At 37.1% G+C, this 72,089-nt stretch overlaps 1 protein-coding gene across 3 annotated transcripts; it reads left to right on the forward strand.

Moving 5' to 3' along the window:
* Positions 1-52,943: 52,943 nt before the first annotated feature.
* On the forward strand, positions 52,944-57,871 carry LOC141520142 (ribonuclease pancreatic-like). Of its 3 annotated transcripts, none has more exons than XM_074231967.1 (3): positions 52,944-53,186; positions 55,836-55,959; positions 57,073-57,871. In XM_074231967.1, exon 3 carries the CDS (start codon positions 57,091-57,093, stop codon positions 57,541-57,543), a length of 453 nt encoding a protein of 150 aa, XP_074088068.1. In that variant the 5' UTR covers positions 52,944-53,186; positions 55,836-55,959; positions 57,073-57,090; the 3' UTR covers positions 57,544-57,871. The 3 variants fall into 3 exon arrangements, with proteins under 3 accessions (XP_074088068.1, XP_074088067.1, XP_074088069.1); XM_074231966.1 differs by having other exon boundaries at positions 55,883-55,959; XM_074231968.1 differs by lacking the exon at positions 55,836-55,959.
* The last annotated feature ends 14,218 nt before the right edge of the window (positions 57,872-72,089 follow it).

The following is a 72,089-nucleotide window of genomic DNA, read 5'->3' on the forward strand; positions in this document are numbered from 1 at the left end:
CTCATTCAACTTTTCTGTAGAGCAATTTGGAACTATTCCCAAAGGACAACAAAAATATGCATACCCTTTGATCCAGCAATACTACTGGGTCTATACCCTGAAGAAATGATGAAAAAAAGGGTAAAAACATCACTTGTATGAAAATATTCATAGCAGCCCAGTTTGTGGAGGCAAAGAATTGGATATCAAGTAAATGTCCTTCAACTGAGGAATGGCTTAGCAAACTGGTATATGTATGTCATGGAACACTATTGAAATAACTTGAGCCTGGTGTCAGTGCCACTGCTAATATTTGAAATAGTAATTGCCATGTGGTTTAGTTGGGGAGAAAATGTTTCAAATCCAGAGGCTGGAATGATTGAAGAATGACTGGATACGGTGCAATGGCATGACTCCTTCTGATGAAACATGAAGTGTCCTGAATCACTCAGTAGTTGCCCAAGAAGGTGAAGAAAACTACCAAGATCTGGTCCATTGCTTGTTCATTGTGGGTTCTCCTATAGAAGATACATTGCTAATATAGTAAGACTGAAATTGAACTAATCCAGTGCATTAAGCTAAAAGAGATAGAACTCTTAGATTTTTAAGAACTGCATAATCAAGGGAGTGGGGTGGGACAACCAAAAGAGCTGGTGATAGCAACATTAGTTCTAGTTGCTGAAACTTTAGCTAGTTTGTTAAAGGGATGTGATATTGTTTAGTGAAAAGCAATTTCCTTAAGCCTGAGAGCTTCCAAGTAATCTTTTCTCTTGTTTTAAAACGTCTTCCCTCTCAAAACAGTAGATGGCAAAGGAGAGCAAGATATCTTTTCCCTACTCAGCATTTGAAACAATAGAGGTTTCTGCTTTTTCAAAGCAGATATCATAGATCAGCATCTGGCATCAGCAACAAGAACTATTTCTCTTGTCTAGTTTCTGCTTGACTCACATCAAAACAACTATTATTAACTTCTGTTTCAACTCTGCCTCTTTTCTGCAGACTTCTCAGTTCTGTTGGCTTCTGTTGGATGATTATTTAACTGTTTCTTTAACTACATATGGCTTAAGAAATAAATAATATCAAGCCTCAGTATTCTGGTTATATTTTGGCACAAACAATTTATCCAATCAATCATAAGTTCTCTCTGAATGTTAGAATTTAGTATTAACCTCTGCTCCAAAATTTATTTCTGAATCTTAGTTTATCAATAGAACATCTTCCCATTAGTGATAAATTTTTAAAAATTACTATAGACAAATGTCATCCTAGCAATATAAAGATAATGTGCAGTGTAGTGGTGTCCAATTCCAGTAGAATTAGGAGCTACTAAACCATATATAAGGACCTCTGTGAACCACAAATTGACTTAGAAACCCTATATGTTTATATATTTCTTTTTCCATTAACTCTTTTGGTGTGGAAGCATGTTATGTTAAAAAATACATGTTTTATTCACATTTTATTTGTTATTTAGCTGTTTTAGGTTAATTTATAGAAACTCATATGACCTGCAACTATAATTGATCCCTTGTGAAATTCATATTTTGGCCCAAATTTGGCACAAAATATTCAGCACTGGGAGAAAAGGAAACCCCTCCCCAGCACTGAAAGTGTTATTACCTCAGTATATTAAAATCAGAAAGGAAATGGATATAACTAATATGTAAAGAAAATGTTTTGAATTTGACAACTTGTTTTCAATATCTATAAGCATAAATATTTATTATATATTTGTATATAAATCTAGTAGAAATTGTTGTACAATCATTTTTCTGTCATGTCTTGCTTTTGTGACCCTTTTTGAGATGTTCTTGGTAAAGATATTGGGATAGTTTGTCATTTTCTTCTCTAGTTCATTTTACAGATGAGAAAACCGAGAGAAACAGGAATAAGTGACTTGCCCAGGGTCACACAATTAGTAAGTCTCCGAACCCAGTTTTTCTGGTCTCTTGGTCCAGGTTTCTATCTATTACACCATATAGGAAAAAAAGAAAAATTCAATATTGTGTTTTAATATTGAATAGATTAAAAATAATTAAACACTATTAGGATTTTAGCATCCTTTGACAGAAAGTATTTTTTTAATGTTGAATATAAGATTTTATGATTGTGAAACTTTTAGTATGGATAATAAATACTCATTTGTTAATTTTACCCTTTCACTGTGAATTTTTAATAGATTTCAAGAGGGAAAATAATGATTCATAAATGTATATACTAGGAAAAATTGCTAAGATTCTTGCTGCAAACCCTGCACAGTACGACAAAGTAAAAATAAAAATGTGAAACACTAGATTTGTTTTACTTTTAGTGCTGTGTTACAATGAATTTCAGAAAGTTCCATTTGAATATTAGTTGTTGCTCTCTCAATATCAAAAGAAAATAGAGCACTGATTGGTAAAAAATTGCTTTCATACATTTTTGAATCCTTAAATCACCTTTCGAATTAAAATAGTAAATTCTTGAACATTTAAGGAATACTTGCTAACATTATAAATCTCAGGATAAAAATGAGTAAATATACCTTCATCCTTTATTGTAAACTTGGGGGATAATGGATATATAATATTGACTATACTATCAGATACAGTTGCCATATTAGTTGGTTTTACTAGGCTGCTTTTATTTTTCCTCTTTAAAAGCAATTTTTGTAACAAGATGGCTTGTTGGATAGAGAAGATGGAGGGATATAACAAAAATAAATGTAAATGAAGTAAAAATGAAAAATACTGATAAAATTTTTTTCAAATGTTAAAAATGTTATTACAATACATCTTTGCATTTCCTTAAGAAGTAAAATTATAGAACTTTTAAAAGCTCTTGAAGGCAGCTAGGTGGTGCAGTGGATAGAACATCGGTCCTCAAATGAGGAGGACCTAAGTTGAAAACCAGCCTCAGATATTTAATACTTATTTAGTAGAATGACCTTAACCCCATTGCCTTGCAAAAAAAAAAATTGAAGAGCAAATAAATGTCAAAATAGTCTGTAGTTGGCCTAGCAGAAGTAAGTGTTTCTCTTTTCCTTTACATATGTTGAAAGTCAGGTTTTATCTATCACCAACAGTGACATGGAACATTGAACTTGGACTCAGGATGTTGTTGTTGAGTCATCTAACTCTTAATGACTACCTTTGGAGTTTTCTTGGTAAAGAAACTGGAGTGGTTTACCATTTCCTTCTTCAATTCCTTGTACAGATGAGAAAACTGAGGCAAAGAAGCAAGTGACTTGCCCAAGGTCACAGAGCCCAGATTTGAACCCAGAAAGATGTATCTTCCTAACTCCAGATCTAGCACTCTATCTCCTGAATCGCCTAGTTGCCCCTAACTTCAAATCTTGTCCATGACACTTTCAAACTGTCTGATACTGAATTACTTGATTTATTTTCAGCCTCAGTTTCAAGATCTATGAAGTAAGGATATTTGTACCTACCTTACAAGATATTGCTATCAAATTAGAAAATGTATATATGAGATAGAGAAGCACTAGGGGACATAGTGGATAGAGAACCTGGCCTGGAGTCAAGAAGACTCATCTTTCTGACATCAATTCTGGTCTTAGATATTTGCTAGATGTATGTCCCTGGGAAAATCACTTAACTCTGTTTAGTTCAGTTTCCTCATCTGTAAAATGACCTGGAAAAGGAAATAGCAAACCACTCTAGTATCTTTACCATGAAAATCCCAAACTGGGTTATAAATGTCAAACATTACTGAAAAATAATTGAATAACAAGAACAACACATATACGCATACCTAGCAATTTTATGCTCTGACTCAAACAGGTTGTTATGAGGAGCACTCAATGCCTATATTTAACATAGTCTTTAGAAAAGAGTCAAAATCTATTACTCCTTTTTTTCTAGTCAAGAGAGCTACCTGAACAGGAGCAGACTATACAGATTTCATTCCAACAAAATCCTAAAATTTCTTCTAGATCAAATAATGGTCCAGAAATCCAAAGAGAAGGTAAAGCAAATGATTTCTTCTAACCTTAAACTGAAAAAAATAGGAGAGTGTGAATTCTTAATAAATTCGATTGAATAAATTTGGCCTAGAGAGGGAATAAGATACATTCCCCCTTGGATTTAAAAATCTATTCTAATCTACAGGAAAGGAGGAATAGGGAAAGGGAGAGATAAGGGAAGAAGGGAAGATGAAGGTATAAGTAAAAATAAACTGAAAGTTAAATTTTTAAAGAAAAGTTGAAGGGGAAAGGAAGTAAAACTTTGGTGAGGAGAAATAAGAGGAAAGGAAAGAGAAGATGGGGGCAGAGACAAGATAGGGGCATGAGAACAGGCTTTCTCAGGAGCTCTCTCCAAAATATTTAAAAAACCTTACAATTATGACTAACTAAATTTTTGAGAGACAGAACCCACAGAAAGATCCAGTGAGGCAATTCTCCAGCCCAAGATAACCTGGAAGATTATGGAAAGCCTCTATTCCATAGGGGGCAGAAGCACAACCAGTATCACCACACCAGAATGAAGGATCTCCAGCCTTCCAGTAACAGCCGGGGGGGGGGGGGGGGGCTGGATCCCTGGGAGCACTCGCTCCTGGCAGCACAAGCAGTTTCCTAACCTACCAACCCAGGGAACATCAAGCACAATTTGGAAGATCAGCTGGGAAACCTCTGCCAGCTTGGGAGCCAGCTTGGCCTTCAGGGCAGCCACAGCCATCAGCACCTCTGTCAGTGAAGCCAAGATCCCAGGAAACAGAAGCAGGCCCACAGAGTACTGCCACCCCACCCAGTTGCTCCCAAAACACTCAACCCATGGAAGGTAAGGGTGGGGGGAGACTGTCGTGGTTTCTCCTCTGTCCCTGGGATAGGACTCTTGTGCTTTGTCCATATTCAGATCCTGGTCACAGTCTGGGCCCCCATACTGCCATAGTGTAGTAGGGACCCTCCTCACAGCTCCAGGGCAGAGGGGTGTGCTTGTGGTCATCTACAGCACAGACCAGGAGAGCAGCAGAGCCTCTCATAAGACCTTGAAGGAACTGGGGTCCTTGTGGGGGTGTCCCAATAATACTCAAAAGCTTGGGAAGCATCTCAAAACCAGGGCACAGGCTGGGGAAATGAGTAAACAGAAAAAAAGGAACCTGACCATCTACAATTACTTTGGTCCCATGGAGGACTAAAACACACACTCAGAAGATGATAAAGTCCAAGCTTCTGCAAGTAAAGCCTCCAAGAAAAATAGGAGTTGGGCTTAGGCTCAAAAAATATTTTGAAAATCAAGTAAAGAAGGTAGAGGAAAAATAGGGAAGAGAAATGAGAGTAATGCAGGAAAAACATGAAAATGAAGTCAGCAGCTTTATCAAGGGGATCCAAAAAAAAAAAATAGAAAAAGCATTCCAAAAAGTTAATGAGGAGAATATCTTAAAAAGCAGAATTGGCCAGATGGAAAGTAGATAAGAAAGCAACTTAAAATGTAGAATGGAACTAAAGAAAGCCAATGACTTTGCAAAGTCAAGAAACAATAAAACAATACCAAAAGAAGGAAAACTAGAAGAAAATGCAAAATATTTCATTGAGAAAAGAACTGACCTGGAAAACAGATCTAGAAGAGACAATTTAAAAATTATTGGGCTACCTGAAAGTCATGATCAGAAAAAGAGCCTTGACTTCATTTTTAAAGAATTTCTATAGGAAAATTGCCCTGATATCCTAGAAGCAGAGGGCAAAATAGAAATTGAGAGAATCCACTGATCTCCTCCAGAAAGAGATTCAAAAAAAAAATAACCCCTAGGAATATCATAGCCAAATTTCAAAACTCCCAAGTCAAAGAGAAAATATTACAACTAGCCACAATGAAACAATTCAAATATTGTGGAACTACAGTCAGGATTACACAGGCCTTAGTAGCCTCCACATTAAGGGCTTGTAGGACTTGGAATATAATATTCTGGAAAGCAAAAGAGCTTGGAATGCAACCGAGAATTAATTACCCAACAAAACTGAACATCCTCTTCCAGTGAAAAGATGCACATTCAATGAAATAAGGTAATTTTAAATGCTCCTGTTGAAACAGCCAGAGCTGAACAGAAAGCTTGCTATTCAAGTACAGGACTCAGGCGAGGCATAGAGAGGATGGCTGAGAAGGACAAATTATGAGGGATTTAATGATGATGAACTGTGTGTATTCCTGCATGGGAAGAAGATACTGATAATACTGATATGAATCTTCTCAATTATTAGAGTATTTAGAAGGAACATATATAGACAAAGCATAGGAGAGAGCTGAACTTGAAGGTATAATATATTGTGAAAATGAAGTCAATGGGTAAAAAGGAAAATGTACTGGAAGAAAAGGAAAGGGGATGTAGAATAGGCTAAGATATTTCATGTAAGAGTCAAGAAATAGCTTTTTCAATGGTTTGGAAGGGGGGAAGTGAGGGAGAATGAGGGAGCCTTCATTCTCATTGGAAATGGCTCAGAGTGGAAACAAGTCACATACTAAATAGGGTATAGAAATCTAGAGAAAAAAGGACAGCAAGGGGATGGGTGAAATGGGACAGGAGGAGGGGAGGAGGGATGGAGGTGACAGAGGTGGGGTAGATCATGAGAGAGGATAGTCAGATATAAGACATTTTCTTTTTTAATTTTTTTCAAGGTGGTGGAATTGGGTGGCCTATCTGGGATAAGGGGGCTGGGTGGTTGCTGGGTCTCTAGAGTGGGATATAGATTTGGGGCCTCCTGGCCCCAGGGCCAGTGCTTTGTATACTGCACCACTTGGCTACCCCATAGCATACTTTTGAAGAGGGACAGAGTGAAAGGAGAGAGAACATTTAATGGTAGTGGGGAGTAACTGTGGAAAAATATGGAAGTAACTACTCTGATGAACTTATGATAAAGAATGTGATCCACTCCAGGGACAGAGCTGATGGTACATGTTTTTGTCTCTTTCTTTCACTTTATTTTTCATTAAGTTTTTATTTTTGCAGGGCGAAGGAGTATTATGTTTACTTTTATAAGACTACTTTAGTAATGTGTAAATAGATAAAGATATAAATTAAAATTTTAAAAAAGAAAGGAAGGCGAAAAATATAAATGGAGAAAGACAGCACAGAGGGAAATATGGAACTTGTAATCTTAACTATAAATGTGAATGGGATGAGCTGTCCCACAAAATATGGAAGTAGATAGCAGAATGGATTAAAAAGCAGAATCCTACAATATGTTGTTTACAAGAAGCATATTTGAAGCAGAGAGATACACACAGGTTAAAGGTAAAAGGATGGGGCAAAATATATTATGCCTCAGCTGAAGTAAAAACATCAGGGGGAGTGATCCTGATATCAAATAAAGTAAAAGCAAAAAAAAATCTCATCTTGGTAATGAAGCTTTATCATTATTAAACATATATACACTAGTGGTACAGCATCTAAATTCCTAGGGAAAACTGAGTGAATGACAAGGAGACATAGATAGCAAAACTCTAATAATGGGCGGTTTCAACATTTCTCTCTCAGACCTAGATAAACCTAACCATAAAATAAACAAGAAGGAAGTTAAGAAGATAAATGAAATCATACAAAACTTAGATATGATAGACCTTTGAAGAAAACTTAATGGGTATAGAAAAGAATATACCTTTTTCTTGGCAGTACATGGCACCTATACAAAAACTGACCATGTACTAGGGCATAAAAACCTTATAATCAAATGCAGAAAGGTAGAAGTAATAAATACACACTTCTCAGACCATGATGCAATAAAAATTACATGTAATGAAAAATCATGGAAAGATAAAAAAAACTAATTGGAAACTAAATAACTTAATTTTAAATAATGGGTAGATTAAAGAGCAAATAATAAAAATAATCAATAATTATATTCAAAAAATGATATTGAGACATCATACCAAAATTTATGGGATGCAGCCAAGGGAATTTTGAAGGGAAACTTTATATCCCTAAATACCTATAAGAATAAAATAGAGAAAGAGGAGATCAATGAACTGGACATACAACTTAAAAAAGCTAGAAGAAGAACAAATTAAGGATCTCCAATTAAATACCAAATTAGAAATTCTGAAAATCAAGGGAGAGATTAATAAAACTGAAAACAAGAAATCCATTGATTTTATACATATATATATGTATATATATATATATTATATATATATATATATATATATATATATATATATAAAACTAAGAGTTGGTTTTATGATTTTCATTAACCTTTGGTTAATCTGATTAAAAATAAAAAAGAAAGAAGAAAAACAAATTACCAGTATCAAAAGTGAAAAGAGGGGCGGTTAGGTAGCGCAGTAGATAGAGCACTGGCCCTGGAGTCAGGAGTTCAAATCCTGCCTCAGACTCTTAATAATTATCTAGCTGTGTGGCCTTGGGCAAGCCACTTAACCCCATTTGCCTTGCAAAAACCTAAATTTAAAAAAAAGTGAAAAGAGCAAACTAACCACCAATGAGGAGGAAATCAGAGATAATTAAGAGCTACTACTTTTCTGAACTGTTTGTCAATAAATTTGATAACCTAAGAGAAATCTGTGAATATTTACAAAAATACAAACTGCCCAGATTAACAGAAGATGAAATAATACTTAATAAATTACAAAATAAGACTAAAATAACTTTAAAATACTTAAATAACCATTTAACAATGCTAAATAACTTAAGAAATACTTAACCACATTTCAGAAAAAATAAGTTGAAGAAACCATCAATAAACTCCCTAAGAAAAAGTCTCCAGGTCAAGATGGATTTACAAACGAATTCTGCCAAACATTTAAGGAACAATTAATTCCTATTCTATATAAACTATTTAAAACAATAGGAGTTCTGACAAATTCCTTTTATGATAACAACATGATTTTGATGCCTAAACCAGGAAGAACCAAAACAGACAAAGAAAATTAAAGACCAATCTCCCGTATGAATACTGATGCAAAAATCTTAAATAAAATTTTAACAATAAGATTACAGCAAATTATTATTAAGATAATACACCATGATCTGGTAGGATTTATACCAGGCAGGCAGGGATGATTCACATTAGGAAAACACTCAACATAATTGAATATTTCAATAGCAAAACCAACAGAAATTATATCTCAATACATGCTGAAAAATCCTTTGATAAAAAACAACTTTAATTCCTATTAAAACACTAGAAAGTTTAGTATTAAATACAGTTTTCCTTAAAATAATGAATAATATCTATCTAAAATCCATCAACAAATATTATATATAATGGGAATAAACTCAGAGCATTTCCAATAAAATCAGGGGTGAAACATGTATGCCCATTATCACCATTACTATTCAATATATAGTATTAGGAATACTAGCTGTAGCAATCAGAGAAGAAAAAGAAATTGAAGGTATCAGAGTTGGCAATGAAGAAACAAAACTTTAACTCTTTGCAGATGATATGATAGTATACTTAGAGATCCTGGGAAATTCATCTTTAAAAACTCCTAAAGGGGCAGCTAGATGGTGCAGTGGATAGAGCACTGGCCCTGGAGTGAGGAGTACCTGAGTTCAAATCCTGCCTCAGACACTTAATAATTACCTAGCTGTGCAGCCTTGGGCAAGCCACTTAACTCCATTTGCCTTGCAAAAACAAAACCCTAAAAAAAAAACCTCCTAGAAACAATTCACAAATTCAGCAAAATAGTAGGATGTAAAATAAATCCACATAAATCATCAGCATTTCTACATATGAACAGCAAAGCACAAGAACAAGAGATAAAAAAGAGAAATTCCATTTAAAGCAACTAGACAACATTAAATACTTGGGAATCTACTTCCCAAGACAAACCCAGAAACTGTATGAACACAATTATAAAGCCGTTCTCACCCAAATAGCATCAGATTTAAATAATTGGAAAAACATCAAATGTGCATGGTTAGGTTGAGCTAATATAAAATAAATGCCAATTCTACTCAACTTAAATTACTTATTCAATGACCTACTAATAGAAAATATCAGATAACTTTTATAACAAGTTAGAAAAAAAATAGTAACAAAATTCATCTGGAACAAAAAAAAAGTCAAGAATAGTGAAAAGGAACTGATGAAAAAAATGTAAAGGAAGGTGGCCTAACTCTACCAGATCTAAAACTACACTATAAAGTGAAGTCATCAAAACTGCTTGGCATTGGTTAAGGAATAGAGTGATGGATCAATGGATTAGGATAGGTTCAAAAGAAACCACACTAAATGACTACAGCAATCTACTATGTGACAAACCCAAAGACATCAGCTTCTGGTTTAAGAACTCACTAGCTGAGAAAAATTGTTGGGAAAACTAGATAACAGTATGGCAAAAAATAGTCATAGATCCACATTTCACAATAAGGTCAAAATGGGAACAGGATTTAAACATAAAAGGCAACACCACAGATAAATTAATAGACTAAGAAATACTCTATCAGATCTATGGGAAGGGGACAAATTTATGGCCAAACACTAATTGAGTACATTATAAACTACAAAATGAATGGTTTTGACTATATTAATTTAAATGGCTTTTGCACTAATAAAAACATTGCAGCCAAAATTAGAAGGAAAACAGAAAGCGGAGAAACAATCTTTGCATCTATAAGTTCTGATAAAGTTTTCATTTCTAAAATATGTAGAGAACTGCATCAAATTTATGAGGTTGTAAGTCATTCCCCAAGTGATAAATGGTCAAAGGATATGAATAGACAATTTTCAAATGAAGAAATTAAAGCGGGGTGGCTAGATGGTGCAGTGGATAGAGCACCAGCCCTGGAGTCAGGAGTACCTGAGTTCAAATTCTGCCTCAGACACTTAATAATTACCAAGCTGCGTGGCTTTGGGCAAGCCACTTAACCCCATTGCCTTACAAAAACTAAAAACTAAAAACTAAAAAAAAAATTTGAAGTTCTATATAACCATATGAAAAAAATGCTTCAAGTCATTAATGATTAGAGAAATGCAAATTAAAACAACTATGAGATATCACCTTATACCTATCAGATTGGCTAAGAGGAGAAAAAAGGGAAAATGATCATTGCTGGAGAGGTTGTAGGAGAACTGGGACATTGATGCATTGCTGGTGGAATTGTGAATAAATCAAACCCATTCTGGATAGCAATAAGGAACTATGCACAAAGAGCAATAAAAATGTTCATTCCCTTTGACGGAACATTTCCAATTCTAGGCCTATATCCAGAAGAAATCATAACAAATTGGGAAAAGTCTCCCATATTCCAAAATATTCCTAGCAGCCCTTTTTGTAGTGGCAAAGAACTGGAAATTGAGAGGATGCCCATCAATTGGGGAATAGCTAAACAAGTTATGGTACATGAATACTATGGAATATTATTGTTCTATAAGAAATCATAGATGATCAGATTCTAGAGAAGTATGGAATTATTACAGGTTCTGATGTTGAGCAAAGGAAGTAGAATCAAGAGAACAATGTATACATTAAAAACAATATTGTGAGATAATCAACCTTGATGGCAGCAGCTACTCCCAGTAATTCAGAGCTAGGACAAAGTTATTAGACTGACTACAGACAATGTTATCCCCATCCAGAGGAAGAAAAACAAACAAAACAAAAAGCCAAAACCAAAACCAAAAAATAACTTTCAGAATCTGATGAACACTTTATAAAAGTATCTCTTATGTATCTCTTTCCCTTAATCCTAATCCCTTATACCAAAAATGACTAAATTGTAAACATGTTTATCAAAAATATGTATGTACAATATTAACCTGACTGTTCACTGCTGAGGGGAGGGGGGTGGGAAGAGAGCGTGGAAGGAAATTTTGTAACCTAAAATATACATATGCATATGAATGAATGTTTAAGGTGACAAGAAAGGATCATGTATTAGGCGCTCTCTCATTAAATTTATAAGCTAAGGACTCTAACTAAATTTTCGAGAGACAGAACCCACAGATGGACCAAGAGAGGCAGTTCTCCTACTCAAGGTAACCTGGAAAAGAGCAGAAAGGCTATGCTCCTCGGGGTTGGAGGGGCGTCCCGCCAGAGGGAAAGAACTTCAGCCTCCCGGAGGCAGCTCCAGGGCACTGGGAGCCAGGGCTCACAGCAGTGGGGGAGTTTTCTGAGCTACCTCTGCCAGAACGAGCACCTGAAGCCCAAGCCTCAGGGCACACAGCAAACAGCTTGTCCAGATCCAGGAAACAGAAGCAGGTAAGCCGGTATGCAGGAGCCCCCGGGGCATGAGCCCATTGAGCCAAGGGCGGAAGTGAAGAGAGAGAGACTGCAGAGTTCTGTCCTCTACCCCTGGAACAGGAGGCTGGGGCTCTGAACACATTCAGATCCTGATCGCAGTCTAGGCCCCCCCATAGAACAGCAGGGGCCCCTCCACCACAGCCCCATGGCAGAGGGGGGCACTAATCATAATTGACAGACCAGGAAGGAGGACAGAGCCTCACACATTGACAAACTTGTGGGAGTGTCCCAAAAGCTCAGGAAGCACCCCCAAAACAGGCTAAGCCTGGGAAAATGAGCAAGCAGAGAAATAAGAGGAACACCACTGAGAAATATTTTGCATATGAGCCCAAGAAGGGTCAAAATACCCAGTACGAAGATGAGAAAGCACAAGTTCTTGCATCTAAAGACTCCAAGAAAAACAGAAATTGGGCTCAGGCTATGACAGAGCTCAAAAAAGACTTTGAAAATCAAATGAGGGAGTTAGAAGAAAAACTGGGAAAAGAAAGGGGAGAGATGCAGGAAAACCATGAAAAATGAAGTCAGCAGCCTAGTCAAGGAAATCCAAAAAAATGCTGAAGAAAATGGATAAAACACTTCAAAAATTTATTGAGGAGAATGCTTTGAAAATCAAAATTGGCCAGATGGAAAAAGAGATAAGAAAACTCTCTGAGGAAAACAAATCCTTCAGACAAAGAATAGAACTCAGAGAGATTGATGAATTTACGAGAAACCAGGACTCAATACTTCAAAACCAAAAAAATGAAAAATTAGAAGAAAATGTGAAACATCTCATTGAAAAAACAACTGATATGGAAAACAGACTTAGGAAAGATAATTTAAAAATTATTGGAATACATGAAAGTCATGATCAGTCATAATTTTCAAAGAATTACTACAGGAAAATTGCCCTGATATTCTAGAAGCAGAGGGCAAAATAGAAATGGCGAGAATCTACCGAACCCCGCCCCCAAGATATCCCAAAAAACCAAACCCTAGGAATATTATAGCCAAATTCCAGAACTCCCAAGTCAAAGAGAAAATATTACAAGCAGCCAGAAGAACACAATTCAAATACTGTGGAGCTGCAATCAGGATCACACAGGACTTAGCAGCAACTACATTGGAAGCTCATAGGGCTTGGAATATAATATACCAGAAGGCAAAAGAGCTTAGAATGCAACCGAGAATCAACTACCCAGCAAAACTGAATGTCCTCTGCCAGGGAAAAAGATGGACTTTGAATGAACCAGGGGAATTTCAAATGTTCCTTTTGGAATGGCCAGAGCTGAACAGAAGGTTTGATCTTCAGATACAGGACTCAGGTGAAGCATAGAGAGTGGAGGAGAGGGGGAAAATATGAGGGACTTGATGATGAACTGCATGTATTCCTGCATAGAAAAAAAAATGACACTGATAATACTCATGAACCTTCTCAGTTAATTGAGCAGGTAGAGGGAGCTTTTATAGTTGAAGCAAAGGAGAAAGCTGAATTTGAAGATAAAATATGGTGTAAAAATGGAGTCAATAGAAAAAAGGGAAATGTAATGGGAGAAAGTAAAAGGAGAGGAGGAATAGGCCAAGATATTTCATATAATAAGATTTTTCTTTATTACAATGAGCTATTGCAGTGATATGGAAGGGGGGAAGGCAAGAGGGAATGAGGGAATCTTCCCTCTCATCAGAGGTGGTTAGGAGAGTAAACAGCATATATACTCAATGGGGTATAGGCATCTGGAGTAAGAAGGGGGGAACAGGGGGAAGGGGGGGATGTGATTGATGGAGGAGAGGATGGACCATGGTGGGAGAGTGGTCAGATATAACACATATTCTTTTGTACTTCTTGCAAGGGGCTGGGATTGGAAGGCCTGTCCGAGACCATAGGGCCAGGTGGATGCTGGGCCTAAGGAGTGGTATGGAGGCTCGGGGCCTCTTGGCCCCAAGACCAGGGATGTGTCTGCTGCACCACTCAGCTACCTTACAGCAGAGTCAGAATGAAAGGAGAGAGAAAATATAGTACATGATAGTGGAGAAATAAAAAAGGAGGGAGTTGCGATCAGCAATGGCAATGGTAGAAAAATATGGAAGTAACTTTTGTAATGGACTTATCATAAAGAATGTGATCCACCCACAACAGAGTTGTTGGTGTTGGAACAAAGACTCAAGCACATTTTTTATTGTTATTATTTGGGGGGGGCGGTGCAGGGCAAATGGGGCTGGGTGGCCTGCCTGGGGCCAGCCACATAGCTGGGTGATCGTTGGGTGTCTGAGGCCGGATTTGGACCCAGGTGCTCCTGGCTCAAGGGCCAATACTCTGTCCGCCACCCAGCCACCCCTACTATTATTACTATTTTATTTTATTTTGGGTCTTTTTTTCTTTTTTCTTTTTTTGGTTTTTGCAGGGCAGTGGGGTTTGGGTAGCTTGCATGTCACACGGCTGGGTGATTGTTGGGTGTACAGGCCAGATGTGGGCTCGGGTGCTCATAGCTCCAGGGCTGGTGCTCTGTCTACTGCACCACCTGGCCATACCTACAATTATTACTATTATTTTTTATTTTAATTTTTTTCTCCCCCTTTACTTTATCGCTCAAGCGAGTCTATATATATGGGGGAGGGGGTATTTCATTTACTCTTAAACAAGAATATTTTATTAATGTATAAAAACATTATTTGTACAAAATGAGAATAAATATTAAATAAAAAATAAAAAATTAAATTAAAAAAATTTAAAACAGAATGTTTAAAAAAAAAGATGAACTTAAAAAAGAGAAAAAAATCAACCTGAAACCTCAGAGCAATAGGAAAGGGGACCACTAGACCAATGCTAGATTCAAGGAATCTCTGATCATAACTTGAGATAGACAGAGATCTCACAAACCTGCAAGTTCTATGATGATAGGCAGCAAAAACTGGGGACTATTCTGCAAAAGTCACAGAATAGAAACCTTGGAAACTCTAGGAAGTGACAGCAGGTAAAGGCCACCATAGTGTTGGATTAATCAGATTGAAACATGTACCAAACCCCATATCCTGAGACACCAATGAGGTTCCTGAAGATTTGAAACTCATAGATGGAGGTAGGGAAGAGTAAAGACAGGACAGGAGTGGACAGAGTAGCAGCTGAAGTAGAAACTGTTGAAACTGAAGAACAGCCAGGAGAGCCAAAACACACACACACACACACACACACACACACACACACACACACACACACAATAAAATAGAGATAAACTCAGGAGGATAAGAGCATGATAAATACCCTGATATATGTGAAGGGAAGATCATTTGGTGGGATTAGATAAGGAAAGGGAATGTCAGAAAAGTTTTATGAAAGACAAATATCTGAATTAGGTCTTGAGTGAAAGGATTTCAACAACTGGAGATTAGAGATATATTACAGGTATGAGGACTAGTATGAACTTTTTACTTTTACTTGCTATCTCTATCCTTATTTTATCCCTATCCAACTCAGACTTACCTCTCCAAACTCCTTTGTTTTACCTTCCACTTCTCTATCTAGAACCCTACTTGGTTGTTAAACTGTCCCTCACTGGTAATTTCTTTATCTCATACACCTTCTATCATTTTGTGTTCATGGAAATCTGACTTTTGTTTGAAGACACCTTATCATCTTTTCCAATTTTGTCCCCATAGGCCCAGAGGAGGAGTTGGCATAGTTCTTGTTCTCTCCCCCCATTTCCAGACCCTCTTTCAATGACTATACTCAGGAACCTTTCTGTTAAAGTTTACACCAACCAACTTTTCTGACATTGTTCATATTTTAAATACTATCTTTTTATTCTCAGAGCTTCTTTCTCTTCAAACCAACCCTTTCATTAAGCCAGGGTGATTTCAGCCAAGGTGTTAATGATTCGGCAACACCCTCAAATCCCAATTCAAAAGCTTCCTCAACTCTCATAATTGACTCTATCAGTCACCACTCCTTGTATTTCATCATCATCATGCTCATACTCTTCCAATTTCAAGATCTTGAAATCTGCTCTCTAACCACTAGTTCTGTCTTACTTCCTTCACATCTGTTATACCTGCTCTTTGTCCTCATTATAACCCTCTAAATTTTCTTACTTTCTCCCAATCATACTTATTTGTTCCTTCTAGGATCAAAACAAAATAAAGTTTTTCACCCTTGAATCCTAGACTTATGACATACACCATCTGCCTTTTCCCTCTCCTACACTTTCCACAGAATACTATTGAAGGAATTTGCAAAGTCATGCAAGCCAAGACTACTACAAATTCATATTTTCTGACCCTAATTTGCCCCTACTGCTATACAGCTATCCTTTATACATCTGATTAGCAAACACCCTCCCTTACAAGAGCGATTCTATAGCATTTATTCTATACTTTTCCCTCTCTTCTTGAATTCCCATCTCCACTCATCTTTTCATAGTTCCAGAAAACAATGCTTTTGCCTTGGTATATTTCCTGTATGGTGATTAGCCAATCAGGGTAATGTGGTTCAAGTACAAACAATTAAAATTCTTATTAAATACCTACTCTGTATCATCATCATCATTATTATATACTTTATATTGTGCCCACGAAGAAGAAAAGTTGCTGGAGGAAGAGAAAAGTAGAAGAATCAAAAGTTTGACATGATAGTGTGCCGGGGTTTTATTTACAACACCGGCTTCTTTATGCTAGTCCGTCCTCTTACTCACCAGTCCAACGTATGATGAGTCTTTGGGGTACCTCCGGCCCCCACTCTTTGTTGGGGGAAGAACCAGACAGAGCGCCTGAGGTGAATAATGAGTCTTTATTCTTCTGTGATCACATCCCGCTCCCGCCCAACCTCTCAGCAGACACTTTTATCCCTTCTGTCCTCCCTCCCATGAACTCTTACCCAATGAGGGGCCGAGTTCTGTAACATTCCCTTATAAGGTGATTATGTTTCCCCCGCTAAGCGACCGCCAAGCCTCTTCCCCCCGCCCCCAACAATAGTGTACTATTTGATTGCCAAAACTAATGATACACACAAGATTTTGGTTCCTTCGGTCATTAAATTATATTGCATGTCCATTATACACAAGTCCCTAGGGTAGATGAAGAAGAATACTGTGTTGGGCTTTATTTACTGAAAAAGGAAATAATCCCTATCTTAAGTTTGATATGTATCACAAATATTAGTAACTTGCAATTTGTATTTCTAGGGATTGTCATTATTAGCACCATAACCATATATAGGCATGGTCATAGAAGTTTTATTTATAGTAAAAGAAAAATATTAATCCTTGTTCAAACTCAAATAATGTTTTCAAAAGAAAAAATAACTTTTAAACAAAAGCCTACCAAATTTTCAAGGTGAATGAGCTTAGTTTTTAAGTATAGATAAAATATAGGAATTATAAGAGGTCACATTTAACACATTCTTGTTTGGTTCAAAAAAATACTGGCAATTTTTCTCCTAATCAAAAATGTGAATTTTTCAATTTAAATATTTCTTGCTTAGTAAATTTAAACCCCAGAATTATATAGCTCTAGAGCTGGAAGAGATCCCAGAGGCCATCTAGTCTAAGCTTACAAAGGTCCAGGAAAGGTAAGTACAAGAGGTCTTAGAGAGCAAGTGAATTCAATACAGGTCCACTTAACCCAAGTTAAGCCTTCCAAATATATGGCTTTTTCTATTTCAGCATTTCTTAAAGAAGTTTTGAATGGTAGCCATCTTATTTTTTTATTTAGATTATAGAATGGTAAATTTCAAAGAAGAAATTTGATGGAGAATGTAATCAAGAAAGGGAAACTTTTAAGTAAGTACTCAACAGAGTTTCTAGAACACTGCATTTGAATTTAAAAGTGTCAGGGATTTAAAAAATTAGTTTCAAAGAACCTAATGATACTTTTAAATTATCTCTCTTTGACCTGTTTTCCAGACCAATTGTTTTTGGTACCCTATGGCTTAGATTTTTTTTCTTAGGTTTTTGCAAGGCAAACAGGATTAAGTGGCTTGCCCAAGGCCACACAGCTAGGTAATTGTTAACTGTCTGAGACCAGATTTGAACAGGTACTCCTGACTCCAAGGCCGGTGCTTTATCCACTATGCTACCTAACGGTCCCCCTATGGCTTAGATTTAAAAAAATTTTTTTATTAACTCTTGCTATGTCACAGGTTTTTTTAAATCAATTTCCCTTTGACCTATTTAATTTATTCTTATTTTAAGCTGTCATTTCTTTTTTTAAGACTTCTTCCTTTCTCTCTAAACAATTCTTCTTGAAATTTTGTTTTTCAGAATTTTTATTTCACTTTTATCTCTTGCATCATTTCTTCTAGTTAATCATGTCACCTTTATGGAAAAATCTTCCCCTTTAGAGCTTTGGCTGGAAGTTGTTATAATTACTCTTTCTTTTGGGGATATCTAGATTTGCAACAATGTTTTATACAGGTAAGTGTTTTCTTTGATTTATTCATTTTTTTCAGCTTTCGTTCCTTATCTGGGACTTTGTGCTATGATCAAGTTCCATTCTTTGCTGCTCTTTTGAATGGTGCAGTGAGTCTCCCTCCCCATTTCATCCAGGCATGTTTACTTTTCTGAGGGCAGCTAGATGGCACAGTTGATAGAGCACTGGCCTTAGAGCAAGGAGGACAGAAGTTCAATCCAACCTCAGACATTTACTAGCTGTGTGACCTTGGGAAGTCACTTAACCTTGATTGCCTCACATCCAGGGCCATCTCCAGTCATCCTGATTCATATCTGGCTTCTGGACCCAGATGGCATTGGAGGAGAAAATGACTTAGCACAGCACCCTCTCACTTCAAATCCAATTCATGTGCTTGTTGTGGTATCACCTTCCTAATGTCATGTCATTTGAGAATGAAGAATAACTACTATACTTTCTTTGAGACTGTTCATCTTCCATCAAACTTTAGGGTCACTCCTCTTCTTCCCACTCACATCCAAGAAAAGGGATTTCAATAATGGTAATAAATATACTGGAGATAGGAAAAAAAGTAGAATGCTACTAGGAGGGAAAATAAATCACCCTTTGAAGAACAAAATGGAACACTGTAAGACCCTGAGTTTCGAAACCTGTGAACTTTTGCCTGAATGCCTGTAAGACCCTAAATGTCAAAACTTATGAACTGTTGCCTAAATTCTGCCCCTAAGTCTCTGCTTGGTTAGCTAGCTGAGTTTCTGCCAGATCAGCTTCTGAAGATTCTGCCTGGTCAGCCCTCGGACCATGCAGCAGGGGGGCTTCTCTGAGGACCTGAATCCAATAAGAACATGCCACACCATCTCAAGACAATCTGCTGGCAGATGCTTGAAACTCCCCTACCAAACCATATATAAGGTCTCTCCTCACTTTACTAGAGGTTCCAGGATCCTAGCCCTGCCCTAGGATGGAACCCTAGCTCGAGCTAGTTTAACAAACCCTTGCTATTGCATCTCCATTGTGTCGAGTGCCTCTGTTCTGTAATTGGGGACTTTTCTCGGACCTTAACAACACAAGGAGAGTTCTCTGATAGGAGTCATATAGACAATAACACTTGGAGAAAAGGAAATTGAGAATGGTAAATTCTGAATAGCTGCAGAATGGGAGACCAGAAGAGTTAAGTTGCACACAGAGAGGGTTGGAATGACTTCTTTATAGAGGATAGATTGTTGAATGGTCCCTGAAATAGGAAGGAAATATGAAAATAGGCAACTTTGGATCCATAGTGACTCATTTATACTCTCTAAAATACTCCTTGTTTAGTCACATCTGACACTTTATGACCCCATTTGGAGTTTTCTTCATAAAGATACTGGAGTATCTTACCATTTCCTTCTCCAGCTCATTTTACAGATGAAGGAATTGAGGCAAAAAGAGTTAAATGATTTGCCCATGGTTGTACAACTAATAAGTGTCTAAGGATGGATTAGAACACAGGACTTTATGATTCCAGACCCAAAGTTCTATCAACTGCACCACTTAACTGTCCCTTTGTTCTCCATAGGTACAGAGTAATCACTTTTTTTTTCAAATAAAAGTAAAACAAAAAAAAAGATTTTTTTAAAAGTATCAAATCATATGATCTAAATTGTAGAGTCTGAAGGTATTTCAGAGGTCATCTAATCCAACTTCTTTATTTAATAAGTGATTGGTATTAAAAGATAAAATATGCTGAAATTACACAATAAGATACATCTATATTATGCATTTCCAAGTTTCTAGACTTTTTCTATGTTGAATGCTTGTCAACTGTGGTTTCTGCAAAACTGAGGTCTAGAGAAGGCAAATGATTAGATCAAGATCTCAAAATTAGTCAGGGACAGGAATAATATTTTTCAATGTATTTTATATAGATATTTATCTATTTTATATTACCTTGTATCTATATCTATATATGAGATTACATTTTCAAAAGGTATTTATTTGAGGGACTACTATTTTTAAAAAAAACTATATTAAGCACTGAGAAAACACATAGAAAAGCAAAAGAGACCCAATTTTAAAAGAGCTCATTTTTGAAAATTGAATATGACACTGCAAAATTTTTTTCCTTGTAGCATGGTTGAATATGGTCTGGTAGATATCTGCTGGGATTCTGAGAACTCTTGGACTCACTTGCCTATAGGGAGTAGATGGTCAGCAGATGGTACTAGGTGGTAATTGAGAAGGCCATCTACTTTTCTATATGTATTGCTTTCCAGATGGATGACTTCAGGAGCTACATTAGAAAGAAAGTATTCCTGGTTTTGTTTTGTTTTATTTCACAATTATGTACAGTTATCCCTTTCCCATTGCTGGGGAAAGTGGATGAAATTTTTTTGTATCCTCCTCCTTCCAGAAAAGAAGTCTGAATGATTGTATTAAAAAATAAATTATGTTGAAAATAAACAATATGATACAGCCAATATTTTGCAATTCTGTGTTTCTAGAACATTTTTCTAAGTTGTCTCCTGGTATTTGCTTGTCATTTGGGGTTTCTGTGAAACTTCCCCAAAATTTGCATTTGATTTCTTTTTTCAGTTTTTGCAAGGCAATAAGGTTAAAGTGACTTGCCCAAGGTCATACAGTTAGGTGATTATTATTAAGTGTCTGAGGATGGATTTGAACTCAGGTCCTCCTGACTCCAGGGCCAGTGCTCTATCCACTAGCTCCACCTAGCTGCCCCCCCCCAATTGATTTCTTATGCGAATTTGCTATAAACATCAAGGAGAAAGCAGATATGTGGATGGAATAATTGCAGTCTTACCTTTTAAAAGTTGATATGGACTGGAAAACATTGATTTTCAAAGGGTTTTTAGGCTGAAGGTTCTGGGCTATCTCTATCTGAGTAACAGGGGAATTGGTAGTGGAGATAGTAGCTATTGTGTGGATCCACCTAGTACAAATTGTCCCCTGTCTCTCCTTACAGAAAACCTTGCTTGTTTAGTGAGGTTGCCTTTTACTGGCAGTTGGTCAGTTATTGGTGTTGATGATGGCAGGGATAGTGGGCTTCTTTTTGGTATTTGCTTCCTTTGGATGATGGCTACAGAGCTGGGGTTGGAAGTATCTTTCTGAATCTGTATCTCCATAAGTCTTTATATCTAAGTCTATCATGTCTTTTTATACTGTCATTTTCTACCTTTACAATATCTCTTCTCTATTCACCCATTTTCTACCCTGCTTTTATAGCCCCTTATCACTTTATACCCAAACTGTTGCAATATACTATTGTTTGCTCTTTCTGACTTAAATCTATCCCTATTCTATCTTCAACAGACTGCCAAATGATCTTCTTAAAGTATAGGTCTGACCATGTGACATACATTCCATCCCCACTCTCATTCTCCATCCAATAAATTCCAGTGGCTCCCTTTTACTTCTAGGATCAAAATCTTTCAGAGCCATATCCTCTCCCTTGTTTTAACCCCTTTCCCTGCTCATTGAGAAGACAAAAAATATAACTATTATAAATATGAAGTCATACAAATATTTCTGAATTAGTCATTTTCAAAAAACACACAAGAAAACAAAGGAAAAAATATGATTCCTTCTGCATTCTGAATCCATCAGTTCTCTTTTTCTAGATAGCATTTCACATCATGAAGTCTTTGAAATTGTGGTAGAAGACATAGTTATTAAGTCTTTCACAGTCTTTTCACCTTTACAGCATTACTGTTACATTATTCTACTTATGCTCAAATCATTTTGTATTGGTTCAGATTTTTCTGAAGCCTTTTTTTTCTTATGATAGAAATAGTATGATAGAATTCCATCACATTCATATGCCAAAACTTGTGATTTGGAGCATTTTTTCATTTCACCAGTGATAACTTTCCTACCAAAAAACCACTCATGGGGCAGCTAGGTGGTGTAGTGGATAAAGCACTGGCCCTGGAGTCAGGAGTACCTGGGTTCAAATCCAGTCTCAGACATTTAATAATTACCTAGCTGTGTGGCCTTGGGCAAGCCACTTAATCCAGTTTGCCTTGCAAAAACCTAAAAAACAAAACCAAAAAAACCACTTATTATGTCCTTCGACTTTATTGATCGGAATGTATGGCTTTTAAAGACCTTCACAATGTGGTTCCTTCTTTTCTTCACTTTACTATTTTTCACATACTATAATAATCCAAGTACACTGGACCCCCTTTCATCCTCCCTCTCTCTCTCTCTCTCTCTCTCTCTCTCTCTCTCTCTCTCTCTCTCACACACACACACACACACACACACACACACACACACACACACACAGCAGTTGTTCATCTATGTGTAGAGAAAATTCCTCATTGGAAGTTCTTTATAGTTTATATTCAAAAGTGACATATTTAGACCAACTTGCTGGACCAAAATAAATGTTGCAAGGTGGACTAGGAGGAGAAAGGCATTTCTTAAAGTTCATATTAATGTTCCTAAGACCTGGGATAGGATCTTTTATTGTTGTGTACACCTAGAAAATCTATTCCAGGTTTTAGGAAATTGGTTTGAAGTGGGGCAAAAGGGGGAGGAAGAGAAAGCCAGCACTTACAACTATAACTTGCATTAATCCCTGACTGATATTTGTACTTTTACTAGTCAGTGAGAGAAGTGTTAGTCAAAGCAAAAAATATTTCATTATCATGACAAACACAATCACAAAAGATCCCCCCCCCATACTCCCATGACTACACTCTTCCATAGTCATCAGTGGTAAGAGATGAACTAAAATGCCCAGGAATATCCAAAAAAAAGAACAACAGAGGGCATAGGAAAGGATATATGGCAGAAACTTATATAGTTTGGGCACAAGTGTGAAGGGCATACCTGAGTGGTCAGTGCAACTCACACATCCAACACTATAAGGGTGCCAATATCCCCTGCTGTGAATTGACCTTTTGCTCCCCTACAGGTACCTTGTTACTACTGTTTTCCAGTAATTCAAGTTTCCTTCTTCTATCTTTTTCTGAGATCTCCCACATTCTTGATCTTTATTTACTAAAGTACAGTGAATAGAAAGTCTTTCCCTGAAAGATCAAGATAGCAGCCTATGAGCTACTCCAATTAACTAAAAGCAATAATAATTTTGACTGCCTTAGTTTGATTCAAAGTTCATGGTACCAGACAACTCTATGAATTAGGATTTGAAAATTCTTTGTAATTACTGTTTAATCCCAATAGAGATTAGTTTTTGAAATGAGGGACCAACCCCAAACCATTTCAAAAACTTTTTTCAAGAAAAGAAAAGAAGAAATGAAGAGAAAAGAATAGAACCTCACATGAATTATGTGGAGACTGTGGGTATAAGACCCCATATTATTCTCAAGATCCTCCCTGATTGACATACAGATGAATTTGAGCAAGGACAAAAGCATAGAAACAAATCCATTTCCTTCCCTTCTCCTAGCCTACATTCCAATCTTCATTAAGTTTTTCTGCCAGCAATAACAAACCCTCCTTGACATTTGTACTGCCTATTGGTACAGGACCCAAACTGTGAACCTAAATTAAGAACAATGTAAGTATTATTTTTGCTATGTCCTTCCTCTTTTCACCTTTGGGAGGAACCTCTGTGTGCAGAAGTGATATTGTTCCTCAAAGGCTTGTACCTTTTGCTACTTTTATTGCTCTTTTTATGGACCTTATGATAGCTCCCACTTTCTCTGGCAGAGGGTGCCCACACATCCATTTCCTGAACCAACTAAGCCAAAGGAGATAAATATTATGAACATATCTTGAAACCAAGTGAGGCCTGACTATCCTTGCAAAGGACATCAATACCATCATCAATATGACTCTAGTATTAAGGGCCACCTGTTGGGATGAGGTTGGGAAATCCTTCTATGAAGGGCTAAAAGTGAGCAAGTGTCTCTTCTCCAGGACCAACATAAAAGAAGATCCATTAACCACGCCACATGAAGGTTTCAGGGTAGGTTAGACTTTAGATGCAATTCCTTTTTTTATTTAAATTTTCTTTAATTTATTTACACATTACTAAAAATTCTTGTTGTAAAGTAAACATAATACCCCCCTCCCCCCACAAAAATATAAAGCCTCATGAGAAATAAAGTGAAAGAAAGAGAAAAAAATGTGTTTCAGTCTATGTTCTGATACCATTTGCTGGATCACATTCTTTATCATCAGTCCATCATAGAAGTTACTTCCATATTTTTACACAGTTGCTGTTAATGATTGTAACTCCATCCATCCATTCCTCTCCACTACCATCTATATTTTCTCTCTCCTTTCACTCTGTCCCTCTTCAAAAATGTGCTGTGGGACAGCCAAGTGGCACAGTGGACAAAGTATTGGCCCTAGGGCCAAAAGGGCCCAAACCTACATTCCCACCCCAGAAACCTAGCAATCACCTGGCCAGTGGTCTCAGGTTAGCCAAACCACCTTGCAAAAAGTTAAAAAGAAAATGTGTTATATCTGACTGTCCTCTCCTATGGCCTACCCTCTCCTTTATAACCCACATCCTCCTCCCTTCTCCCTGTCCCCCTTCTCTCCTTTTACTTCTAGATTTCTGTACCCTATTGAGTGTGTATGCTGTTTCCTCTCTAAGCCATTTCCGAAGAGAATGAAGGCTCCCTCATTCCCCCTCACCTTCCCCCCTTCCATACCATACACATTGCGAAAGCTATTTCTTTGACTCTTTTATATGAAATATCTTAGTCTATCCTATTTCTCCTTCCCTTTTTCCCTTTCATTTCCTTTTCACCCATTGACTCCGTTTTTACAATATATTATACTTTCAAATTCAGCTGTCTCCTGTGCCTCATCTATAAAGGCTCCTTCTACCTGTTTTATTAAATGACAAGGTTTATATGAATATTATCAATATCTTCTTCCCTGAATACATGCAGTTAATTAGATGCAATTTCATTGCCAAACCAGCACTACATAATAATTGGCATCTGTGGTCAACCAGGGGACAATTCTATTTTTATACTAAGTAACATAAGGGAAAACCTTTTCTATGTGCCTTTTGCTCTTCAACCTTCTGCCTTTTGTTCCTTCCCACCTTCCTGCTCAGAAGTATCTAGTTAGACTCAAGAGCTGCATTTCTAGGGGCAGCTAGGTTGAGGAGGATCTGAGTTCAAATATGGTCTCAGTCACTTAATAATTACCTAGCTGTGTGACTTTGGGCAAATCTAACTCCATTTTCTGAGATTTCTCCAAACCTCTACAACAAACTTTAATAATGGCTCAAAAAAATTTCAGAGTCATAGAATTCTCAAAAGAATAAAGTGAAATAATTTTCCAGTCCAAAACAAATTATACAGTCAGCAAGAAAGGTCTGTTGCACCAAGGTGAGCATGGAGCATAGTGTAGGCTAAACCCCAGCAAACCAGGAGCAGACCTTGAGTATGACTGAATCAGTGGTGGCAGTAGTAGTTTCCATATTTCTTAGCCCCAAGGTGGTAATGGGGGGCTGAAAACTGGTCAGAAAAAGATTACAGGAGTTTGACTGCTGGTACTGGGGGCAGGACTTTGTGGCATTGCTCACACTTAAGTTTTGGTCACAGTATCAGGGTGAGGAGGATTAGCAAGATCAGAATCTGCATCTATGGGAGAACTGGTCACAATTCCAGGGTGGAAAGGAGTGCTTGCAGTTACTCACAGATCAGAGCATAGGTCAGGAGAGTACTAAACACACCTCTTCCTAGAATCAAATGCTTACAGGTCCCCAGAATTATCTGTGAAAAAACTTGGAGCTTCAGATAGTGCCTGTTCTACTCTGGAAGCAGAGTTCCTCTTTAGCATAGAGATAGGAGACAACAAATAGAGTGGAAAAAAATAAGCAAAGAGCAGAAAAAAATCCTGACTACAAAAAGTTACTATGGTAGTATGGAAGATTAAGACAACAAAGTCAAAACCCTTACATCCAAAACTTCAAATAAAAATACAAATTGGTCTCAGGCCATGGTGTAATTCAAAAATTTTTTTTAATCAAGTAAGAGATGCAGAGGAAAATTTGAGAGAATAAATGAGAATGATGCAAGAAAATCTTGAAAAAAAAGAATCAATAGTTTTGTAAAGGAGGCACAAAATCCAATGAAGAGACGAATGCCTTGGAAAATAGAATTGGCCAAATAGGAGAGAGAGAAACAAACATTCAATAAAGAAGAAAATTCCTTTAAAATTAGAATAGGGCAAGTGGAAGATAATGACTTTGAGAAATCAAGAAATAAAGCAAAATCAAAAGAATAGCAAAATATCTCAGTGGAAAAAACAACTAGCTTTCAAAATAGATCAAGGAGAGATAATTTAAGAATTATTGGACTACCTAAAAGTTATGATCAGAGAGAGAGAGAGAGAGAGAGAGAGAGAGAGAGAGAGAGAGAGAGAACAGCATCTTTCAAAAAATTATCAAGGAATAGAAATTGAAAGAATACACTGATCATATCCTGAAACCAAAATGTAAACTTCCAGGAATATTATAGCCAAATTCTAAAGCTCATAGGACAAGAAGAAAATAATGAAAGCAACCAAAAAGAAAAAAAAGTCAAATATTATGGAGCCATGGTTAATAGACAGGATAACAAAATATTTAGCAGTTTTTTGATTAATGTATTGGAGGGCTTGGGATCATATTTTGGAGGACAAAGGATTGCAAACAAGCATCACCTGCCCAGCAAAACTTAATATTAATTGTTCAGGGAAAAATGAATATTCAATAAAATAGAGAACTTTCAAGCATTCCTGATGAAAACACTAGGGCTTAATAGAAAAATATGACTTTTTAAATACAAGACTGAAGAGAAGCATAAAATGATAAACAGGAAGACAAATCAAAATGGATTCAATCAAGTAAAACTGTTTATATTCCCACATGGGAAAATGATACTTTAATTCCCCAAAACTTTCTTATTATTAGGGCAGTTAGAAGAATTATATATAAACCAGAGGGTATAGGTGTGATTTTAATATGGTGGAATGATTATCTAAAAAAAATAAAATTAAGGGATAATAAAAAAGGAATGCACTAGAAGAAGGGGAAAGGGAGAGGTAAAATGAGGCAAATTATCTAACATAAAATTGGTGCAAAGAAGTTTTATAGTGAAGGGAATGATAGGTGATAGGAAGGGGAACATGTGAACCTTATGCTCATTGAAACTGATTCACAGAGGAAATAGCATACACATTCAGTTGGATATAGAAATCTATCTTGTCTTAGAGAAAAGTAGGAAAGAAAGGAGATAAGAGAAGGGAGATGTATTGAAAAGAGAGTGGTTTGGTTGAGGTAAAAGTCAGAAGCAAGATACTTTTGAGAATGGACAGGATTAAAGGAGAGAAAGATAAATAGAGGGAAGATAGGATTAAGGGAATTACATAGTAATTATAAAGGTGAAAAAAATTTTTACAGTAAATTTCTCCCATTAAGACCTCATTTCTTAAATAAATAGAGAACTGAGTCAAATTAATAGGAATGAGCCATTTCTCAATTGGTAATGGTCAAGACATATGAACAAGCATTTTTCAGACAAAGTAATCAAAGCTATGTATAAACTTATGAAAAAATGCTCTAAATAACTATTTATTAGAGAAATGCAAATGAAAACAAATCTGAGGTACTATCTTACACCTATCAGATTGGTTAATATGACAAAAAGGGAAAATGACAAATGTGAAAAGGAATGTGAGAAAATGTGAAAATGTGAAAAATAATTTACCAATGTCATGGTGATTCAACCATTCTGTAGAGTATTTTGGAATGAAGCTCAAAAGTTTACAAAACGATGCATTCCCCTTCACAAACAATAACACTGCCAAATCTATATCCTAAAAAAAAAGAAAAAAAAATTATATGTTCAAAAATATTTGTAACAGTTCTTTTAGTGGTGCCAAAGAATTGGAAATTGAAGGGATGTCCATCGATGGGGGAAAGATAGAACAAGCTGTTATCTATGAGTGTGATGGAATATTATTGTACTGTAAGAAAAGAAAAGCAAGATGCTCTCAGAAAAACCTGGAAAGACTTAAATGAACTGATGCAAAGTAAAATGAACAGAACAAGGAGAACATTATATATAACAGCAATATTGTATGTTGATCAACTGTGATGACTTAGCTAGTCTCAGCAATACAATGATCCAAGCCAATTCTTGAGAACTTATGATGAAAAATTCTATCCATCTCCAGAGAAAGAACTGATAAAATCTGAATACAAATTTAAGCATAGATTTTTTCCTTTTTTTGATCTGTGCTTTGAAACTAATTTTTAATTTTTTTTAAAAAACTCTTTGAAGATGATATGATGGTTTACTTAGAGATCCTTGGAAAAGCATCTTAAAAAACCTCCTAGAAACAATTAACAAATTCAGCAAAATAGCAGGTTATAAAATAAACTCACATAAATCATCAGCATTTCTATATATGAACAACAAAGCCCAAGAACAAGAGATACAGAAATTCCATTTAAAGTAACTACAGGGAATTTACTTCCCAAGACAAACCCAGAAATTGTATGAACACAATTATAAAACACTTCTCACTCAAACAGTCAGAACTAAATAATTGGAAAAATGTCAAATTCTCATGGTTAGGTCAAACTAATATAGGAAAATGACAACTCTACTCAAATTAAATTACTTATTTAGTGCTATACCAATCAAATTACCAAATAATGGTTTTATCAAGCTAGAAAAAAATAGTAACAAAATTTATCTGGAGCAACAAAAGGGCAAGAATAATTGCAAGGGAAATGATGAAAAAAAATGTTAAGGAAGGTAGTCTAGCTCTACCAGATCTAAAACTATACTATAAAGCAGCAGTCATCAAAACTGCCTGGTATTGGTTAAGAAATAGAGTAATGGATCGGTGGTTTAGTCTAAAGAAGTTCCAGCAAATGACTACAGCAATCTACTATTTAACAAACACAAAGACATAAGCTTCTGGGATAAGAACTCACTATTTGACAGAAATTGTTGGGAAAACTGGAAAATATAGCAAAAACCAGTCATAGACCCACATCTCACACCCTATACCAAACTAAGGTCAAAATAGGTACAGGATTAAGACATAAAGAGAGATACCATAGATAAATTAATAGACCAAGAAATAATCTATCTATAAGATCTATAGAAAGGGTATAAATTTATGACCAAACAAGAATTAGAGCACAGTATAAACTGCAAAGTGAATAATTTTTAACTATATTACATTAAAAAGGTTTTGCACTAATAAAATCAATGCTGCCAAAATTAGAAGAAAGGCAGAAAGCTGGGAAATAATATTCACAACTAGGAGTTCTGATAAAGGTCTCATTTCTAAAATATACAGAAAATTGCATCAAATTTATAAGATCACAAGTCATTCACCAATTGATAAATGGTCAAAGGATATGAACAGACAATTTTCAAATGAAGAATTTAAAGCTATATACAATCATATGAAAAAGTGCTCCAAATAATTATTGATTAGAAAATGCAGATCAAAACAACAATGAGGTAGCATCTCGCACCTATCATATTGGCCAAGATGAGAAAAAAGGGAAAATGATCAGTAATGGAGAGGTTGTGGGAGAATTGGGACATTAATGCACTGCTGGTAGAGTTGCGAACAGATCCAGCCTTTCTGGAGAGCAACATTGAACTATACCCAAAGAGCAATAAAACTGTTCGTATCCTTTGGCTCAGCAATTCCAATTCTAGGTCTAAATCCAGAAGAAATTTTAGAAAAAGGGAAAAGTGCTATATGTTCCAAAATATTCATAGCAGCTCTTTTTGTAGTGGTAAAAAATTAGAAACTGAGTGGATGCCTAACAACTGGGGAATGGCTAAAAAAAATTATGGTTCATGAATACTATGGAATACTATTATTCTATAAGAATCCATAAGTGGTCAGACTCTAGAGAAGCATGGAATGACTTATGGGGGATCTGATACTGAGAGAAGGGAGTAGAACCAAAAGAACAACATGAACCATCAACAACATTGTGAGATGAACAACCTTGATACTCCTCTCAGCAGTCCAGAGATCTAGGACAACTGTATTAGACTGGCTATGGACTATATCATCCCTATCCAGAGGAAGAAAAACAAAACAAAACACACATACTCTCTCTCTCACACACACACACACACACACACACACACACACAAAACACACCCAACCCTTCAAAATCTGATGAACACTTTATAAAAAAGTATCTCTTATGTATTACTTTCCCTTCATTCTAACTCCTCATACCAAAAATTAGTATTCTGCAAACATGTTTATCAAAATATGCATGTACAATGCTAACCTGACTGTGCCCCTGAGGGGAGGTGGTTGGGAAGGAAGAGTGGAAGGAAATTTTGTAACTTAAAAAATATACATGTGTATATCAATGAAAATAAATAAATAAATTTTTAAAAAATAAAAAATGTTAAAATTGTTTTTATATGTAATTGAGGAAAAAAATAAAATCTTAAATTAAAAACAAAAGAAATTGATCTTTCTGATACTTGGTTGAACTGGGTGTTTTTCCTTATCACCGAAAAAAGTCCACCAATGCAAAAACAAAGCAGGTAAGTACATGTACTGGCTGGGGTGGTGTTGATGATGGCAAGAGGATAAAAGAAATGGATCCCAGGTGGCCATCAGTAGATACCATGCCACCAGAGACTCTAAATGATCAATGATGCACAGAATTCTACCCCAAGAGCCAGTAGTTCATTTTCCTGTTGGTATCTCAGTTTCACAATCTGTTAAGTTGGGCAAAATTTGAGATATGGATGGAGCTCTGGAGATCTAGCCTCCTATACAGATCTGGATCAAAAGTCTTTTTTTTTTTTTAAAGTTTGTTGCCCAGAATTGTACAAATAACTCTTGTTTTTACAATTATATTTTGTATCAAAAGACATGTGAGAAACTATGATGAAATGACTTTGCCCAGTTGATGAGGACTATTTTGATTCTAAGATAAGCTCATGGATTGCTGCTTGCTATTATGATGAAACAAAACAAAACAAAGGTGTGGTCTTAGAATTCTATGTCCTCTGGATGTGGCACAAATAAAACCTGGGACTCATTCTCTCAAAGTGGGAAAGTTAAATTAGAACAATGAAAAAATATATTCAATTTTTATCATTCAATTTAAATGATTCATTATAAAATAAATATTAAAACAATAACTTGTTTAGCAACTAATTTCTTTTTTTTTAATTTTATTTATTTAAAGCAATGGGGTTAAGTGACTTGCCCAAGGTTACACAGCTAGGCAATTATTAAGTGTCTGAGGCCTGATTTGAGACTCCAGAGATGCAACTCTATCCACTGCAACTATTTTCTTTTAAATTTATTTCAACACATAAGATGTCCTTAGGGGCGGCTAGGTGGCACAGTATATAGTGCACTGGCCCTGGATTCAGGAGTACCTGAGTTCAAATTTGGCCTCAGACACTTAATAATTACCTAGTTGTGTGGTCTTGGGCAAGCCACTTGACCCCATTTGCCTTACAAAAACCGAAAATAAAAAAGAATTATAAAAACATAACATGTCCTCTTTTTTCAGTTACCCCTACAAGTCTCCTTCAGGACTTCCTTTGTCCATTTATTCTCATTTATTTTTCTTCTCATATTGTAGTCATTAGAATGTGCCATGGAAATGTGAATAGAGTTTTGAATTTGGATGCAGGAATCAAGCAAGCAAGTGTTTATTAAGTACTTACTATAAGTCTGACAAAGTGCCAAGAACTGGGGATTAAAAAAAAAAAACCCAAAAACAATCAGCCATAAGTGAAATGGTTCCTGCCTTCAAGGAGCTTATTTTCTAATGGGTCAGATTATATGAATATAAGCATAGATCAAGCCTTTGAAGTTGGAAGCAAATCCCCAAAGTAAATGAAGAACCCAAAGAACCTAGAGACTTTACAGACCAAAGATCTCAAAGAAAACTAAAGTTTTCAAGTTCTTGCCAACTCCAGCTTGCTCCTCCCACAGGGATAGGGCATTGATCTTCACCCTATCAAATAATAATGTAGCAGAAAAAAGTTGATTTTCCACTAGAGATTAACATTTCCATCACCATCTGCCTGGAGCATATAGCTCTGTTGCTGTGACTCCATCAAATATTTTCAATCCTGAATGACCCTTTGTAAGACCTCCTGTCATTGATCATATCTCAGTGTTGACTCTATTTTGACTGTTGGCCTTGGAAAAAGCACTTCCACATTTCTTCTCCCTCTTTCAAGAGGAAATTGTGGGGGCAGAGCCAAGATGGCGGCATGAAGGCAGGAATTCCCAGAAACTCATTTCCCAAAAACTCCAAAAGCAATGACTCTATGCCAAAATTATGACTCTAGCCAAAATTTAAAGGAGCAGAACCCACAGAAAAACTCGGTGATACAATTTCCCCCAGTTCAAGACAACTTAGAAGTTCCACAGGAAAGGTCTGCTTCACTGGGATTGGGGGTTGGAAAGAGCTGCAATGCAGCCAGGCTGGAGCAAACCAGCTCTAGCCTTCCAGGAACAGCTGTGGGGTACCTGGATCCCTGGGGGCACCTGAGTCCATAGTGGGGGGGGGGAGGTTTCTAGACCTCTTGGCCCAGGGATCACCTGGGACAGCCTGAAGGGTGGTGAGAAAACTGCCACACCAGAGCGCACATGGAGTGGAGTCAGAGCAGCCCTGCAATGAGAACCTGAAGCTGGAATCAGCATAGTCATCCAATACTTCCAGAGCACCCAGCCCACAGATAGTAAGCAGGTTGGGGGAGACTGCAGAGGTCTCTGCTCTCCCTGAGGCTTTGCTGTTTGCCCACACGCAGATCTAGGTTGCAGTTTGGGCCCCCATACTACCATAGTCAAGCAGGGATCCTCCTCATAGCTCCAGGGCAGAGGGGAGGGCCTGTGGTCAACCACATACTAGAGTACAGACAAGAGAACAGTCAGAGCCTCTTATAAGACCTTGGAGGAATTAAGGTCCCTATAGGGTGTTCTCAAAACCTCCAAAGCCTTGGAAGTGTGGCAAATCAGTCATAGGCTGAGGACATGAGCAAACAACAGAAAAAGAAGAGTCTGACCATAGAAAATTACTTTGATCCCATGAAGGATCAAAATACATACTCAGAAGATGACAAAATTGAAGCTCATAGCGTTTGGAATATGATATTCTGGAAGGCAAAAGAGCTTGTATTACAACTGAGAATCAACTATCCAGCAAAACTGAATTTCCTCTTTCAGGGAAAAGATGGACTTTCAATGAAACAGGGGACTTTCAAACTTTCCTATTGAAACAAACAGAGATGAACAGAAAGTTTGATCTCCAAGTATAAAGACTCAGGTGAAGCATAGAGGGGGTAATCAAGAAGTACTAATTATGAGGAAATTAATGATGTTGAACTGTTTGTATTACTGCATGGGAAGAAGATATTGAAAACTCCTATGAACCTTCTCATTTATAAGAGCAATGAGAAGGAGCATACAAGGCACAGGAGAGAGCTGAATATAATTGTATAATATAGCAAAAAGATGGAATCAATGGGTGATAAAGGAAAGTACTTGAAGGGGAATGAATGAGCCTTCATTCTCATCAGAAATGGCTCAGAGAGGAAATAATATATACACTTAATAGGGTATAGAAATCTATCTTACCCTAGAGAAAAATGAGAGCAAAGGGATGGGATAAGGGGGGAATGGGGTGAAGGAAGGAGGAGTAGGTGACAGAAGAGAGAGAAGATCGTGGAAGAAGGTACTCAGATACACTGCACTTCTGAACAGGGACAGGGTGAAAGGAGAGAGAGAATAGAATAAATGAGAGAGGAGGAGGAATAGAATGGAGGGAAATACAGCTAGTAATAGCAACTGTGGGAAAAATATTGAAGGAACTTCTCTGGTGGACTTATGATAAAGAAGGGAACTCATCCCAGAGACAGAGCCATTGGATTCTAAACACAGACTGAAGTACACTTTTTTCCCCCCTCTCTCACTATTCTTCAGGTTTCTTTATCTTTTTTTTGGGGGGGGGGGTTATGCTTACTCTTACAACAAGATTATTGAAATAAATAAAGAAGTGCTAGCCCTTCAAAAAACAGAGTAAATTGCAATACACCAACTGTCCCACAATTACTAGTTTTTTTTCTTATTTTCACTATTTCATAAAGGTCTTTCCATACTTATTTATATTCTTAATTGTTGTGCATCTTAATCACCATTAATTCCACTGCATTAATTGCACTAGAGCTTATTTAATTATTCCCAAATTGTTTGGAATGACAAATGATGTTATAAGACCCTTTGAATTGGGGTAGCTAAGTGGCATAGTGAATAGAGAACCGGCTCTGGTGTCAAAAGGACCTGAGTTCAAATTCAGCCTCAGACACTTCATACTTACTTAGCTATATGACCTTGGGCTAGTCACTTAACCCCATTGTTATGCAAAAAACAAAAAAAAGTCTGAAAAAGATAGCAACATTTATATTCTTTGCCTAATAGCTCCTTTGTTAAAGTTGTCATCTGTTGGGATGTTATCAACTGTTGAGAAACACCCCTTACTTAAGAGTGAAGGTTTTAAAATATTTTTTGATCTTAAGGTGTAGATTAGCTTGGCCAACAGTAGGAACTTGGGATGGTATTTCTTGGGAGTTCAAGTTCTCAATTAGAGAGCAAGTGATTGAAAATGATGATTTAGATGAAGAAGAAGAAAATGATTGTTGTGGTTTAAGGTTTACAAGGCACTTCAGGAAGTAAAAATATTATGATTAAGGAGGACCATGTATGGGCTGGGTCAAAAGAAAATAGATATGGTGATTTGTCTACCATAGAATTAGCCAAAAGGAATTTGACTCAAGGAAAGAGTCAGAACTGAGGCAGAATAATATCATAGAGTAAAGAGCTTATAGAATTCATAGGCAGTTAGTTGGTGCAGTGGGAGTTCAAATCTGGATACATATACTTGACTAGCTGTGGGATCTTGGGTAAATCACTTAACCCTGACTGCCTCATGGTTAGGGCCATCTCCAGTTGTCCTGTTTCATATCTGACTATTGGAACCAGATGGCTCTGAAGGAGAAAGTGAGACTGATGATTTAGCACAGTACACTCTTCACTCACAATTCATGTGCTTGTCCTGGCATCACCTACAGAGAATGAAGGACAAACATCATCATCATCATCATCATCATAGGATTCATAGTATGTAGGCTTACATCTTAGGATTAAGGACATACCCAAGTTGCTGTTGTTGTTCTGTCATGTTTGACTCTTCATGATGTCATTTGGGCTTTTCTTGGCTAAGAGACTAGTGTTTGCCAATTCTTTCTCCAACTCATTTTACATCTAAGAGTAACTGAGGCAAATAGGATTAAGTGACTTGTCCAGGTTCATACAGCTAGGAAGTGTCTGAGGAGATACCAAAAGCTGAATCTTCCTGATTCCAGACTTGGCACTCTATTGATTGTGCCACCTAGTTGTATTTTATTTTTGTTACTTGATCCTAATTTCCTTAAAGCCTTTCAATGTCAACAATTACAAAAGCAGATTCAATTCCCTTAAATTCAAGCTTTTAATAAGTATCTATTATATGTCTAGTGACAGGCAACATGGTATAGAATGTAAAAAACTGGTTTTCAAGTCAGGTTCAATAGCTACCTTAGAAACATCCTTGCTTATGTGACCATGGACAAGTTACTTAACTTTTGCTGCAAATTGCTCAGGTTGAGTCTTGCACAGCCTCTCCCCATATCCCAGGCAAGTCCAAGGACTATATATAAATGACAGCTGAGTCACTAATCAACCATGGTGGAGGGAGTTCATGAATCTAAATGTTCTCACTCCCAATTAAATTGTAAGTCTGGACTAAAACAATGACAACAAAAAATTCCTTCTTTTTTTTTCTTTAAAAGAGAGAGGAATTAGATCTGTGATTTCACTGGAATAAGGGGCTTCCAATAAAGAAATTCTTTCTACTGTTACAGGTCAGCACTGTTCTGAAATGTATATTCTTTTTGTTTGTTTGTTTTTTGCAAGGCAATGGGGTTAAGTGGCTTGCCCAAGGTCATACAGCTGGGTAATTATTAAGTGACTGAGGCTGGATTTGAACTCAGGTACTTCTGACTCCAGGGCCCGTGCTCTATCTACTGTGCCATCTGGCCACCCCTTGAAATGTAAATTTTTAAAAAAAAGTCACTTGGAGCATTGAGAGATTAATTAACTAGCCCAGAGTTTCAGAAACATTGCTTTAATAGCATTGTGGCTGATACCAACATAAATGCCATATATATAAAATATATATGTAAATTTTGCCACATATATAAAATACATATAAAAGCTTTGCCTTAGTGTTATTTTGTAAGACCATATGCTAGGTGAAATTTTCAACCTGTTTCTGTACAATGAAAGAAATTGATGTGCCCAAGTGCTAAAAGAGGACCAGAGGGAATAGTTTAATCCTGAACTATAGAAGCCTTTAAATTTTATTTCTGTATTAGTGAATACAGACATTTTCCATTTTTTAAGCCTTTCTGTACTTATAGCATGTTAGTGAACCTGTTCTACCTGAAGATAAGTATTATAAGCTCCCATTTATTATATCAACGAGAAACAAATTGAGTCTTATGTTCCTCTGTATCAAAAAATGAGAAATTCCCTCACAGAGCTTTCTTTAGCATAAATTCTTATCAATAGCCAGGACCTTGGTTAGCTCTAATGGCTTCAGGAAGTTTATCTTGGTATCCCTGTGGGAATCAGCTTTTGCAGGTGATTGCATAAGTTGAAACTTGAATAACCTGTCTATTTTTAATTTCTCTCTTATCCCAACAACATGTATGCAGGAATCACTCCTGCCTCTACTCTGAATTCTGAAGGAAGGTGGGCTTTCTTTTGTCTACATTGCTTAGAAATTATATTAGTTTATGACTTATTATGGAATCTGTCTTTTCTATGATCTTGAAGTGGCAATTTCTCAGCAGGATTATTACCACCATGTGTTTTCCTTATTTATGTTTCAGTTCAAATTACTTCTCAAAGCTTCCCTTGATCTCCCTGATATCACTGATGAGTAATGGTGGGTCATTTTGGTAGGTGTTTGAAACCTCCATGAAGTCATCCTCCTTTTGTGAGAACAGCTGTTTTCTTTCTAGCTCTCCAATTATTAATATGTAGGCCCCTGAAGGCATGACTAATCTCAATATTGATGTAGATGCCTTTCTAAAGTAAAGAGCTCCAAACATTAGAACCAATCAAAGAAAAATTATTAACTGATTGACTTGTTCCCAAATTCATTAACAGACCCCTCCCAGTCTGGGTGATCTAATAGGCAATTTATTTAGTATTGTTTTGCATGGAACAATATCATATCCCTGCGTTCTCCTGGAGCTTTCTTCATATCTGTTCAGATCAAGGCTTGTTAATCTGAAACCTTTAAACTTAATTTAAAAAAATATTTTGATGATTTTTAATATAATTAGTTTCTTTTATAATCCTATATAATTTAGGCATTTTAAAAACTTTATTCTAAGAAGAAATCCACAAGATTCATAAAATTGTCACAAAGATTAATGATAATGATTATTAAAAAACAGTTTGAATTTATATAGCTATTAAGATTTGCAAAATAATTTGCAAATATTATTTCATTTTGCCTCAAAATAATATGGTGATGTAGGTATTAATATTATTTCCATTTTACAAAGGAGGAAACAGGAAGATCCTTGCCCAGAGTCACAAAATTAATAAATATTTGAATTCAATTTTTAATTCAGGTTTTGTTCACTTTGGGGATTTACACTCAATCCCCTGTGCCACCTGGCTACCTAAATATTACTATGGTCTTGGTCATGTATTTCTCTTCAACAGAACAACATTTCCTCAGAAAATCCCGTTTTTTAGGGGTTTTTTTTTTTTTTGCAAGGCAATGGGGTTAAGTGGCTTGCCTAAGGGCCACACAAGCTAGGTAATTATTAAATGTCTGAGGCCAGACAGAAAATCTTTTTAAACCTTTCTTTATACAATAAGTCAGAAGCTGTTTTCAATTAAATAATTGTCTTTAATTATTAAACAATTGTCTTCATTTAATAATTATTTAATTATGAATCTATAATCCACTGATTATATGCACCAACTAATATAATCCATGTAGATAGTTCACATTTCATAATCTTACATATTTGCAAGTGAGACTAAAAGAAATGTCTTATTGCTAACAAATAAAAGTTTTTATACTCAGTGAGTCAGAGATTTATGTGTTTTAAAACAATATGAAAAGAATCAGTCTTTATTGCAAAAACAATGGACGAATGAAAGTCAAAAAGATACAGAGTTAAAAACTTTTCCCCATCTGTTCTGAATTTGCTTGATTCTAGACAGTCTCCTTTTAGCTTAGGTTTAATTTTACAGCAAAGTAGAAGCATTTGTAGATTTTCAATAGTTAACAAAAAGATTTTGTTTAGTTGTAGCAGGACAGGAATATTATTTCTGTAAAGATATATACTAAGGACACCTTCATTCCCCTGAATGAAATTACTCTGGTTCCAAAGTTGCCCTCCCTCCTCTACTAGGCTGAAGCTCTCAAGTTATTTCTTCAAGTCACCCTAAGGTGACCTGGAAGTTATATGAATTCAGAACAAAGGTCATAGATTCTGCCTCGGCTTGAAAATGAAAATGTGATAAAATCCAGTTTCAGATCTTTCCCCTAACTATTGTAGCTATTGCAAAGAGTACTTTAACTAAAATCTTGATCATGAAGAATTGCATTACCCAAAACATAGACTCTATCATGTGCAATGGGATACAACATAGTACAGTGATATAGAATTGACTTCAGAGTCAAAAAGGAGTTGGATTCAACTACTTTCTCTGACAGTTGTTTTCCAGTGGGATCCTCATTCATTCAGTCGATCTGTTGGTGCCCCAGGCAATTCTCTAAAACCCAAAGTATCAGATTAGGGTTCTGACCTGCATTAGTAAAGTATGAGAGAAATGATTATTAATAACTAATAATTTGGGAAGATCCAGAGTTTCCCCTTTTTCTTTAGTCCTCTTTTCAAAAGCTCAGTCTCTTGAAGGGCATTACTGATATGAGATTGAATTAACTCTTTGATAGGAAAAACCATTGTGTATCAATTCTTTGATTAGATTGCCAAAGTTGGAGGTAGTCTGGGTGCAGAGATAATCTCATTTTTTCCAAGAGTAGCATGCTGTCACTCCTCTCAGTCCCTAATTGAGTAAGTCCATTTCTCATTGTGATATTCATTTTTCACATTAATTGTTAATCAATCAGCATTTATTGCCACTCTCAGGAATACTCATTTTTCCAAGGGCATATAAAAGTGAACCTACCACCTTGAGGGGTCTTTGGCATTTGAGATTGCCATTGACTACTTTTATCAATAAAAATAATAATATTATTAATAAAAATGGCTAATTATCAGAAATTATGAACTTTTTAAATGTCACAACTGAGTTTCTTTATTTGGAGTTCCCTATATTAATGGAAACACTGTTCTGGTTCTAGAAGAATGCATAAGAATATGTTATATTACTTTGTGTGTGCATAGAGTTCAACTTGTCTAACTTGTGAGATGGCTTTCATTTATATCCTGAAGTCAGGGAGGCTACTATTTCCATATCAGAAATCAATCTTGTCTTAGTCCTAGTCTTCCTCTCCCTGAATCTCTGAAAAGTCTTTGTTCTTATTTTAGCTTTATCCTATTTCTATAACAGGCCTGTGCTTTGACTAAGCATTCTATAATTGCCAAAGGAGATGTAAACCTTTCAGGTTCCCTAGTTCCTAATGTCAGTTTGAAGGTATAGAGGGCAGCCCAAGAGGAATTCGCTTGAGGTTACAGGTACTAGAACTCTATTCCTGCTTCCAACTTTTATATAGCAGTCTTTCTACTCAAGTTTTTTAAAAAATGTTTTTTATTACAAATTTAACAATTATCCTTATGTATACTTTTAAAAACTTTTTTTTTGTTTTCTTCTTCATAGGTTTGAGATGCCTTAATGATCTTTATCTTACTTTTGTATCTGTGTCATTACTACTGTACTCATACCACTCATCTACCCCCACTTTCTACCCATCGAAACTATCCTGTTGAGGTGCAGCTAGGTGGCACAGTGGGTAGAGCACCAGACCTAGTCAGGAGGACTGAGTTCAAATCCAAACTCAGACACTTAATAATTATCTAGCTGTGTGACCTTGGGCAAAAAACAAAGAAAAAATTAATACATTTGATATTTTTAACTACATCAGTGTATATGTATATGTCTTACTCATTCTTCAACTCTAGACTATCACTTTTTAGTTAAGAGGAGAATGGCATGTTTCATCAAGTCTTCAGAAGTCATGATTGATCACTGCATTCACATCTATTGTCTTTCAAAGTTATTTGCCTTTATATTACTGCGGGCGTTGTGTAATCGAACTCTTCCCGTCTGTTGTACTATTTTCTCCTTCCCACTCTCATCCCTTACTTTCTTCTTCTTGACCAGCTCTGATCAGAGTCTATCATTCTTCATTGTAGCAGATAGAGAATTGGGTTTCCTGACTGTGACCTTGGCTAAGATATTTAACTTCAATGAAACCCAGTTTTCTTCTCTATGAAATAAGGATAATAACATTTTGAATATTGATTATTTGGGTTGAAGTAGAGAAAAGTTTTACAGTTAAGTGGCATAGAACAGATAACACCCTGGACTTGGAGTCAGGAAGATCTGAGTTCAAATCTTGTCTTAGATATTTATTAGCTATGTGACCCTGGGCAAGTCACTTAACCTTTCTCAACTTTAGGTTCCTCATCTGTAAAATGGGAGCAAATAATAGCATCTATCTCCCTGGGTTATTGTGAAGATCAAATGAGATAATATTTGTAAGGTGTTTTGTAATAATTGAATGATTTTATAAATATTAGCTCTTATTGTAGAAGAAGCATGGCCTACTTGTTAATGAATAGAGAGCTAGACTTTAGCATCAGAAAATCCTGGATTTGAGGCCTCTGCTATTCTCTCTCAATCCTAGTTTCCTCATCTGTAAAATGAGAAATAATAATAGCATCTATCTTAGAATAGCATCTACTTACTTTATATACCTTGTGACGATCCAGTTAAAAGTTTTATATAAATAAAGTAAATTGGTTTATAGAAATGTTTCTGTTTACTTGTGCTCAATTCTTCATAGCCTCTTTTGGGATTTTCTTGGCAGAGATACTGACTTGGTTTGCCATTTCCTTCTCCACTTCATTTTACAGGTAAGGAAACTGAGACACTTGCTCAGGGTCACACAGCTAGTAAGTATCTGAGACCAGATTTGAACTCGAGAAGATGATTCTTTCTGATTCCAGATCTGGCACTCTATCCACTGAGGCAACTCTTGCTACAAGGAAATTTCACCTGAGATAAAAGTTAATCTGTTTCTATTCTCCCCACACATCAAGCAAAGTAAATAAACTTAGGGGGCAGCTAGGTGGTGCAGTGGATAGAGCACTGGCCCTGGAGTCAGGAATACCTGAGTTCAAATCCGACCTCAGACACAATAATTAACAGGCTGTGTGGCCTTGGGCAAGCCACTTAACTCCATTTGTCTTGCAAAAACCTAAAAAAAAAAGTAAATAAACTTAAATTGAAGAGATGAGATGTTGGTTAGTTAAGAAAGAATTTTTTTTGAATAGATACAAAGAAATTAGGGACTAAGAACAGTGGGAAATAGAGCCTCATTTTCTGGTACTGATGAAAGCCTACTCCACTTCTCCATTCCTCCACCAGGATAAGGGCAAGAGATGGGCTTGGAGAATAATTTCATGCTAATTTGCTATTTTTCCCTCCTTCTCTTTCATATTCAAACCAACTAGACAAAAAGGCAACTAAAGAATAGAACCTAAAAAGAAATTTTGGTTGTAACAAATTTCTTGAAGATGTCCTCATAAAATTAATTTCAGTAAACAAAACTCTTCCACCTGGAAGAGGAGTGATTCATAGTTAGGAGATATTAAAGGAATGAGGTCATGGTTCCATATTGTGTCTCAGGATTATAGAGGGGAAAGACTGTAGAGATCATGAAAAACAGTGTGGGGAAGTCAGTAAAATCTAAGTTCAAATTTTTAGTCGGAATTTTTACTAGCTACAGGACTCTAAACAGTTGGTTAACAGCTCTGGACTTAGATAACTTCATTGTAAAATGAAGAAGTTGTATTCAGTGTCCTCTAAATCCCCTCCTGACTGAAATTTATGAGTTTGTGGTTATCTCATCTGGGATCTTCATTTTACAGAAAAAGACACTGAACTCCAGAGAGACCAAGACCTTGTCCAAAATCACACATGGTCCTATTGCTTTTCATTTCATGTGTGTAGAGATGAGCGGGAATTACCAGGCTAGAGATCCTTTATTTCCCTCCAGGTTTTGCTTCTATTCTTGAGACTTCACCACTATACTCTCTCTCTCAACTCTCCTCCCCTCCTTCACCCTCTTCAGCTTACTTTTGAGAATGATCTTTCCTATTTAGAATGTAAGCTCCTTGAGGACATGGTTTGTCTTTTTTGTTTACATTTGGATTCCTAGTGCTTAGCATAGTATCTATTATAAAGTAAGATCTTGATAAATACTTATTACTTACATCTGTTGCCTGTTTTGACCACTGAGATTTCCATTATATCATAATTAGTTTAGGGGTGCTGTCTAAACCTTACTTTTCCTTCCTTCCTTCCTTCTTTCTCATCCAACTATCTTTTGTTGCTACATGTTGGACATCATGATGACTTCAAGGTATAAGAGATTCCTCTGTGACTTTTCCAACACCTTTGATACAATAAAACAATAGGTCAAAATAAAATTGAAATATTTATTTCAGGGACCTGAGAACAGTTTGTTAAAAGAAAAAAAAATGGTCAGTATTTCAAAGAAGTTGGAAATTAGAAAAGATATGGAACTTTGGGGGGACCAGAAGGGGTGAACTCAGTAAGAAGTAGTACAAAAGTTAAAAATAAACTTGCCAGGTAGTCAGGGCAAGTTGACCCTTAAATAACAATAAGTTGGATTTAGATATTTGGACAGAGGACTCCAGACTAAAGGAGATTCAGTAAAACTCATCATCTAAGGACAGAATTGGACTCTATTCACCTGTAATTCTCAATTAACATAAAGTTTGTGCCATGGAAATTTCCTATCAATACTAAAATAGCATTGGCATTCTCATACCGAATAGCCTAAGAATGTGTTGCTTAACAGCTGACTAGAGAGGGGGGAAAATAGATAAGAAGAGCTGAGAGAGAAGGCCCTATCTTTCTGAGCTTCAAACCACTGTGAGGTGCTCCAAGCTCTACAGTAGTGGGAGTGAAGGTTATACCACCACATTGCTGATGGAAGGTGAAGTAAGGAGGTAATTGTTTGAAGGAGGACCTTCAGGAGTAGGAAGAAAGAAAAAGCAGGTGGTGAATACTGTGGAAGTTTGTATGATTGGTTCTTTCATGGAATAGTCAGTATTCCTGAAATACCCAGGGGACTTCATAGATAATCCCCACCCCCTTATCCTCCATGATCTTTTTTTCTCTCTCTCTCTCTCTCTTCCTCTTTTGGCTCCAGAGAGAACCTACTATCTGCTCCTGCTAATGCTACTATTGCTTGGACTAGAGCTTTGGGTGACCCAGCTATTCTTTGAGGATTCCAAACTGGAGATGGCCAGGCAGCAACATTTGCCAAATGCCAAGAAACATGTGCCTTATAGAGGGAAAGAATACTGCCATATCATAATCAAGAAGGGCAATGTCACCATCAGAGATCAAGGCAAGTCAGAGTACTTTCCTCCATGGCAGAGCAGGGTCCATGAAGTGTAAGATCCCCATCTGTATCCACTGCAACAAGAGGAAGAGATGCCAGCTGAGTAAACAGACTTTCAAACAGATCCATTGCCTGCTCCAGGTGCCAGGGCAATTAACCACATGGGTATACACACACTTCCCCCAAGAGAAGCAGGAGCACAGTGGCTCAAGATGGGAAACAAGAAGCTCCTGCACACCTCAGGCCATAATCTCTCCCTCCAGATGTCTGCCTTAGTATTATAGGGCACTAGACAGAACTACATTTTTTAGACTCACTCTGCTCTCCAACTCTCCATTCCAAACCTTCCACCACTAATAATGATATAATAATTCCTTTAAAAACTCAAACTATTGTCCATGCTCTGGCTATGGCAAAGCAGGGAAAAATGTCAGTAAAGATGTGCCCTGAGACCATCATTTGAAACTGTGGCAGGAAACCTGAAATGTTGGTAGACTGCATTTTGATGATACCGCTCATTGCTTCATTAGTCCATGCAATGTAAATTGATTGTATTATTCAATTCTAGAATCAGAGAAATAGTCTGGGAGGCATAAGGCATAGTAGGCTGACCCTCCCCAGAGCCCTGATTATCAGTTTGATACATAGGACAGCAGAGCATGACAAATACCCTTTTTTTTGTATTCTGATACCACAAGATAAAAATAAATAACATAAAATACCAATACTTCACCTCTTGGAAAAGCTTTATTGTAGATGATATTGGCCACAAAAGTGGGCAGTTGCTTGAAATAGGCTGAAGATGTGAATGCTTTTTATGATGTACTAATACCATATTGTATCAGAATTAGAAAACTCTTACCATTTAAAGGCAATAGATCTTACCAGTTATTATTCCTAATTGTTTGTCTTAGGCAATCATGACAATTTAGTAACAGTATCAGATAATGTAGGACCAGGACCCAGATCTCTTGATGTTAGGATGCTTTCTACTAAGACAGAAATGAGTACCATTTCAGGAAACAAATTGGGGTATGCAAATTTTCTCCCATGATCCTGCTTTCAGGTACTTTGAGACCTTCTTCTACTAAGTTGGGGAAACTATCGAGTATAAGCTTTGAGACTATGATGTGTGTGTGTGTGTGTGTGTGTGTGTGTGTGTGTATCTGGTCTTCCAGATTTGTTTTCAGGATTTTCCCTACAAGTTACAACATAAGAAAGAAAGGAAGGAACGAATGAATGAAGCATTTATTAAGCTTCTACTGTGTGCCAGGCCTGTACTAAACTTTCTAATATTATCTCATTCAATTTTCATAACCAGTGGTGTCAAGCATAGAAAATAGGACTACTAAACCCTATAATGCATATTGACTTTGGAAACCACATATTAGCATTTTCTGCATTTTACTGTATTTTCATTTATTATGTTACTTCACAGTTACATATTTTTTTTTTGCAAGGCAGTAGGATTAAATGACTTGCCCAAGGTTATACAGATAGTTAATTAAGCATCTGAGGCTGGATTTGAATTCAGGTCCTCCTGATTCCACCGTACCACCTAGCTGCCCCCTACAGTTATTTTATACTGGGTCTGTCCCATTTAGGAGTATTGCTACTACAAAACCATTTCTGTTCACCACAACTCTGAGAGGTAGATGTTAGTTAGTATTACCTTATTACCTCTAGTTTATAGTTGAGGAAATTGAGGCAGCAGAGATTAAGTGATTTGTCTAGGATCTCAGTTAGTGTCTGAATACAGAATTAAACTAAGCTCTTCCTGACTCCAGGCTCATCTCTTTATCCATTGTGTCTCCATCTTTGGATCTAGTCTTTATCCATTCATTTATTATGTTTTTCTCTGATTTGATCAAAATAAACATAGTGAGATATATAGAGTATTAAGGGAGGAGTAGAACCTCTGTAATGAGGGCTTGCTAGCCATTTTCAGGGACTGTTCTTCTACCTCTGGTGTCTGTCACCCAATTCTCACCTAGGTTCCAAGATTTAGCATGCACAATAGACACACTCCTATAAAACCTTCTTGGCAATTGGGCCAAATCAGGCTGAGGGTAGCTGACAGGTCTCAGACTCTGTGAGTTATGTCTACTCCAAGCATTTGAAGACTTCCCCTCACATTGAATGGATGAGAACAATTTCTTCCCAAAACCATGATGGCAATTGAAGCAGACACTATGGAAGACTTGGAACTTGATTAGACATCAAAAACAGCAAGGTCATCTGCTACATCTTGGTCAATCATCAGTCATTCTGACTTTTGTCCTACCCAAGGACTTTGATGATTCTGGAAGTGTGAAGTTTATGATTTTGTGTAACTTTTTCTCATTTAAATTCAATTCACTGTGCAAAGACATCACTCTGTGATACCATTGGTCCTCTTAAAAACTAAGAACAAGCAATAATGAACATTTCCTGAAATAGTGGTGGAAGGACTGTTTTTACTCATCTCCCCAACTCTGAGCAGGAACATTGGAATCTGAAACCAGATCTGTTTTTTTTTGTGTTTTTTTTATAAATAGCTAAGCCCAAGTCCATGACCCACAGGTAAATAGCAGAGGCAAGGTTTGAACCCAAGTATTCTGAATGCTCTTTCTACTACAAAAAGTGTAATAACATTTGTAATGAAAGATGAGCCTAGGCCCCTAATTCCCCACCCCAGATCCATGAGTGAGAAAAGTCACACTCTATCATATTTTCTTTTTTTCATACTACCTCAGACAGGAAGGTCATCTAGATCTGGCAACAGGTTTTCAGTTATCTTGACATTCTGTCTCCTATTCTGTATTCCTTGACCCAGCTGTTTTCTTTCACATTGAGAGCCTTGTTAATAATTAACAAGGCAGAAAATATTGGGGCTCACATATGGACATCACAAGGGCACTACCTTCTTGGATGATGAGAGGGTACTGGTAAAATAAGATGGTTGGACTAGATGATCTCTGAAATCCTTTTCAGCCATAGCTATCTGATCCCAAGAATATTGACATCTACCCTGATGAATCCAAGAGACACATTACTCTTTTCAGGGGGGATCTGAGTCTTCTCCTGTGGTAAACCTCAGATACCCAGGTCTCCTGGGCTTTGTCTCAAAAGTGCTGAAAACTGACCAGTCCCTGACACCACCTGCAGACCAAATGGCAGAGGTTTAAGAGTTTATTTTTCTAGTCAGCTGAGGGTTCATGTAGAGAAACCAAGATCAGACTTTGTTCTCAAAACTGAGTGATAAGATATCAGGGAGAAAGTGTTAGGATAAAAAAGAAAGGTTCGGGGTTGGGAATCCACTTTGTTGACATCATCTGTTGTATAATCTCACCTGTAAGCAAAGCAAGGCAGCTAATCCAAAGTCTAGTGTTTATAGTAACCCAAATCCAAGAGTTCAGATTTTTATTGACCTCTTCAAAAGCTTGTTCCTTGAGGGAGCTATTATGGTTAATTATAGTGTGAAGAGAAGTACTTGGAGTCACAAGATCTAGGTGTGAATCTATCCGTGCCCTTTATGTTGTAGTTTTCCTTGAAGAGCTCATGACTCTAATCCCAGAGTACAGTTGTAAAAGGAAACACAGATTTATTAAAAAATGATTACAACACAAAAGAAACAAAGTGAGAGATAGTTAAGAGTTCCTTAAAGGCCATGAGGTTTTGGACACAGCATTTAACCAGGTTGGTGAGCAGCTTGGCATTAGGAGGTTAGAGACAATAAGATTAAGAGAGAGTTAAAGTTTCTTAAAGATCACCTCTTAACCAGTCAGGACAATGACTGATTAACCCATGCATTGGGGCAACTAGGTGGCACAGTGTATAAAGCAGTGGGCTTGGAGTCAGGAAGACTTGCCACATACTAGCTGTATGATATTGGACAAGTCGCCTAACCCTGCTTGCCTTTCATCTAGGGCCAAATTTATATCTGGCCACTGGACCCAGATGACTTTGGAGGAGAAAGTGAGATTGGTGACTTAACATACAAACTCTCCCCTATCCCCCACTTTAAATCTAATTCATGTGCTTGTCATGGCATCACTTCCCATGATGTCATGGTCTTCTTCAAGAATGAAGGACAAACAACATCAACTCACGAATTAGAAGTCAGAGAGGTAAGGGGGGAGAAAAAGAGGGAGAGAAACACCTCAATTCCTCCTTAAATACCTCCCTCAGGATCCATGGGAAGGGTGGTGTTTTGGGAGTGGTCCAGAGTCTTACTTTAGAGAGATTGCTATAGGAGGTGTGGTTGTAGGATGAGCCCTTATTTGGTTTAATGTGGCATACTATCATGTGACTAGCAACTAACTTGATCCATTGGTGAGTGCATGGCCAGGGTCAAAGGAAAGGTCAAGTGCAGAAAAAGGTTACAAAATTTCTTTCCAAATATGCTATTTCTTTATGTCCATAATTCCCTGTATCACTTACAGTTGTGTAAACTAGGGCAAAGTCTTTATCCATTCTAAGTGAAATCTTCCTCAACTAAAATAGCGAAGTTGAAATGACAGAAGTATCAAAATGTCCCCTCCCCCTCCCCACTGGCATTGTAGCACAACATTAGATTAAAATGTAATTGGAAAATATTTAACAAAATAAATAAAAATACAATAAAAGATAAATATGAGATTCGTAGTTAGTTTTCTAAGTCAATATGAAGTCAGCAGTAGGAAGTTGTGTGGAGTTTAGTGGCATTCTTTCTGTTTGAGTTTGCCACCACTGAGCTAAATGACTTACCTTTGGGATCTCTTCCAGATGAACCTGTGAATGTGACAACTTGAACTCAGGCTTTCTAACTATTCTAGGCTGCTGACTGCTCCTTAAACTCTACTGTACCTCATCTTTTTTGCAACTGAACTCTCACCATTCTTCCTTCCCTGCTCTCATACTGATGCCCTAACCAGAAAACCTTGACAAAGAGATTTGCAGAAAAGCTATCTGGTCTCTCCTTCCTCCCTCTTCCACTTAGAACAATACAGAGAAAACTTTACAATAGCCATTTGCTGTCTGTACCTGAAATTATTTCAAATATAGGCCAAAGTCTCTTATTCTTCAATTAGAGATAAGGTTTAAACACCCTTAAGAGGAAAACATTTATATTAAGGTTTGTTTGACCATATCAAACCTTTTCCTAAGATCTGTCTGCTTAGGTTGAAAAGAAACATCCCTGCCAGGAAGCCAGCCTCAAGAAATACAGAGGGAAAGAGTTCTAAGGGTGGATATGAGAGGCGTAAAAGGGTACAAAGAAAGAACAAAGTAGAAGAGTTGGAAGGAAAATTGTGCCAGATGTGGGCTTGGGTGCTCATGGCTCCAGGGCTGGTGCTCCGTCCATTGTGCCACCTGGCCATACCTACAATTATTACTATTATTTTTTTATTTAAATTTTTTTCTCTCCCCTTTACTTTATCGCTCAAGCAAGTCTATATTTATGGGGGGGGTATTTCATTTACTCTTAAACAAGAACATTTTATTAATATATTAAAAATCCATTATTTGTACAAAATGAGAATAAATATTAAATTAAAAAATGTTTACTTAGGGCAAGACACATGCACATAGCTGTGGAGGGATGATTAGGGTTTGTAGCTAAGAGTAAAGAAATATCACACATTTTCTTGCTGGAAGGTTTTGACAAGGTCTGAAATTTATAGTAAAGTAAGTCTAAGTGCATAGTAGCCAGAAGCATTACTGGGAAATGCTTTTGTTATATTGAGTCCTGGAGTAGTTTAAGGTCTTTCAGACTGATGATCTGACAAGAGATAAAAGCAATTTTAAAGCCTCAAATCAATTCAGATAGATTAATTAGTAGGGTCCAAAGATTGAGAGCCAGGGAATGGCAGTCAAAAGAGCAGGGTTACCTTGAAGAGAGCAGATGTCATGACCTTAGGCTATGAAAACTAAGCTTTAGTTCTCAAGTTTCTAATAAAAGGCTTACTAGATACTTCAGTTAGTCAGTAAATGCTTGTTGAGAGTTTGAACAACTAAACATCAGCAGATAATAGCAGGGGCAGTTTGGTTTTTAAAATACTCTTCCTCACCTTTACCTCCTAATAGAATCCTCTGTTTTCTTCAAAGCTCAACTCAAGTGGAATGTTATTCTGTTTTCCCCTCTTTCCTTTTCCCTTCCTGAGTCTCCCCTTCCCACAAATCATGTTATTTACTCTTTATTTCTTCCAATGGAATGTAAGTAAACCTTGAAAAGGCAGAAGCTGTTTTATTTTTGCCCCAATGCTTCTTACATAGTAGGTTTGTTGAATGAATGAACAACAATTTCAGAACTACATCAGATGCAGAGAAATGGGATGAGATCAGTTAGGGACAAACTTTGTAAATCTTTAGTTTGCATTGTTAAGGGAATCTTCCTTCTTCCTTTATCTCTAATTTAGGCCACACCTAAGGGTCTGACCTTCCTCCTGATTTGGATTTCATTGCATTCTGGTGGGGCAGCCAGGGAGCACTGGCTCCAGGGAGCATTGCCCCCCCCCCAAAAAAAAGAGACCCCCTCCCCAAAAGGCAAAAATCTCCAGTTGTGGGACTTGGGTCACTCCCAGGTCACCCCCCCACACACACACACACACACTCTGAGGGAGAATTTAAGGAGATGGAGGAAGGGCCTCCATCCCTTTGACCTTCCATCATCCTGTTGAAAATCCTGGTCAGCTGGCCTGACCAGTTCAATCAGCAACCCACATGGTCTATCCTTTAAACTCTTCTTAACTTTTTTTTTATCACTTTCCTTATGTGTTGTAACTTCTTTTTGTTATAAATTAATGAAAGAAAAACCTGCTAGAGTGAGAGAAAATTGTAGATTTTATTCCTGAACCTTGCAAGATATGGGTTCCTCACCTAACATGAAGCACGAGTGGTAATTTATAGTCTTCAGAAACTTTCCCCTCCCTCTTGGAGTTTCATAGGCTCTCAGAATTTGAGTTACAATCTGAGAGGTCTGCCCATCCCATGACATGCCCCCTAATATGATTCCCCCCAACATGACATGCTGATGAACCCCAATCATCACAGGGGGTGTGTGGGTTAATATTCAGTTACCTAATTGCACAAAACTTGAATGGTCTTAAACTGGTTTGGGGATTTCCATCTCTGGAATGGGATTAGGGAAACTCTCCCAGTTTTGTGTTTAGCTGGGCCATTCCCCCCCTTGTAGTGGATTCCCTAGGGGCCCCCTCCACACCCTGTGAAGATCAACACCCTACTTTCCTCACATTTTAATAAATCTTTATCTTCTTTCTAAAACCTACATTCCTGAGTCTGAGTTGTGATTCATCAGGGAGTAGTTATGGAACTCAAGAAACAACCAGCTGTTACACATCTAAATTCTCATTGTGAAATAAAAATTGAGTAAGTTATAGGAAAATACTAGCTCCTCATTATGTCCACACATCTTCTTGAGGACATGCGATCATCTTTCCCTATTACATCCTGTTAGTTGAAGGGCAATTAGGTGGTGCAGTGGATAGAACACTGCCCTTGGAGTCAGGAGAATCTGAGTTTAAATATGATCTCAGACACTTAATAATTACCTAACTATGTGACCTTGGACAAGTCACTTACCCCATTGCCTTGCAAGGAAAAAAGTTACCCTGAGTTTGATTTTAATAAAAGACAAAAAGAGGGTAACAGACATGTGTTTATTGTCCATGTATGCCTGCAGTCAATCATGCATGAAAGGAAACTCAGTAGAACTGAATTCACAAAGACTTTTTAAGGAAGCATAATTATACATAGGCACAGTCAGAAGATAGGGTCTTCAGTTAGATGGGATTTTCATCCTTGTCCATCAAATAGATATGTTTTGAGTCACTTTCCATCAAGGGGTGGGATCCTTAAGAACTGCATGTCACAAAGCTGGCTGATTGTTGGGTGTATGGGGCCGGATATGGGCTTGGGTGCTCCTGGCTCCAGGGCTGGTGCTCCCTCCACTGCGCCACCTGGCCATACCTACAATTATTACTATTATATTTTTTTAATTTTAATTTTTTTTCTCTCCCCTTTACTTTATCGCTCAAGTGAGTCTATATTTTTTTGGGGTAGGGGGTATTTTGTTTACTCTTAAACAAGAATATTTTATTAATGTAAAAAAATTGCATAAAATGAGAATAAATAAATATTAAATTTAAAAAAAGAATTGCATTAAATTAACATGCCCTTCCTTACTCTGGACCCTGGGAGTTTATCAGATATATTAAAAAACCTTCAATGTAAAGAATAAAAGACTGCCTTCTATGGGGGGGTGGGGGGAGGGAAACAAGATTAGGGGAAAAATGTAAAATTCAAAATAAATTTTAAAAATCTTTCATAAAAATAAAGACCTTCACAAAACCTAAATCTAGAGATACAGGAAGGCTAGTTTTCTCAAAGACTAGGTTTGACTTTACAATTGAGAAGGCTTACTAAAAAACTAGTTTCAGTCCTTACAATTTAATTTAATTTGATTACCTGGAAGTTTTCTTTAGTTTCTGTATATGTGTTCATATATGTATATGCATAAGTATGTATGTACATATTAAAAGATCAAAGTTCATTATTTACAAACCTATACAAAGTCATAAAGCTGACCTTGGGTAATTTTTCTGAAGCTTAGTATCTGTTCATATAGGAAGAAAAAAGACATTGCCCTAGGCATTATGAGGAAATAATCTATTCATAGATCACAGACACACACACACACACACACATACACACACACACACACATACCTACAGAGCTGCCACTGTGGGGGAGTATAAACCAATGGAGAATTAAGGAAACTACCCCCACCCCATGAAGATGGAGGTCTCATTCTATTTCTACCAGACTGCTAGGGAGTGAATCAGACCTGCAGTTGCAGGACTGTATAGAATGGAGGAGGGTAGGATTTTAGAGTTGGAATTAGCAAGCTCATTTAGTCTTCATTTTACGGATGAAGAAAATGGAACCTAAAGAGAGTAAGTAGATTGTCTATGCTAGTATTAAATATTAAGTAGTAGAGTCAGAATTTGAACACAGAACTCCCAACTCTAAATCCAGTTCATGCTTAAAACATAATATTAATGCCAGAGACTCATATAGTGATTATCATTATACAAACATATTCCTGCTTAAATCAGAAAACTAAATGTCCCTTCTTAAGTTCACACTCTTCCTTCACCCACAAATGCATTTTCTCTCCCAGTTTTCAGATTACTTTGCCTTTTCAAGGTTTTATTTGAAATTCATTTTTACCTAATTGCCCCCATAAAAATCTCTTAAAGATGGCTCATTTTATCATGAATACGAATGTAGGTTTGTGAAAGTTAGAACTTAAAGAGTGAAAATGTAGACAGGACTAAAGGGATCAAAGTGCAGATTCAGTGAAGGATGGTGTGTTGAATTGTCTGAAATAGAACTTGGCTAAATTATCACCAAAAAGTCAAATGTGAGTGAATACCTTGCTTAAGTATGGAATGGATCAGAGGTATTGTTTATTATTTTTTTGGACTCTATTCACTCTTGTCTCCTTCCTTCCTTAAATCTCCCTCCCCAACAAGCAACATCTAAACATTTGGTCCTGGGGACAATCCAAAATTAGCTGGTTTTTTTTTTTTCAACCAAAGCAACCTGTACAAATTGTTTGTTAAGGTATTATATGGTCCCCCTGCATCAGTGGATATGTATCTAAATCAAAGATATAATAAATCTTTTGAAGCATTGTTATATAATTTGAACTATAATGTGCTTGGCTGCTGTAATGAGAACATAAGCTCTACTCCCTTGATATCTACTTATAATTGATCCTGGCAAACCCCTATCAAAGGAGGACAATTGCTACATCTGTCCGCTTACTACCAACCACAAACAAATTGATATATAGAAGAAAAAAGTGATGGGTTTGAAATCAGAGGTAGGTTTGAATCTAGACTCTGACATTTACTACTTCCTTCAAATCATCAGTTAATCTCTGTTTTTCAGTTTCCTCAACCATAAAATGATAGATCCCCTCTCTCTCTCAATCTCTGACCCTATCTTCCATGGCAAATGATTATAGTTTAAAACACTACAAAGTATTGATACTGTGTGATAAAAATACACTAAACAAAATCTTCAGGGACTGATCTGAGCAAAGTTTTATTTGCTTTTCTCAAGAGAAGGGCACACTCAAAGTCTCACAAAGGTAGTGAAGATCAAGGAGCTGCATCCGAGGTACATGAAAGCAAAATTACATGATTTAACACTATTGCTATCCCCTCTCCCTAGTCCTTTCTGTTTCAACCCAACTGATTGAGTTTTCAGTTACAATCTTACACCAAAAAAAAAAAATCTACCCAGTAACAAAGAGAAGAATAGAATGGTTTCCTCTATCTAAATGAAATAATGTCTGAATATGCAAGACTTCTAAGAAAAATCTACTATCCTTCTATTCAGTACTTATCAAATAAGAGGAGGCTTATGATCTTCTTTGGAATGTAATTTTTTCCATGGGAATAGTCTATTATTCTCCCAGTTAGTAAAAATAGTTTTATCATAAGATAGGTGGCTAACTTAAAATGAAAGACCTTCCTAGGAGTAGTCCAAGAATAATGGTCTGTTCTTTGTCTTAATATTTCTTAACCCTGAGAGGACTTCACTAGGAATATTAACCCTAAGAAAGTTTTATTGGGAATATTCCACTCAATATATGTAAATACTTAGTCCAGGGTGATTAAAATGACTTTTTATTAAGATATCTTAACATAAGGACCACTTCTCTCTTAAGAAAAGAGGCCCCTCCCACCCCATGGGCCAGTCTCCACCCCCCCACCCCCCCAATCCTGGAAACGCTAAATCTTATATGCCCTTTGAAAGATTTGTTCCTCCCCGCTTCATGACAATCTTTGACTGGGGTCACAATCTAATTGATACATTCACCCCCCATACATTTTCTCTGCCCTGCTCCTTATAGTAATGAACACAGGGGAGGGAATAGTAATCTCCTTGAGTATGTGCAAAGACAGTTTCTAGGTTAAGTCTGAAGTAGAGGCAGATCTGAACTAATCTCGGGTTTTGATGGTTTTGATCAGGTTGAGGCTGTCTTTTGTTTCACTCACATACCTACCCATAGGCACCAATACAGGCAGACCCCAGTCTTTGTAATGTAAACTAATAATCTCCCTTCACATTCTTGTGGAAGTCAAATACACCCACATATTCCTCACTTACATTTTTTTTAAAAAATAACATCATTATAATAATAATAAACAATTAAAATAATAATGAAATAAGCAAAAAACATCTTCCAGAAGACCAGATTAGAACACCCAAAGATCCTGATTATAGAAATCATAAGAAAAGAAAATTAGTTTCCTTTTAATGTTATCAAATTTTATTTCCTATTTATTTTTCTCCCCAATCCCCTGAGAGACAGTATAAATTCTAAAAAAAAAAAAAATAGGAAGGAACCAATCAGTGTGGACAAGATTCTTGGACCTTGTTAGCAAAAGTATCTCTCTTTTACTATTAAGTTTATGGTCTGCTTTCTGTGAAGGCACAAATCTGTCAAGACTGAAATAATGAGAAAGGTTCTATTAACTCCTCCCTGGACTTAAGCCTGCCATGCTCCTCCCTCTTCTCCTTCCCAGGGGACCACCCCCCCCCTTTTTTTTTCTTTTTTTGTGTCTTATATAAGACCTGCCTCCCATGGGGAAAGGGAAGTGAACTGGGACAAATATTCACTTCAACCCAGAGACTGAACAAAAATCAAGGGTAAGTAAAAGTACTGGATATTCTCTGAGGGCTCAAGAAATATCAGGGATGGAATGTACCAGGAAAGAACTGAATAGGAAGTTTAATGTTGAACAAAAGAGAGGAAAGAAAAGGAAGGAAGTAATCTATTGAAAGCAGATCTTCAGGAGTGGGGAAGGGGAGCAATCATCTTTAGAGGGGCTGTAACTTTCTTTGGAAGCTAGTGGAATTGATTCATGTTTCCTGGTGACCAGAACTAGTTTCAATGATCTAGAATAATTGAGATATGTCAGGCTCTTTCATGGCATTTAGATACTGTGATCTGACCTATAGAATATGTACATTCAAAAGGAGAAATAGCATTATACATTGGAGAGGAAACTAGATTGAGAGTTTCAAGTTCTACCACTAACACATGCTGACTGTGGGACTCAGAGAGAGTTAACTTAATCTCTCTGTGCCCAAGGAAGCTGCTTGGTAGAGGGAATTTCTGGGATTTTCTTACACCAAGGGAATCTTGGATTGTATAAAAGGGTACAAGCTTCTATTACACACCAAACATACACACACACACACACATTCATGCACACACTCTCATACTCACTTACTCCAAATGGATTCATAGGATCACAGAGCTAGAAGGGACTATAGAATTCATATAGCCCAACCCCTTCCTTTTATTATCAACTTCTTATAAGTAAACTTATTCTTGTTGAATATATGTATCACATATATATATATATATTCAGTATGTACACATATACATATGTACTTATTAAATTGGGTTCCACTATAGCAAACAATTATGTTTGGGGGCAATTTATCAGGGTTAGTGAAACAAGTTTTAGGGAGAGAAGAGTATGATAGGGGTTGTCTTTCAAGCATTGGGATTCACACACTGACTTTTGGGATCAGAGACTATCTTAGAGATCCATCTAGCCCAGTCCCCTCATTTTACATATAAGTAAACTAACCTTCTTTTCTTACTAGTTGGTAATTGGGGCTGTTCTTCAGGGAAAAGGTTAGGATAGAGTTAGTTAGCCAGGAGAATTGGAGTGAGGTTGGAATATGGGACTGGGATTTTCATTCCAAAGTGAAAAATTCTTCCTCATCATTTCCCTTTTTCCTGAGTAGACTCCTGTTGAAGTCACTATGGCTCAGATGAGTTCCCACATGATACTTCTCCTACTGGGGTTGCTCCTCTTGGGGCTTTTCCAACAATCAGCTGCCAAAGAGTCCCCTGCAGAGAAGTTTCAGCGGCAGCACATGGATTCAGGGAACTTGATCAGCGATGACAACAACTACTGCAACCGCATGATGAAGGCCAGGAACATGACTCAAGGGAGATGCAAGCCTGTCAATACTTTCATACATGAGCCTAAAGAATTAGTTGATGCTGTTTGCCAGGAGCCTAACATCACCTGCAAGAATGGGCAACACAATTGTCATGAGAGTAGTTTGCCTATGACCCTCACCCACTGTAGCCAGACTGGAGCCTCCAAATACCCCAACTGCCAGTATCGGGCTTCCTATCTTACCAAACGTATCATTGTGGCCTGCGAAGGGAAAGTCTATGTGCCTGTGCATTTTGATGCTTATGTGTAGAATGGGGGGGGGGGGGGTTGATTCCGGAGAAAAGGGAATCCTTCCTTGCCATAATTTACATCATTGCCATCACTATTTCTTCCTCCCTGACAAAGTGTCTGAAATAGCAACTTCTTCTTGAACTTCCTACCACTGATACATAAGTTTCTTCAAGCCTTTCCTCTCTGGGACCAGACTGTGAGTGGGTATTGCTGAAAGATCCCTTCCATTTTAGGGATATGTTTCACTGGTGTGTTCAGGGAAAAGTACAATGAGAGTGTCCCATATGTTATACCCTTCCACTGCTATTCTCAATAAAGCATATCTGATCCTAGGTGAGGTTGCTAAAGCTGTGTCTATGTCATACTTATTTTTTAAAAATTCCTCTAAGGGATGAAAACTAGAGCTTTCATTGCATGTTGTGACCAGTTGTCCATAGATCTAAAGCCAAAAGAGACTTCAGAAGATATTTAGTCTAATCTTGCTATTTTACAGATAAGGGCAATGGGGGGAAGGGCAAGTGTGTTGCCAAAGTAATATAGGTTATAAGCAGTAGAGGTGGGATTTGAACTTGGGTCTTCTGACCGCAGAGATGGTACCATTTCCACCACATGACATTTTCTCTCATATGGACAATTTGATTCATGATAATAGAGTTGTGGGGAGTTGAAATTTATTCTTGTGAATTTATTCCCAATTTAAGTCAATTGTTGATTGCTCCATTATCCAATAGCCTGGGGACTCTGACTCTACATTTGGGCTGAGGGAGGGACCATTATGTTCATAGGCATAATTTGGGATGGTTTGATTTCTGGAAGACCCTACAAGATAAAGGGTCTTTTGGTTTATGATTCTATAAGCTTCTAAACTGAAACAGCTCACCAAAGTTATAATGACCTCTTAAAAAAAAGTGATCTTAGCTGTCCGCTATTAGCAGTTATGTGTTGTTTCTTTGTTTGATACTATGTAACCTCAGAATGACCAGCTCCTTGCTCATGACTCATTTTAGTTTCTAGACTCTTGAATAATTCTCAGGGCACCAGACCCAGGGTTGTTGTCTCCACCTGTTCATTTTATTTAAATTGCAGTCTGGCTCTAAGTAAAGGCATGATGTAAGTACCTGAAAGAGTAGAAGAGTCTGATTCTCAAACCAGTCTGGCATTTGTTTGGACAACCTCCCTCAGTCAAAGAGGATACTAGGATGGGGAAGTTGTAGAGTGCTGGAAAATAGAGAAAAGATTTGTCTTTTTAAATTGATTCCTTTCATCCTTGGCAAGTGTTGTTAGATATTTTTGTATGACGTACCCTTTAATCAGTCTCTTTAAACTCATGAATTCCTTCTCAGAATAATGTTTTTAAATGCTTAAATGCACAAGATTATAAAATCACAATTAAATAAAGTTCACTGATCTCAGGTTAAGAACTCTTATACTTGAGAGCTTGGCTGGGTGTGGGACATCAAAATAAAATAATCTAGAAAATAAAAGGTAACAGTTAAATATCATAAATATGAAAAATATGTATTTTAAATATATCTTATAAATGGCTTGTAACTACTTAGGCTAAAATAATTAAAAATGGCTCTTATTAAGACATCTTAATAAAAGGAACATCTTTCTTTAAAGGAAAGAGGGACACCGAATCCTAAAAAATGCTAGGTCTTATATGCTCTTTGAAAAGCTTGTACCTCCACCTTTGTGCTAATCATTGTCTGGGGTCACAATCTGATTGATTCATTTGCTCATATGTTTCTTTTTTTTTTTTTTTGCAAGGCAAACGGGGTTAAGTGGCTTGCCCAAGGCCACACGCCGTGCCCATATGTTTCTACCCCCCCCTGCCCCCCACACTCATTATATGAATGAGCACAGGGGAGGGAATAATAATTTCCTTGAACCTGTGCACACAGACCCTGGGTTAACTCAGAATTAGGTGGGACAGACTGAGGCTAAATCTTTTGTCTTACACTCACATATCTGCCAATAGGCTCCAAAACAGGTAGACCCTTATTTTTGTAATGTAAACTAACACTCTCCCTTCACATTCTTGTGAACGTAAGTTTGAAACACCCCCATATTCCTCACGTGCCTGCATATGCACACACACACACACATACATACACACATATAAATATGTATTATGGGGTCCTCTTCCTTGATCAATTTCACCTCACTGACTCTAATGCTACTGATTTCTCCCTCTTCAAGAAAGTTCTTGCTGCTAAATTAACCTTTTGTTGGTAAGTCCCCCTTGGAGTTTTAGCCATTCTATTTCTGCAGGGTTTAGGTTGGATTTGGGGTTTTGTATGTTAGCTCTTTCACCTTCCCTGTCAGTGAATGACTGCATTGCATTTGTGGTCAACTCCTTCTTGGGAATAAGTGAAAGGTGAGGAGAGATTCTGCAGGTGACAGAAAGCCTAGGAGGAGAGAACTTCTCAGATGGGGAGGAATATGAGAGAGAGAGAGAGAGAGAGAGAGAGAGAGAGAAGAATTTAAGAGAGTTTGGGTAATTGGGTATAGGGGATATATTAATGACTAAATCTCAGGAAAACAAATTACTATCCAATAGAGTATGACTCAGGAAGAGTCATAGAGGATGGTACCTTCATTTAACTTTTTAAAAATGTACCACATGTGGGGCAGCTAGGTGGCGTAGTGGATAGAGCACTGGCTCTGGAGTCAGGAGTACCTGGGTTCAAATCCGGTCTCAGACACTTAATAATTACCTAGCTGTGTGGCCTTGGGCAAGCCACTTAACCCTGTTTGCCTTACAAAAACCTAAAAAAAAATGTACCACATGAAACAATAGAACAAGGTTAAAAATAGATAGGGAAATACATATTTGAAGCAAATAAAATAGCTTCAAACTTGCTGCCATAATATTCTTAGTTACTAAATGTATTATTAACTGAAGTCTAAGTACATAGTCTTAAATGAGATACTCATTTTCTAAGGGAGTAATAGTCATAGAACATGAAAATGCAATTTAAAAAACAAAATCACAAATGAGCAAGTTATTGGAAAATAGGCATCTTTCCCAAAGACACATATATTTTAGCAACTCTCAAGTATAAAGTAATATCTACTAAACTGGTATTCATATGCTGATAATGGAATTGCTACTTTTTGAACCTTTTTTTGAAGCCCATTCTAAAAACTGCCTTTAGAATATTGTATGCCTTGTGTAACTTCTGCATCTACTACTTTCCATTTCCAGTCCTTTCCTTTTGGATTCATTTGCAATGTTCCCACCCCCCCCACCCCCACCCCTTCTTCAGGTATTTAGTTTGTTCTGTCTCCTTTTACTTTTTTCCTTACAAACAGAAGATGTTGATACCATCATAGTGTTCTCTGAAAACAGAAAAGGCTCTGGTGACATCATCAATTTATAATTGTAGTTCACATTTTGATTCACTCTATGGTGAATCAGTTTTAAAGTGCTGCATAAACTGACACTTTCACTTTCACCCTTCTCTCTCTTTGGGGATGAGAAGGGGAATACCAAAAAAGAAATATGTAGGCAAAGATGAGTCACAAAGTAGGGAAGACTTTGGAAAGACAAGGAACCTGTTGGAGGCCTATATCCTGGGAGTTTCTGGAATTAGGGAAACTTTTGTCATTTTTTTTACCAGATTATTTTAGGATCAATAGACTACCCTATCTGAGCACAGTTTCATCATTAACTTTCTCCCTCCATAATTATTTCTGTGGTCTCTCCTCCATTCCTTAACCAAGTATAACTCCAGTACCTTTGCTCCTCTCAAACTAACATTACAAATCGTCTCCACCTTTTCCTAAGGCTCTTAGGTGATTATTTTACATATTCAGAAGCATTGCATATAATCACAACTAGTATTATTATTATTAGTAGTAATAATAATATTTATTGTATTATTCATTTATTTATAATTATAATGCAACAATATATTATTATATTATATATTTAAATTATTTAAATTGTTAATAAAATTACTATATTACTATATTATTAATAAAATTACATATTAGTACTAAATTGCCTAGTAATATTGTCATAATTTAAAGCCTTATTTAAATTCCTAGAATGCATAAAGAAGGGCTAGAAAACTACTTCTAGGGGACCTTTTGGTTTTATTTATTAATTCAATAGATTTTTTTTGCTTTTGATTTTATTAATTTCTCCTTTAATTTAAAATTTTTTAATTTGGTATTTAACTGGGGATTTTTAATTTTTTTCTTACTCTAATTTTTTTGTTTAGTTCATTTGTTTAGTTCATTTAGTTCTAATTTTTTTGTTTAGTTCATTTGTTTAGTTCATTTAGTTCTATTTTTTTTGTTTAGTTCATTTGTTTAGTTCATTTAGTTCATTTCACCAATTTATTCATGTAATCATTTAAAGCTATAACATATCCCCTGAGAGCCACTTTGAGTGAATCCCATAGGTTTTGGTATGTTGTTTCATTATTGTCATTATCTAGGATAAAATGGTTAATTCTTTCTATAATTTGTTTTTCGGTCCACTCATTTTTTAAAATGAGGTTATTCAGTTTCCAATTTGTTCTGGGTCTATATCTCCTTGGTCCAATATTGCATATGACTTTCATGGTGTTGTGATCTGAGAAAGATGTATTCAAAATTTCTGCCTTTTTACAGTTGATCATTAGGTTTTTATGTCCTAGTACATGGTCAATTTTTGTATAAGTTCCATGTACTGCAGAGAAAAAGGTATATTCCTTTATATCCCCATTCAGTTTCCTCCATAAGTCTACCATATCTAATTTTTCTAACAATCTATTTACCTCCTTAACTTCTTTCTTGTTTATTTTATGATTCGATTTATCTAGATATGAGAGTGGGAAGTTGAGGTCTCCCACTAGTAGAGTTTTGGGGTCTATGTCTTCCTGTAGTTCTTTCAGCTTCTCCTCTAAGCATTTGGATGCTGTCCCACTGGGTGCATATATATAGTATTGAAATAACTTTATTGTCTATGGTACCTTTTAGGAGGATAAAGTTTCCTTCCTTATCTCTTTTAACACTATCTATTTTTGCTGCTGCTTTCTCTGAGATAAGGATTGCTACCCCTGCTTTCTTTACTTCAGATGAAGCAAAATATATTTTGCTCCAACCTTTTACTTTTACTCTGTATGTATCTCTCTATTTCAAATGAGTTTCTTGTAAGAAGCATATTGTAGGATTCTGGTTTTTAATCCACTCTGCTATTTGCTTACATTTTAAGCGAGAGTTCATCCCATTCACATTCAAAGTTATGATTACTAATTCTTTATTGCCCTCTATGTTATCTTTCCTCTGTTTGTATTTTCCCCCCTTTCCCCCCTTATCCATATTCCCCAGTATTTTGTTTTTGAATACCACCCCTTTCAGTGTGTTTGCCCTCCTATATCACCCCCTCCCCTTCTTTCCCTTTTCCCTTTTTCCCCTTTTCCCTTCCATTCCTTTTGTTAGTTCCCCTTTTTTCCCCACTCCCCTGCCTTTTTCTCTGTCCCCTCTCCCCTTTACCCTTTTTAATACTTGAAAGGTTAGATGATTTTTAACTTAACTAAGTATGTTTAAGTTGACTTTAAGTCAAGTCTGATGAGAAGAAGATTCAGGTGTTTTTCCTCTCCTCCCTTCTTCCCCTCTATTATCATACATATTTTGTACCTCTTAGTGTAATGAGATTTACCCCATTCAGTCCCCTCCCTCCCTCCTCCTGTCTCCTTCCTGTCTCTCTTTTTAAGGAGGTAGTGTTTTTGAAATCATTCTATCTGAGTCATAGAAAATTCTGAGTATCTGTCACTTCTAGCTAACTATATTCTATCCAATAGAGTTAAAATTCTTGAGAGTTATTAGAGTCTTTCTCCCAAGTGGGGTTAAAGCCAGTTATATCCCATTGGATAGCAGTCTCATGGATAGATCATGAATGTCCATCATTTCTTGCTAAGTATATTCTCTCTGTTAGAGTTACAATTCTCAAGATTTCTGAGAATCTTTTCCCCCATGCTGGGATACAGTCAGTTTCTACTTATTGGATAGCAGTTTTTTTCCTTTTACTGCCCCTACTGCCCCCCCCCCCTTTTAAACCTTTTCATGTGTCCCTTGAATCTCCTATTTGATGTCCAAATTTTCTATTTAGCTCTGGTCTTTTCATCAGGAATTTTTGGAATTCTTCCATTTCATTAAATGTCCATCTTTTTCCCTGGAAGAGAAGGCTCAGTTTTGCAGGATAGTGGATTCCCAGCTGCATTCCAAGCTCCCTTGCTCTTTGAAATATCTTGTTCCAGGCCCTTAGATTCCTTAATGTTGATGCAAGCAGGTCCTGTGTGATCCTTACTGTGGCTCCTTGATATTTAAATTGTTTCTTTCTGGCTGCTTGCAGTATTTTCTCTTTTATCTGATAGGTCCAGAATTTGGCTACAACATTCCTTGGTGTTTACATTTTAGGATCCTTTTCTGGAGGGGATTGATGTATTCTTTCAATAACTACTTTGCCTTCTGGTTCCATGATATCAGGGCAGTTTTCCATTACTAGATTCTGTAATATTAAGTCCAGGCTTTTTGACTCTTCAATGTTTTCAGGAAGTCCAATATTTCTCAGGTTGCCCCTGCTCGACCTATTCTTGAGGTCAGTGGTTTTGCTGATTAAGTATTTTACATTTTTTTTCTATTTTTTGATTTTGTTTAACTGGCTCTTGCTGTCTCATGGAGTTATTAGTTTCTGCAGACTCCATTCTTTTTTTTTGAGTTATTAGTTTCTGCAGACTCCATTCTTTTTTTGGGGGGGAGGAGTTTTCTTCATTAACCTTTTGCAACTCCTTTCCAATTGGTCAATTATACTTTTGAAAGAGCTCTCCATTTGACCAGTTGAGGTTTTGAAAGAATTATTTTCTTTTTTTGCGTTTTCCCAATTGAAGATCTGAGAGAATTATTCTCGTTTTGTATTTGTCAAATTGATGATGTGAGAGATTTATTCTCATTTTGTATTGTCCAATTGAGGGTCTGGGAGATTTATTCTCCTTTTGTATTTTTCCAATTGTACTTTCTAATGATTTGTTTTCTTGTTGCAAGGTATTAATTGTCTCTTCCAAATTTTCCAGTTGGTTTTTAAGTTCCTTCTCCTTCCTTATTTCTTCAAGGAAGTCTTTCTGTGCTGAAGACCAGATCATACTCTCCTCGGATGTTCTAGGTCTTTCTGAGTTAGGACCTTTCCCTTCCAAGAATTTTTCTATGGATCCACCTTTCCTGCTGACCCTTCTTCATTTTGCTAAGACCTTGAGTTGGGGAGGGGCTGGTTCACAGGGGCTTGAGATCACTAGAGGCTTTACTCATTGAGTGCAATTTCTCTGGCTGTCCAGTAGGAGGTGCTGGTTGCTTTCTCTGGAGTGTCTGTGACCTTGATTGGCAAAAGGATTCTCCCTTAGCTTTAAGGGAGGGGTTGGAGCTATTGAATCCTTTTGCCTTCATTCAATGATGGGCTTTATTCTGGGGTGAGGTCATTCCTCCCCATATAGTCAGCTGGGCTTGTTGTTCTGCTCACACACCTGTGCCTGAGGCAGAAGTAGTTTGCAATTGTTTGTTCCTGGAAGAGGTCTCAGTCTCAATGGAGGAGTGGACTCAGAGTTCCTCAGAGCAGAGGATCCCTGAGATGGTGTCTGCAGCTCTCCTGCACCAGAACTCTCCCCCCAGCCCTGTTGGCAAGCTCCAGGGAATCAGCACCAACACCAGTGCATCTGCTCCCTAGCTGACTCAAGCCCCTGCTGTCTAGCTCCACCCCTGATCCAGCAGGTCTGGCTCTTGGGCCCTCAGATTCCCTGGCTCCTATTCAGCCACTAATCTGGCTAATCTGGGGCTTATCTGCCCTCTACACCCAGAGTCACCTGCATGAATTCACCCAATGCTGCTGCAGGAGCAAATCCTGATGTAGATATTCTTTCTCCTGGTTTTTCTTTCTAGGTTTTGTGGTTCTGATTTCTGCTAAGAGGTTTGTTTCATATGATAGATGGGGAAAGATCAAGAGACTTTAGAACTGTGCTTGTCTTCTCTCCACCATCTTGACCCTAGACTACTTTCCAATGTTCCTTTTTGTAACAAGGCAATGGGGTTAAATGACTTGTGAAGGTCACACAGCTAGATAATTATTAAGTGTATGAGGTTGGATTTGAACTCCAATCCTCCTAATTCCAGGACCAGTGCTCTACTCACAGTACCACCTAGCTTGCCCTCCTCTTTCCAGTTTTCCTAATAGATTTTGTTGAATAGTGAGAGAAATACTTATTTCTCTCTTATATCAATAATAAGCTATTGAATTAGTATCAGGATTTTTTTTTCTTATTTCCTCATTCAGGGATCAGAAACCAGTGGGTTGATCAGTTTCTGAAAGATATTCTTGATGGATGAGATTGCCTAAATCCTAGGGGTACATGGTTTTCATTTCTGGGTTGGAGACCCCAATGAACTAGAAAAACCTTACAAAGAATTTAGTCTAAGATGAATTTCAGGCCAAGTGTTCCACTCAGGCAGGTTCAAAGGAGGTGTAGATACTTTGTCTAGAATGCCCACGGATAAGAGTGCTCTGGTTTGCGATTGAACATAATCAAAATCAAATTTCCCAACCCTTCATTAGAGTATATTTGTCTCTCATTATAATATTTATTCTTAAGTGTTAACTACTTAGAATAGATTGCTCCTGGTCAGTAATATTCTACTCTTCCAAGGGTTTATAAGCATTAAGACATTTCTATGAATTGTCTTTGATTTTCCAGAGTGCCACTGTCCTGTTTTATTAATTGTCCATTGACATAATTAATAAAATAATTAATCATCTAGAAACTATGTCTCTCAAACTGTTTTTATATCACAATAGTGAATTCTTCCAATAGCTGGAATCCGTGGATTTGTCAAATATCAGGCTATTGTACCCATTGATTTTGCATTTTGTTTACTGTTAACCTCTCTATTTCTAAGCTGATACCAATTTTTTTTTAACAATTATAGCTCCAAGTTCTCTTATTTCCCACTTTAAAAAATTAAGTCCCTTGACATTCCTGATTTTTTGTTCCTTTGGATGAATTTTGTCATTATTTTTCCAAGCTTTCTAAAATAATCATTTGTTAGTTTAATTTGTATAGCACTCAACAAATAAATTAATTTAGATAGCATTATTATTTTTGTTATTTGACTCAGGCTATTCTTGAGTAATTTATGCTTCTTCTATCATTTATAATTTTATTTGTGTAAAGAATGTTTTGCAATTGTATGTATACACACGTATATATATATATATATATATATATATACATATATAGATGGATAGATATGTATATATCTATATATATGTACAGGCAGACTTCTAAGTATTTTATGCTTCCTAAAGTTGTTTTCAATGGAAAGTGTCTTTCTATTTCTTTCAGTGTGTTTTTATGGATGTATACAAAAATATTAATGATTTATGTGGGTTATTTTTTTATGTTCTGCAACTTTAATTAAGCTATTAATTGTTTCAATATGTTTTTTATTTAGTTCTCTAGGATTCTTAAGGTAAACTGTTATATCATCTTCAAAAAGTGATAATTTTGTTTCCTCTCAGTTTATGTATATTCTTCAATTTCTTTTTTTGTCTTATTGTTATTGCTAACTCTTCTAGTACCATATTTTGTAATAATGGTGATAATGGACACGCTTCTTTACTCCTGATATTATTGGAAAGTCCTCTAGTTTATCTATATTAGATTATGATAAATTTAGTTTTAGATACATATTTCTTTCTTTTTTCTTTTTTTAGGTTTTTTTGTGAGGCAATGGAGTTAAATGGCTTGCTTGCCCAGGGCCACACAGTTAGGTAATTATTAAGTGTCTGAGGCTGGATTTGAACACAGGTACTACTGAGTCCAGGGTTGGTGCTCTATCCACTGCAACACCTAGCCACCCCCCAGATACATATTTCTTATCAATAAGGAATATCAATATTTTATCAAATTAAGGAATACCAGTATATCCATTTCTATAATTTCACAAGCTTTAATGGGAATAGTTGTCATATTTGATATTATTATGAGCAGTTATATTAATAGTTTTCCCAATATTTAATCAACCCTAAATTCCTGATATAAATTCAAGTGATCATAGCATGTAATCTTTTTGATATATTGCTGTAGTCCTCCTGCATGGAACTCTGCTAATGAATTTCTTTTCAGAGTGATTAATTGGAACATTATCTCCTCTCCATCATCAGCTACTCCAAAGTTTTTAAGTCCTGGACTAGAACCCTGGTTTTATATTTACTATCATCCTTTCTCAAGTAGTTTGGATTCAGTTAAGACTGCTACTGACTCCAGGACCAATCTCCTGTTCTCATCAAATACCTGGGTACATTTGATCAGAAAAAATAATCACAAAAAAGTCAAAAGAAACAGGTATGAAAATTCTGACTCAGCAGTCAATTATAACATCGTAAAAGCAGTCACTAATTCAGAGTTTTTTCTAAGTGACTCTATGTTTCCACCTGCTTATCTTTGGGAAGAATGATCCTATAAGAGAGGGCAGTGTGCTTTAATGAGTAATTACTAATTGTGTCTCTTTATATTCTTAATTCCATATCCTCATAATATATACTTGGCAGGAGTTGTCAAACATGCTCATGTGCCCCATCTCCACATTGCAAATGTGAACCAATCAAAATGCTTAGGGAGGAATGGAAGCAATTCCTCATGATTATATGGTTCAATCAAAATACCTTTGCTCTTATATGGAAGATCCTTATTCTTGTCTATAAAGGCAGTTTCTCTTTGAAATCCCTGGTTAGTTCTGCAGCTAGCCCATCAACTCTTTTCTGTCTTGTTGTTTTAATAAAATACTTTTTAAGTTTCCCTTCCTGAGTTTTGCTCTTTACTCAAGGAAAAGGTCCAAAACTAGAATTTTCTTTTTAATAATCTGGTGATCCTGACTAATGAAAAGTCAGTAGAAGACTTACTCTGTTACCAACCCCTTATTGGTGCTAGCACTCTATTTGCCTCAGTTTTCTCATTTGTAAAAATAAACTAGAAAAGGAAATAAGCAAACCATTCCAGTATCTTTGACAAGAAAATCACAAATTGGGTAAAGAAGAGTTGTACATAACTGAAAAGACTGAACAAAAAGCAGCTTCCATATAAACAAATGTACTATGATTAGATCATGTGATCATGAGAAGGTGAGATTAGTGCCCTCTCAGATTCTCCCTAAGTATTTCATTTGGTCCACAATTCTTTTTTTTAAAATTTATTTATTTATTTAAAATTAATATTTATTGTCATTTTGTACAATTAATGTTATTTTTACATTAGTGAAATATTCTTGCTTAAGAGTAAAACGAAATACCCCTCCCCCCATAAATATAGACTTGCTTGAGTGATAAAGTAAAGGGGAGAGAAAAAAAATTAAAATAAAAAATAATAGTAATAATTGTAGGTATGGCCAGGTGGCGTAATGGATGGAGCACCAGCCCTGGAGCCATGAGCACCCGAGCCCACATCCCGCCCCGTACACCCAACAATCACCCAGCCGTGTGATATGCAAGCCACCCAAACCCCACTGCCCTGCAAAAAATAAAAAAAAAAGGGAAAAAAAAGATCCCAAATAAAATAAAAATAGTAATAATAGTAGGGGTGGCTGGGTGGTAGACAGAGCATTGGCCCTTGAGCCAGGAGCACCCGGGTCCAAATCCAGCCTCAGACACCCAAGGATCACCCTGCTATGTGGCCCCAGGCAGGGCACCCAGCCCCCATTTGCCCCTGCACCCCCCCAAAAAAAATAATAATAATAAAAATGTGCTTGAGTCTTTGTTCCTGTTGCAGGTGGGTCACATTCTTTATAAGTCCATGGCAAAAGTTACTTCCATATTTTTCCACCGCTGCCATTGATGATCGCAACTCCCTCCTTTCGTATTTCTCCACTACTTTGTACTATATTTCCTCTCTCCTTTCACTCTGACTCTGCTGTAGGGTAGCTGGGTGGTGCAGCAGACAGATCCCCAGCTCTGGGGCCAAGAGACCCTGAGCCCCCATACCACCTCTTAGGCCCAGCATCCACCTGGCCCTATGGTCCCAGACAGACCATCCAATCCCAGCCCCTTGCAAGAAGTAAAAAAGAAAATGTGTTATAGCTGACCACTCCCCCCCCCCCCATGGTCCATCCTCTCCTCCATCACTCACATCCCCCCCCCTTCCTCCTGTCCCCTCACTCTCCTTCTTACTCCAGATGTCTATACCCCATTGAGTATATATGCTGTTTCCTCTCCTAACCACCTCTGATGAGAGGGAAGATTCCCTCATTCCCCCTTGCTTTCCCCCTTCCATATCATTGCAATAGCTCATTGTAATAAAGAAAAATCTTATTATATGAAATATCTTGGCCTATTCCCCCTCTCCTTTATCTTTCTCCCATTACATTTCCCCTTTTTTTATTGACTCCATTTTTACACCATATTTTATCTTCAAATTCAGCTTTCTCTTTTGCTTCAACTATAAAAGCTCCCTCTACCTGCTCGATTAACTGAGATTATTAGTATTATCAGTGTCATTTTTCTATGCAGGAATACATGCAGTTCATCATCATCATTAAGTCCCTCATATTTTCCCGTTCTCCTCCACTCTCTATGCTTCACCTGAGTCCTGTATTTGAAGATCAAACCTTCTGTTCAGCTCTGGCCATTCCAAAAGGAACATTTGAAATTCCCCTGGTTCATTGAAAATCCATCTTTTTCCCCTGGAAGAGGACATTCAGCCTTGCTGGGTAGTTGATTCTTGGCTGCATTCTAAGCTCTTTTGCCTTCTAGTATATTATATTCCAAGCCCTACAAACTTCCAATGTAGTTGCTACTAAGGTCCTGTGTAATCCTGACTGCAGCATCACGATATTTGAACTGTGTCCTTCTGGCTGCTTGTAATATTTTCTCCTTGACTTGGGAGTTCTGGAACTTGGCTATAATATTCCTAGGGGTTGGGTTTTTGGGATCTCTTTCTTGGGGGGATTGGTGGATTCTCTCCATTTCTATTTTGCCCTCTGCTTCTAGAATATCAGAGCAATTTTCCTGTAGTAATTCTTTGAAAATGATGTCAAGGCTCTTTTCCTGATCATGACTTTCAGGTATTCCAATAATTTTTAAATTATCTTTTCTAAGTCTGTTTTCCCCATATCAGTTGTTTTTCCAATGAGATATTTCACATTTTCTTCTAATTTTTCATTTTTTTTTGGTTTTGAAGTATTGATTTCTGATTTCTGGTAAATTCATCAATCTCCCTGAATTCTATTCTTTGTCTGAATGATTTGTTCTCTTCAGAGAGTTTTCTTATCTCTTTTTCCGTTTGGCCAATTTTGCTTTTTAAAGCATTCTTCTCCTCAATAACTTTTTGAACTGTTTTATCCATTTGACCTAAGCTGGTTTTTAGCATGCTATTTTCTTCAGCATTTTTTTGGATTTCCTTGACTAAGCTGCTGACTTCATTTTCATGTTTTTCCTGAATCTCTCTCCTTTCTTTTCCCAGTTTTTCTTCCAACTCCCTCATTTGATTTTCAAAGTCTTTTTTTGAACTCTGTCATAGCCTGAGCCCAATTTCTGTTTTTCTTGGAGTCTTTAGATGCAGGAGCTTGTGCTTCTTCATCTTCAGACTGAATATTTTGATCCTTCTTGGGCTCATATGCAAAATATTTTTCAATGTTGTTCATCTTTTTTCTCTGCTTGCTCATTTTCCCAGCCTAAGCCTGTTTTGTGGTGCTTCCTGAGCTTTTGGGACAATCCCACAAGGATCTCAATGTGTGAGGCTCTGTCCTCCCTCCTGGTCTGTGAATGACCACATGTGCCCCCCTCTGCCATGTTGCTGAGGTGGGGGGGCCCTGCTGTTGTATGGGGGGGGGGCCTAGACTGGGATCAGGATCTGAATGTGTTCAGAGCCCCAGAGTCCTGTTCCAGGGGCAGAGGACAAAGCTCTGCAGTCTCTATCTCTCTTCACTCCCCTCCCTAGGTTCAATGGGCTCATGCCCTGGGGGCTCCTGCTTACCAGCTCCGCTGCTTCTGTTTCCTGGATCTGGACAAGCTGCTAGCTGTGTGCCCTGAAGGCTGGGCTTTCTGTGCTCACTCTGGCAGAGGTCCCCTGCTGTTCCTCCAATTTGTGCCGGTGCTCCCCTTGGTGTAGCTCGGGGAAACTCCCCCGCTCCTGTGAGCCGGGGCTCCCAGCACCCTGGGGCTGCCTCCAGGAGGCTGAAGTTCTTTCACTCTGGCAGGCCACCTCTGGTGGGCTGCCCCTCCGACCCAGGGGAACAGAGCCTTTCTGCTCTTTTGCAGGTTACCTTGAGTAGGAGAACTGTTTCACTGGGTCCCTCTGTGGGTTCTGTCTCTCAAAAATTTAGTTAGAGTCCTTAGCTTATGAGTTTTATGAAGGGGGCAGCTAGGTGGTGCAGTGGATAAAGCACTGGCCCTGGAGTCAGGAGTACCTGGGTTCAAGTCCGGTCTCAGACACTTGATAATTACCTAGCTGTGTGGCCTTGGGCAAACCACTTAACCCCATTTGCCTTGCAAAAAAAAACCCTAAAAAAAAAAATTCAATCAGAGGGAAGGACTAG

The sequence above is a fragment of the Macrotis lagotis genome, chromosome 4, assembly GCF_037893015.1.
Source record: "Macrotis lagotis isolate mMagLag1 chromosome 4, bilby.v1.9.chrom.fasta, whole genome shotgun sequence".
Lineage (NCBI taxonomy): Eukaryota > Metazoa > Chordata > Mammalia > Peramelemorphia > Peramelidae > Macrotis > Macrotis lagotis.

Excerpts from the sequence above, each read along its gene's own strand:
- LOC141520142 (XM_074231967.1), top strand. The coding sequence starts at position 57,091 with ATGGCTCAGATGAGTTCCCACATGATACTTCTCCTACTGGGGTTGCTC.